This window comes from Urtica dioica, chromosome 8 (genome assembly GCF_054948205.1).
Source record: "Urtica dioica subsp. dioica isolate 48M chromosome 8, U.dioica_male_clone48M_v1_H2, whole genome shotgun sequence".
NCBI classification, from domain to species: domain Eukaryota; kingdom Viridiplantae; phylum Streptophyta; class Magnoliopsida; order Rosales; family Urticaceae; genus Urtica; species Urtica dioica.
In genome coordinates this window covers 8,905,028-8,962,500 of record NC_142763.1, presented here as the reverse complement: position 1 = coordinate 8,962,500, position 57,473 = coordinate 8,905,028, and the positions used below count along the sequence as shown (strand labels likewise).

General features: G+C 37.0%; 4 protein-coding genes and 1 pseudogene across 8 annotated transcripts; 3 read left to right on the top strand and 2 right to left on the bottom strand.

The window, feature by feature from the left end:
- Positions 1-4,750: 4,750 nt before the first annotated feature.
- Positions 4,751-18,254, bottom strand: LOC149387893 (monosaccharide-sensing protein 2-like; annotated as a pseudogene).
- A 7,185-nt stretch (positions 18,255-25,439) lies between these two features.
- Positions 25,440-26,739, top strand: LOC149387892 (uncharacterized). Of its 3 annotated transcripts, none has more exons than XM_089624098.1 (4): positions 25,440-25,866; positions 26,099-26,137; positions 26,242-26,312; positions 26,481-26,739. In XM_089624098.1, the coding sequence occupies exons 1-4, from the start codon at positions 25,751-25,753 to the stop codon at positions 26,624-26,626; spliced, it is 372 nt and encodes a 123-aa protein (XP_089480224.1). In that variant the 5' UTR covers positions 25,440-25,750; the 3' UTR covers positions 26,627-26,739. The 3 variants fall into 3 exon arrangements, with proteins under 3 accessions (XP_089480224.1, XP_089480225.1, XP_089480226.1); XM_089624099.1 differs by having other exon boundaries at positions 25,455-25,866; positions 26,380-26,738; XM_089624100.1 differs by having other exon boundaries at positions 25,458-25,866; positions 26,472-26,739.
- Positions 26,740-31,719: 4,980 nt separating this feature from the next.
- On the bottom strand, positions 31,720-35,032 carry LOC149387891 (uncharacterized). Its single transcript, XM_089622268.1, has 3 exons — positions 34,832-35,032; positions 33,304-34,150; positions 31,720-31,814 (listed from the first exon to the last, which is right to left on the bottom strand). Exons 1-3 carry the CDS (start codon positions 35,030-35,032, stop codon positions 31,720-31,722), a joined length of 1,143 nt encoding a protein of 380 aa, XP_089478394.1.
- Positions 35,033-37,055: 2,023 nt separating this feature from the next.
- On the top strand, positions 37,056-50,662 carry POK2 (phragmoplast orienting kinesin 2). The gene is made up of 35 exons (XM_089624573.1): positions 37,056-37,254; positions 37,390-38,041; positions 38,251-38,406; positions 38,508-38,591; positions 38,817-38,936; positions 39,041-39,154; positions 39,245-39,337; positions 39,428-39,588; positions 39,692-39,766; positions 39,846-39,933; positions 40,011-40,069; positions 40,147-40,210; positions 40,295-40,360; positions 40,450-40,641; positions 40,774-40,878; positions 40,963-41,198; positions 41,308-41,377; positions 41,466-41,531; positions 41,715-41,759; positions 41,863-41,942; positions 42,043-43,684; positions 44,339-46,993; positions 47,300-47,407; positions 47,505-47,626; positions 47,718-47,805; positions 48,204-48,278; positions 48,365-48,610; positions 48,698-48,796; positions 48,941-49,015; positions 49,095-49,153; positions 49,232-49,343; positions 49,435-49,545; positions 49,632-49,868; positions 49,971-50,090; positions 50,171-50,662. The coding sequence occupies exons 2-35, from the start codon at positions 37,391-37,393 to the stop codon at positions 50,306-50,308; spliced, it is 8,412 nt and encodes a 2,803-aa protein (XP_089480699.1). The 5' UTR covers positions 37,056-37,254; position 37,390; the 3' UTR covers positions 50,309-50,662.
- Positions 50,663-51,658: 996 nt separating this feature from the next.
- Positions 51,659-56,400, top strand: LOC149387889 (Putative N-acetyl-gamma-glutamyl-phosphate reductase). 3 transcript variants are annotated; one of them, XM_089624295.1, is made up of 14 exons: positions 51,659-51,954; positions 52,039-52,182; positions 52,695-52,802; positions 52,953-53,039; positions 53,172-53,222; positions 53,339-53,410; positions 53,803-53,922; positions 54,065-54,125; positions 54,208-54,288; positions 54,808-54,887; positions 55,000-55,089; positions 55,527-55,655; positions 55,762-55,884; positions 56,026-56,400. In XM_089624295.1, the coding sequence occupies exons 1-13, from the start codon at positions 51,901-51,903 to the stop codon at positions 55,867-55,869; spliced, it is 1,185 nt and encodes a 394-aa protein (XP_089480421.1). In that variant the 5' UTR covers positions 51,659-51,900; the 3' UTR covers positions 55,870-55,884; positions 56,026-56,400. The 3 variants fall into 3 exon arrangements, with proteins under 3 accessions (XP_089480421.1, XP_089480420.1, XP_089480422.1); XM_089624294.1 differs by having other exon boundaries at positions 51,660-51,954; positions 56,020-56,400; XM_089624296.1 differs by lacking the exon at positions 52,953-53,039 and having other exon boundaries at positions 51,660-51,954; positions 56,020-56,400.
- Positions 56,401-57,473: the final 1,073 nt, after the last annotated feature.

The following is a 57,473-nucleotide window of genomic DNA, read 5'->3' as shown; positions in this document are numbered from 1 at the left end:
TTATACGGCCCGCATTTAAAATTTAGACGCTTTATTTTCCACCCTATTTTTCATGAAAAATAGAATATATTTGTGGAAATTGTTTGTGATAGTGTTTTTTTTAAAACTAATATGGTCCAAATATTTATCACAAAAATAATCTTTTTCAAGTTTTTAATTGTCATTTTTTTTATGTTTATAGATTTTTTTTAATCCAAAAATTGTTACTGTTTTGGGTTATATTTAATTTTATTTACTGTTTACTATTTTATTTAAAGGAAAGATGACATTTACAGTTTGAAAACCTCTAAACTTTGAAAGGATTCAAAACATCAACTATATTTGGAACGTTGCACTTTTAAAATACCATCCATGTAATTTTTCCAATGAAATCCCAATGTTAGTTAAACATTTTCCATCATAATTTCCTTTCTTTTATATATTCTCTCCATTTAAACAACACAAGAAAAATTGGGTATGCGTAAAACATGAAAAATCTAATTAAGAAAAAACGACAACCAATTTAATTTTTATTGAATTATTTAGATTCGAGAAGATTCGATGGAAACCAGAGTAAAGAGAAACATATATTTAAAATTGAGATAATATCGAAATTATGATCATTTTGATAGTATCAAAACCCATTACTTGTGTTTTAATTTGGAACTATTACTGCCTTTTGTACATTCACCTTTTTAACTTTATTATTTTCCTTTTTCATTTCTTTTATAAATTACATCTCTTTTAATGCTTCGCTTTCATATTCTTTGAAGATTTATTGACGTACAAAAATTTATTGACAAAGATATCAATAGATCTTCAAAGAAATAATTTTTTTTTTCCAGATTCCAAAAAACTTTTAAAAAATTATATTAATTTACTTCACATATCACTTCATTTCGCATACATTATATATTAATGAAAAGATCTAAACTCTAAACTAGGAAAAAAAATGTAAAGGAAGAACAAAATCTAACACGAAGAACAAAATAAATATCAAGAACGAAAATGAACCATACGTCGCTATTTTCCTCTGGCTTTTATATACACACACAGTGTGGTTAGATTCCTATATTCAACGCACAACTGTTAAATTAGACCGACCATATGTTAATTAGTTGTTTATTTATGATTTACGTCTTTTTCAAGGGCATATCACATCGTCATCGCAATTAATAGAAGTCACGTGACGAGGAATTAAGTGAGAAGAAGTAGATAGATAGAGTAAAAAGAGCTTTGTTGAACTTTTTGGGAACCACTGTGCTCTCTTCTTCTTCTTTTTCATCGCAAACTATTCTCATGCGCGTGACTTTTTGCTTGTGGTCTTAAAAAACAGCAGAGAAGCCGGTGAACCCAATTTATATATGACGATTGACGAACGACAATCTCATTTATGCAAAAATCAATAATTGCGATAGTTGAAATCAATGAACCATACATATATAAATCCTACGAGAGGCCTATAATACTTGGACCCCCCCTAAGTCTCCAACTCCGGTCAAGAACAAGCTTTAATATATCACACGTTATTACGTATCAAGGTGACGAGGCAGAGGAAGGGAGTGTCAGAGAAGAGAGAGATTAATGTACCACCAGGTTTTGAGGAGAGCAGAGGTGAATGGACGTGTGAGCTTTCACAAATCCTAGCTAGCTTATGTAGCCTATAGGGTTAAAGCATTATAGCTAGCTAAAGCATTATAATAATAAAATAATATTAAAAACCCCCTCATAGAAAAGCTGAAAGCCCATCCAAACGTTAACATATATGAATGCATAATACAAAAAAATTTAAAATTAGAATCAGAAGTGGCTTTTATTCACATCACAAATGCCACACAAGCAAAAAAAAACAAGAGCCACTCGGTCTTTACCCAATGACCCATAAAAGTTCACTTTATTTAAACTATTTTGCTGCTGTTTTCAACGTGCCAATTTGAGGAATTTGTGGTTGTGGTTGTGGTTGATTTGTTGGACTAGAATTAAACGACCATTGGAGACTTGGAGTTTTGAAATCCCAAAGGTCAATACCGGTGGAAAAAACAGACACAAACATGTTTCAGGACTAGGATAGGATCATGGTGTACAAACGGCCACCATTGACTACCATTTAGCCGTTAAGGCTTTACCACCGGCTTAATGGTAGCGGTACTACCGTTAAGCCATTAATTGCTACCGTTAGCTTAACGGTAGCGGTAGCTAACGGAAGTGCTTAACGGCTACCATTAAGCCGTTAAGAAATAAAAAAAAATTAAATTAAATTAAATTTTCAATTAAAATCAAAAGGATAAAAATGTAAGACTTTTGATAAAATGGACCGATATGTAAACATATATAAAAAACGTGGGCGTACCACGGACCTTATTTAAAGGCCTCACTTGTGGCGGAGGAAAACCGTGGTTACATAGCGTATTAATAACTAACAAACTTTAATAAAAAATATTACAAAAAGATTATAAATTTATGATAAACTAATGTTTTGAAAGTTCATGTCAAAATCATCAACAAGCTCAAAGTTCATAAAGCTCTCTTGAGAACGCGATTCATGTTGACACCAATCTTTGTATACGGTTAGTGCCTCAACCATTTCTGGTTTCAAGCTTTGCCTTCGATCGTCAATGATTCGACCCGAGCTACTAAACGCCGATTCGGACGAAACCGTGGAAATCGGAATCGAATGCACATCTCGGGCCATCTTGGCTAGTATAGGAAACATGTTTTCGTGTTGTCTCCACCATTGTAGGATGTTGAGATCCTCTTGGCTCATTGTAGCAAATTGTTGAGCGTTGTATAGCACGATCTCTTCATGGTCACTCGTCTCGGTAGCGGCTTCGGGATGTGGTGATGACCTTGGAGTTGAAGTTCCCCCTTGAGCAAAACGAGCTAGATCTCGAAACATTCCCATACTTCTTGAAGGTCGCGGTGGACTCGGCTCGACAATAGTTGACTATTGTCCTTGATAATACCTGAAAAGTGAGTAAAACTCGTCCACAACTCTCTTGTGGTCGGTTGCTATGTAATCTTTTCCAGTGCAACGTTTTAAATATTGTAAAAATGTAATATACCCAGCTTCCTTCAATCGGGGATCTAATATGCATGCAAACTGCAAAGCCATATAATAAAGGAATTTTTTCAATGCCCCAATATTTTTTAAATTTTTCCTTCATCGATGCAATACAAGGTTGAAAAAATGGAAGGTTGTTGACAAGGTAAAGATGTTCAGCAATTCTTGTAACACTATGAAGTGCTAAGTAAGATGTAGGTGTGTAAACGGCAGACAATGCACATGTTTCATCATAAAAAATATGTAAAAACTTACAAACACACTTACCCACCGCTATGTCTTCATCGGTTATGTTGTGACCTCCCACCTCATTCACGTATTGGACAACGACATTTACGTGACTATCTACCAAGAAGCTAGTCAACATCATCCAAGTTCCATTCCACCTAGTGTTGTTGTCAGTATGAAAGTTTCTCTCGGGGAGGCCGTTCAATAGAAACCTTCTCTTAAGTTCGTCTACTCTCGGGGTTGAGCTGTTTATCCAAGTGATGGCTAATCTAATCTTCGAAATGCATGGTTCAAAATGCTCAAACCCGGCTTTCACTATAAGGTTTATGATATGGGTAGCGCATCTTTGGTGTAAGAGTGAGACTTGGTTGGGTATCCTACGTTGTAAAGCTCTAACCATAGCGTTATTGTTTGTGGCGTTATCTAGGGTGATGGATATGATTCTCTCACGTATGTGCCACTCTTCTATAACGTCTAAAAGTATGGCTAAGATGGCGTTTGCGGTATGACTACCCTCTATTCTCTTAAAGGCTATGATACGCTTGTTTAATTTCCAAGCCTCGTCTATGTTATGAGCTACCACACTCATGTAGTCCATTTTCGCAGGACCAGACCAAATATCAGATGTGAGCGCAACTTTAAACTGAGAAGCCATGAATAGGGCTCTTAGAAATTCTTTGTCTTCTTCAAATAATTTTATAGCATCTCTACGTACAGTAGCTCTAGAAATTTGGATAATATCAGGAGCTAAATAACTTACGAACCTACCAAATTCTTTACTTTCAACATGTGAAAATGCTTGATCGGTAGAAACTATATATTTCACAAGTTCTTTTCTATATTCTTGTTGATCGTGTGTGCGTACCTGAGCCGAAGAAGAGGTGTCGATTAGGTTGCACATCCTATAGTGGTGGTGGAGTGCGGACGTCCCTTGACTCCTATTGTCGGCGTTGAGGATCTTCCCACATTTGTTGCATCGACCCTTTCTTCCTTCTTCGTCGTTGATCTCGGTGAAATATTTCCACATCTCGGAACGCGATCTCCTTCTCCTCCTTTGTCGAGAAGGCTCGGGGTTGTCTTGGGGGTTTTCTTGGGAATTGTCGTCGGGGTTTTCTTCGGGGTTGTCTTCAGGGTTGTCGTCGGGGTTTTCTTCGGGGTTGTCTTCGGGGTTGTCTTCGGGATCGTCTCGTGGAGGTGGTGGATGTGGTGGAGGAGTTTGCTCTCGTTGAAATCTACGAATTCCTTCTTGATATGCCGTGTAAGCATCTTCGTAAACGGGAGATCGAGGTTGTTGTGACATGTGAGGATGTGGTGGTGGTGGTGGTGGTGGTTGCGGTGGAGCAAAAGGGGACACGGGGACAAATAAGTTTAGTTGGGTCATCTCGTCTTCGGTGAAGTTGAAGTGTGGTGGTTGATATGAGTGCGTTGGAGGGGGGACGGGATGACATTCGGTGTTTTCAAAGTTTGGATATTGGGAGAGATTCAACCAATTTTGATGATGGTGAGATGGTTGATCGACTTCGTGGTGTTGAGATTCATCTTCATGGTGTGAGGGTGATGGTGTGATGGTGCGACTTTCGCTTCGACGAGAACCTCGACGAGAACCTCGGTGAGATGACTCGGCAGACATAACTATATAATTTTTTTTAAAATTCAAAACTATGTAATATTTTTTTTCCATATTTTTTGATGTACTATATAATTTTCTTAAATTTTTTATAATATATATTATAGAGAGAATAGAGTATATAATATTTGAGAGAGTGTTTGAGTGAGAATCGGTGAGAATTTGAGAGCAAAATGAGAAGTGTATGTATTTATAGTGAATTTTCAAAATAGGGTCAAAAATGCAAATAACGGTAAATAACGGACAAAAAATTTCGGCCTTTGATTAACCAACGTATACAAAATCAATGGCTGAAATTCATTCTTACAATTTTTTAACGTTACAAATCAATTGAATACTGCATAACGGTACAATTTGGGACCACTGGCAAATGTGAATCGGTACCCTTCCGCTGACATTGGCTGACCATGTCTGCCACTACCGCATTTAATGGCTTAATGGTAGCCATTAAGCCGCTTACACGCGGATGGATGGACGGCTACCATTAAGCCAATACCATTTGTCCTGCATGAGGATAGGATAATTGAAAAAAATGCACCGAAGTTATATATTATTACTTTTTAGCCTTACTTTCTATAGCATAAAGATGCTTGGGCCGGGTAAAAAAAAAAAAAAAGGCCAACGCAACTTGTGACAAATTTCATATAGAGATTACTTATTTATTAAAAATATAGTGGATGTTTTTATCTATATTAGATTGCTATTATGTTAATGGATTGCTTTGTTAACGTTATTTTTGGAATGCTACTAAACTTTTGCCGATATATTTGAAAGAGGAAATGACGGCAAAAGTCCCTTAAGTTTTAGGAAACAGCTAACATAATTTCTATTCTTTATTTTGAACGGTAAAAGTCCATAATCTTGACAATTACACATTTTGTTAATCCCTAATACTATATGACGTTAAATTGTTAACAGAATCAACATTTAAACATTTTTTTTGTAAAATAAATCATTAAAACATTTAAAACAATTCAAACAATAAAAGGAACAGAGAAAGAAAGAATGATTTGAGCAGAGAGGTTATTTTTATTTTACCTGCTGAAGGATTTGAATCCCCACACCGACGACCAAGGCGTGTTTGACTCCGCGGGCTCCAAAAGTTCCCTCCAATTGGGGCTTTGAGGAGCGGCGGCCAGGTAAACCATGGCGGGGCCGACCGGGTTCTGATGCATGAGCTCCTGCGTGTAAAGGGCGGGCTGAGAGACGAGGGCAGCGGCCTGGACGTACTCGCTCTTCGCGGGCACAGGCTCTCCTCCGACGATGGACCCTCTGCGGGACCCGGGGATGCCTTCTTGATGAAGGTAGATTCTCTTGAAACCTTCTTCCTTCTTCCCGTCTTGACCCTCTCTCTCGGTCCACTTCCAGGCCAGCTGCCACCCCCCGCCGATGCCGGTGCTCCCTCCCTCGGCGACATTTCCGATGAGGCTACTCCGCCTTATATTCAAGAGGCTCCCGTGGGCCGGCGGGCCCATGTCCTTGTCCATGCTCGTCGTCTGGCGCGATATCAGCGGGCTCTGCAAATTGTTTTCGTCGGAGTCAGCGCTGGGCCCGTCGGAGGCATAGTCATCGCCTTCCCTCGCGAGGCTCTCCTCGTTCCTCGGGTGGTTCCCTCCGACGTCGATATAGGTTTTGTTTTTATTTTCATTGTTTGAATTGTTTTAAATGTTTTAATGATTTATTTTACAAAAAAATGTTTAAATATTGATTCTGTTAACAATTTAACGTCATATAGTATTAGGGACCAACACAATGTGTAATTGTCAAGATTAGAAACTTTTACCGTTCAAAATAAAGAATAGGGATTATGTTAGCTGTTTCTTAAAACTTAATGGACTTTTGTCGTCATTTCCTCTATTTGAAACTTTATATAATATGTTTAATTAATGATGAAGATCCGACATAGTAACACATATAATCTTCACAGATGAGTCACAATATTAAAGTAAGATTAAAATAACCAAGCAAACATAACTTCAGTGTCCATCACCTAAAAATATATTGGTGGTATTTGAGGAATTTGTGGTTGTGGTTGATTTGTTGTACCTTAAACTTTGACGTTTGAGCAAACAAAGCCCGTCCGATTTGAATTTCTTTCATTTGAGATTTGAATTTTCGTTAATTTAATCAAATTTGCCTCTCGTTATGTCGGTTAAATATATAAACTATATATATATATATATATATATATATATATATATATATATACACTGACACACACGAATGATAGTAGGAGAAAATGGAGACAATAAGTAGAGCTTGAATGTGAGCGTAAATAGAACAATTCGATACATTTTGAGAGTTATGAACGCATGTTTATACTAAAGGAGTCAAATATCCAATGTCCGCGTCTTGTAGAGGACATTTGTTCGAGTACCATTTATCACTCACAATGCCAACCTTGATTATAGATAAGCAAGGCACTGGCCTAAGGCCCCCGATTGAGCCTCAAAATTATCAATATAGTTACAAAAAGGACGGATGCCAAAATTCATAATTTTCAACCGATTTTTTTTTACATTTAAATTTTTAATTATTATCAAAGAGTCCCAAAATATTACTTCGCCTCTCGCTCACAAACACATACCAAGTCCGATCCTACTTTTGTATGGTTATTTGTATAGTGATTGGTGACCAAGTTCAGTCGTCCTCGAAGAGTAACACTTGACCAGCTTCCTCGATTGAAGTCTCTCTTTTCGTCCAAAATGGGAAGCGGCTTCGATGGGTCTAATCCCCGAGCTGACCCAATCGACTTGGGGAGGCCAAATTCCAAAGAAAATGAGTCAAGATTGGGCTTCAAAGCCCTAACACCACGAGTGAATGTTAGAAGATCAAGTCATACACCAACAAAATCTCACTTTAACCAATCATTGTTTTTTTTTTCTTTTCTAAATAGCTTCAATCAGAAATTGGCTCAAGTAGAACTCTTTTGGAGAACATTTACCTATTTCAAATATAAAAGTTACCATACTAGGACTCCCTATTATAAATTGATTTGTGCTATTACTTTTTTGTCCAAATCTTCATATTTCCCTCAAATTTTTTTATTTTTCATTTATTTTTCCCTCCATCGAAAACCGTTCACACCCATTCCCTCTCCCTCTCCACTCAACTGCCACTTCCACTTCTCGACTTCATTTCTTTCTCTTCTCCATTTCTTTATCTCCTTTTCTTCTCAACCTTTCTTTCGCATAACCCAAGCGCCGGCCTTTTACAACCAAAAAACCACTACAAATCCACCACAAAACGCCGGCAAACATAACAGACCTAAAGACATTTCCATTTTTCCTAAACCTTCACGCAAACAACGTCATTTATCTTCTTTTATTCTCATTTTTAACCCATTTTCGAACCCGACCATCACTAAGCCAATCTCAATTTGTGTCTCAATTTCTCAAAAACGACGAATAAGAGCCTTCCCACAAAACATGTAAACCCTCAAACCCAAATAAATCGCCGGATGATGTTTCTTCACCACGCCGGAGTACAGGATATTCGCCAAACATTCCACCCTTACGAAGAAGGTTGTTGTAAATGGTTTAAAATCATCTTGGTTCAAACGCAAATCTCCAGCCTTGAAGCCAACATCTGTAAAATTTCATAAACCCACCAATTTAGACGAATCAAACTCAGGTGGTGATGCTAACGCATATGTGATGGTGCCTCACGAAAAAAAAAACCCCGGCTCGGTAAGGTTTTTAAGACAAATGGTCTACTTTATGAAATGCTTAGGTTTTAGTTGGTGGAAAGTGTGTTGTTGGAGTAATAAATATGTTTGGGAAAAGTAAATGAATTATAATTTAATATTCAACGTGAGATTATAATTGAAAAAAAATTATTCTCTCTCTTCTGACTCAGGTGAGGCTTTCTTTGACTAGTCTTAGTATGTGAAATTTTTCATTTTTATAATAATAGGTAAATGTCCTCCAAATTAGTCTTAGTTACGTCCATCACTCTACTTTTATATTGTGATTAAAAGAAGGGTTTATTAGAAAAATAGCCAACTTAAACGTTTGACATTGCTAAATAACCAACGTTTGGTAAATATTAGGTAAATAACCACTTTTATACGTAAATGTTAAATAAATAGTTGCTTTCATATACTAAACAAGTATTTACCTAAGATTTACGTCTAAAAGTGGTTATTTACCTCAGATTTACCAAATGTTGGTTATTTAGTAATGTCAAATATTTAAATCAGTTATTTTTCTAATTTTCTGTTAAAAGAATAAGTTTGTTGGGAAATATTCCAAACAATATAAATTAAAAGTGCTTATCAAATCCATTATAAAAAAAATTAATAATTATAAATGAATATCATGATTGAAATCACATTTTAACTCTCTCACAAAATTTTAGTCGAGAATTTCAAATCATTTAAACTATAGAATAAGAACTTATAACAAATAAATTTTTTATAACACATAGTGGACAACAGTCGCAACACATACACGATTTTGAGCCATAAAGTTCTAGAGGAAAATTGATCAAATAAAGTCATTTCTTATCTTTAAAGATGCACTGATTATGTGTAATTAATACACAAAAAGACATACACATTGTGTAATTTAAGAGTAGATTTGATGGCCTCATTATAGTCAGTTCTCGATGGGGGTGTCTACATTCAAATTTCAATTATTATCAAGAAAGTGAAACAAATCTCACGATGCATGCAGACCATCCAAGCTCGAGATCAATCTTATAAATTTTAGCACTAACAAATGGTAGCTTTATAGGTAGCACGAAGCCACATGAAAGTGAGGGGGGCTATAGCCCCCCCTCAATTTTTTTTTTCTCTGTATTTTTTGTCCATTTTTATTTTATTTTTACATTTTTTTACCCTCAAAATTTACAAATCAGCCCCCCCTAAATTTTTTCTTGCAAATTAGCCCCCCTAACCTAAATTTCTGGCTTCGTCCTTATATATATATATAATTTATAGACGAATTTTTACAAATATTTTTCAATTTTTATAAATTTTTTGTGTGGGAATTTTCATAGTTGAATGAGTATAATTTATAGTGAAAAATATATAAAGTTTACAATTTCCAAGTTTTTAATAACACAGTCACCGCTGAGTTGATAATATATTAGAAAATATCTAAAGACTTGATAGTGAGTTTATGAGATATATACATACATATATATATATATATATAATTAAACTCCAAGTTTCGATAAAAAAAATTTAAATTCAAAATAATTTTTAATAAATATATTATTTAGATATACATAATTTAAATAGAAATAAAAACACGAAAATTAATTATTCAAAATTATTTGAGATCTCATTTTTGAAAACTATTCTTATAATGCTTCATTTTCGGTTTGCATCTTATATTGTGCTATCACTCCGAGCCTTCTTTTTCGCCTTAAAAACGGATTACTGACTCGGTGGCGAATGTTTTTTTTTTTTTGATCTATACAATATGCAAAACAAATTCAATATATAGATGTCTATCCTCTTTAGATAACTCAAGCTAAAAAAGTTGTTTTTAATTGTTTTTTTCATGTGATAGATATTTGTGTGGTACATACTTTAATAATTCAATATTTATCTTTTTATTTTTCTAAAATCTTTTCTCATACAGAAACAACTAAGCTATGTAATATCTTCTTGGTGTCTATCTCAATGACTATGTCTATCTTATACTACATATATATTTTTATTCTGTAACTTCTTATTCTAACCCACATAAAAATCAAGCGGCATAATTTGTGGAGAACGATAACTCAAGCTAAAAAAGTTTTTTAAATTGTTTTTGTCATGCTATAGATATTTGTGTGGTACAGACTTCAATGATTCAATATTTCTCTTTTTATTTTTCTAAAATCTTTTCTCATTTTAGAAACAGCTAAAGAACATTATTGTCCGAATAAATATTCCAGAAATGAACTCAAATATTAGGTATTTAGGTAAGTATGCATAGTTACATAACTTAGTTGTGAGACGGCCCAAATAGTTTGGCCCAACTCGCAAAAGTGGTGTTTGGTCCATCGTCCCAGGTACGATAATAGGTGGTCTCCAACTTGGAGACCCTTGCTGTAGCCCTAATATTGATAGAAAAAATAAAAATAAAATCGTAGATTTGGGTAGCAATAGCATTATATAATTATACTCTTATATATAAATAAAAAAAACAATCAGACCTTTCACCCAATTTACTCCTTTATAATTTCATATGAAATATTATAATGTATTAATTTATGAAAAAATGATATTTGCATTTGCATTTGAACTTAACATTTGTAAGAAAAAGTTTTTTTTTTTTAAATACGATTATAGCATTTGTCTCATACATATATGTTATTTAAAAAAATAAAAAATATACTTTAAAATGTCTTTTTTAAAATTAAAACAAATCAGACTCCTGTTCCGGCTACAAGGTACTGAATTCTACAAATCCCACTTATTGTCAATGTTTCTAAGAACTCTATTTTCAATAAGTCTAGAATTCTACATAAGTAAATGAGATAACTCATAATAATAATAATAATAATAATAATAATAATAATAAAAACGACAAACATGAAAGAAAAATAGTTTGAAAATAAGTTTCTTCTTAACTTCTTAAACCCAAAACGTAACTACAATTTGAAAACAAATATGTAACAAAAGAAAATGATTTAGTTATAACTTGACAAAAACTACTCTTTGTGATTAAAATTTTAGACACATTATTCCTATGATAAATTTCAAAAATACACTATCACACGCAACTTTCACAACAATCTAGACCACGTACACCCTTAATTTTTCTCTCAATACTTGTTGGTGAAATATTTACAGAGAGTAATTTTGAGTAAAATTGTTGTCGGACTACCTCAAAAGTAAGAGGGATTTCCTTGTGAGGTTTGAAAGGTTTTTCAAATTAGTATAAAGAAAACGAACATGTAAAAAAGGACTTTTGCCACTAATTTTTCCCAAAATGTTATCGAGATGTCAACATTATTGACATCTATATCAACAATGTTGACATCTCATAGTGAAAGGCAAAAATAAATGTCAACATTGTTGACATATATGGTGACATTTTAGAAAAAATTAGTGTTTTGATGAAAAATGAGAAAATATTATGAAATTGGTGACAAATGGGATAATTTCTCTAAATTTTATCCGATCAATTATATCACGGGTATATTTGTGAATATTTTTTTTGTTAGTTGGTTCAATAATTTTGAAGGATGTTAGATGTTTATTTCCCCACTAGTCATTCAATTTGTGGGGTCCGCTAAACTTATAGACGATATAAATATTGCCCCCTCCGAATCTTATCCAGATATGCAAGTTCACTATCGGCCTTTTCCGTTTCAGACTTTTCCTGAAAATGAGTTTTGATGAAAATCCCATAACTAAATATAATAATATATACATATATAATAAAATAATAAACCAAATGTGGGTTTTTCAAAAAAAAAAAAAAAAAAAGACAAAAAAGAGTAACCAAGAATGTTTGGAGAAATTTCATTTTGTAGACCTAAAAGTTATGAAAATATCTCAATTAGACTCATTAGTTCAGAAATATCTAAAATTAGACTTTTGTACAAATTTTGGACAAAAATACCCCCAACCCATTAAAACCTCTCTCTTTCTTATTCTCACTCTAAAAAAAAAAAAACCGCCCCCCCTCTCCTCTCAAAATCCGACGAAACCCAACCACCACATCCACAAACCCGACCGTCTCCAACCATCATCTTCAACCACCATCATCTTCATGAACTCAAGAACTCAACCACCACCATAAATGTGTCAAAAAAGGTTAGTTTTTTTTTTTATGTTTTTTTCAAGGTTTTAGTTGTGTAGGATGATATAATACAAGATAAGTAATTATTTAAGTTGATTTATATGTGATTTAGAGGTAAAACTAAGTTTTAGGGTTGTCAAATTTTCTGAAAATTTTTTGTTGAACATGAATACATTAAATAAAAAAATACCGGATTTTTTCATTTTTCTGGCAACCTGTCGGATCCGGTCGGATCCCGCCAGATCCCGTCAGATCTGGTCGGATCCGGTCGGATCCTGCCAGATCTTGCCAGATCCTGTCGGATTCTGGATCTTGCCAGATCTTGCCAGATCCTGCCAGATCTTGCCAGATCCGGTCGGATCCTGTCGGAATTTCAGCTTGAATTTCATCGGAAATAGTACTTAAATTTCATCCTAGACTATCGGATTTCATCGGAAATAACGTTAAATTCCGGGTTCTTTGACCTAAATCAACCAACTTTTTTTTTCCTACACAAACTATATCAACATAACTACAAAAGATGAATGAATGAGCATACTAACCCATTTCGACGGGATTGAATGAATTGGTTACTCGAAAAAGATGAAAACAAGAGGAAATGAGAGAGAACGAGAGGAAATGAGAGAGAATGAGAGATGAAAAATGGTTATACTACCTTGAAAGGGTAATTTTGTCCGAAATTGGTACAAAAGTCTAATTTTAGATATTTCTGAACTAGTGAGTCTAATTGAGATATTTTCATAACTTTTGAGTCTACAAAATGAAATTTCTCAATGTTTGTTCACTTGGACACGCTAACCAGAAAAGTAGTACAGCCCAAATAAAGGAAATATCATATGCTATTTTTTTTAATAAAAATTTCGCAAAGAGATATATTGATAAAAGTCAATGACTTAAATTATAATACAGCGCAAATGAAATGTAAAAACTTATATTGAAAAAAAATTAAAATTAGACCACAAATAACCATAAATACAACAAAATAACTTGTGGGTTAATAATCTTTGCTCATTGCTTACAAACAATCATTATCTGATTATTACGAATCACGAGCATAAACGCGGATCTTCGCTTTTTCTGGATTGAGATTTTAGGGGTCTTGTCCGAATGAGATCCATGTAAAAAAAAAACTTATGTTAAATATGAGATTCAGATATGAAGAAATATTCAAAATCAAAAGAAAATGTAAAACATGAAGAAAAAATGTAAAACATGAAGAAAAAATAAAAATAAAAACTATATTTTCATAGGTCGAGAATTCTTCATTGATCGAGACCACCAGAGTTTTCATATCTTGGAAAAAGTGCCGACACCGCAGATTAAAAATAAAAATCTTAGAAAAAAGACCCCGGCGGTAAAAGTTTGGGAGATATTAGAGCATCTCCAATGCAAACACATAAAGTTGTTTTATTGCTTATTCGGCAATATCATACCATTTTCATTTTTGCATATTAATATTATGAGTTGTAATGATTATGGCAAAGTAGCCAATTCTGTCAATTATTTTTTAATAAAAAAATAATAAAATACTAAACACACCAATATCTTGAATAGAGTGAGACCCACTTTTAACAACTTTTAGTGTTACCATCATTGGAGTATTTTTATGTAAAATACTACAAATATTGACGTGGATAAAAAAAAAAAAAATAATATTATTTGTTATAATGTGTAAATAAGATGCCATGACTTTTTCTTAGTAAAACTTAATGCTTCAAGTTATCTCATTTGATCTTATTTTATATAAAATATTAAATTGAACAAAAAATAAAAGGAAGACAATAGTTATCGATTTGGTCACATCAAACCATGGCTAATGGAGGTCACATAAATTCTACTTCCATTAAGTCACATCTTAACAAAAAAAAGAAACATTAAAGAATGAATTACAACTTAATAAAAGTGAAACCTACCTTCATGTACGTTTTGAGTTTTTTTACTCTATTCACGTAATAAAAAAAATATTTATAAAAAATAAACATAAAACATATCTTATAATTCAAAAAATAAAATTAAAAAATTGATGAACAGTTTCGTAAAGGTGCTGAAACTTCCACGTTATTTAAACAGTTGGAACGAAATTTCTGTTTCCGTGAATAGTACCGAAACGGAAATAACTTCCATTTGTTCCATTCTAATAGCCTAGATCTATGTTAACTTACATCTCTTTCTTACCAATACAACTCTCAGAGTAGAACAATAATACTCAAAACTAAACTTCCATTACACAAGAACTTGCAATATTGAGAACTACTGAGACAAAACTAGTCACAGTATTTATCACCTTATATTCAAAGTAGCCATTGTGATAGAGAGAACGAGAGCCCTAACAATGATGGAAGCTAAAAAAAAAATTCAAATGCCACAATCAATTTGCTGTTAAATTATTACAAGAAAAAAAGATGTTCAGAACAACCACCAAAGAATGAAAAACGACTTAATATTGATTAAAAGTATGTTGTTCAAATGATTTATTGTTTTAACGAATATTGGTTAAAGCCCAACCAATTTGCTGTTAAAATCTCGCGCGAGATCTCATGTTCCACAGAGGCGCGGTAGCGAGTTGTGAACAACTCGCAAAATAAGTTAAATATCGTGATTTCTCGTGTTATTTCTCGCAACTTGCGTGGACTAATTCCTCGTCCGATACAAGTTTGAAACTGAACAAAAATCATCCAAAACCGTAACTTATCTCACGTTTGGGAAAAAAAGCTCTAAAAATCTCGCCCATGTTGCGATATTTTCGTATGCAAATGCGTGTCATCGCTCAAATAATATATTTCGTAAGTACGAGTCGATCTCACGAGAACTTTACTTAACTGATGATTTTACACAAACTAGTAACGAATTGAACTCAAGGATTGGAAGAGAATGATTACACAAACAAAATAAATTAAACAAATAACTGTGGATTTTACGGTAATGAGAAGTCAATGACAATGGCTTCACAAGTCTCTACTATTATTTGGATTCACGGAATTCACACTCGATTTACACTCTGCTTTGCTAATCACGCTCAGGTTAATAATATTGTTAAATCTCTCTCAAGCATATCTAACAACCTAAGCATATGCTGGAATATCATATCTCGATCTCAACTCCTAAAAGTACGGCTAGCATTAAACACAAGAACGTACACACGACTCCGCAACAACCTAGTTATCTCTAGCCTAGGGATGTATATATGCTGGTAATTTAATTCAAGAGCGCAATCAACCTAATATTTCTCGAGCATCAAGTCAATTATAATATCATGAGCGAGGTACCTACTCACATTCAACCATTAAAGCAAGATAGAGTTAAAATAAATACTTCAATTAACTAAAAGAATGCATAATCATAATCAAGACTTACTACACCATCACCCTCAAGGAGTTCAGTTTATGGCGTTGACAAGAACAGAAACACAAAGTAAATAAAAATAAACCATAAAAATCATAACAAAATAAATAAACATTAACGATAGTTCCGAGAAATAGAGATATAAAGAAAAACGTTGAATTCGCGATTGTCAATCGCGACGAATAGTGGTCTTCCTTTACGGTTGTCTCTTCTCTCCCAACTAGCCAAACACTCTAAGAAAACCTAAAATAAAACCTAACTAATGTTTATGAGAGATATAATACACATAAAGCTGTTTCTCTTATTTTCGGAACCTTAGAGGCCATTAAATATGATCCAACGGCTGAAAATGAACAAAAAACAGGAATTAAAACGCTGTAATAAGGGTCTGGACAGTAGACGCGGCACACTATAACCCGCGCGGAAAGCCCAAACTGCTACGGAGGTGAAAAAGTCAAGGCAATGAACGCCTCTTTTAGAGCGTGGCGCATTTATTGTTCTGCAGCGTGCATCGTTCTTGAAATGCTTATAACTTCTTGCTCCGATGTCAAATTTTCGTAAAATAATATGCGCTAGAAAGCTAAGATAAAGATCTATTTAATTATGAAAAGAATTAATCCAAAATAACTCATCGAGACTCTAAAACTTGTGCAGAAAGTGACGTTGTGTTTCTTGTTTCGCTTTAAGTTGCCCAAAATTATTTGAATCGTCTTGAATTACTCTGTTAACCTCCTCAACACCCAATTGACCTCTCAAACTTGTAAATCACTAAAAAAACATATCAAATAAAGTAAAAGTCACTCGAGAACACATGACATTCAAGCTGAGAAATAGTAGTTTAACGGGTATGAAACGCACCTATCAGCCCTATCCGTCCCAAAATCTGCTCAAATCTCAAATCTTTTCGAGCTAGACTTTCGTTTTTTGTCGCGCAGCTGTTCAACCTTGCCCGAATCTCACATAATTTTGTCGATTCCGTGTGGAATAAGTTTATTTGGAATTAAAATTTTCATTCACGGACCAAAGAACTAAAAAGGGGAGTTTCACTTTGTTGTTGCCGATTGCCTTCCAATATTCGAACTATCGCATATGAGAGAAAGTTGAAGTAGATTTTTTTATCGGGCATTCAATGTTTATTTTTATATCTTGTACATCTGTCAATGTATTATAGATTTTCATAAATATCACGCGGTACGAAATACTTCAAATGTTTATCAAATAACGCGTAATACATTGATACAAGATGAGATAATCTTAAAATTAGAGGTGCGATATGACCACGAGATGTGAGATTTCAGTCCCTACTAAAATCGTCGCTCCAAGAGGATCAACAACTAAAAGGCAATTGAAGTAATTCAAGCTTGGGCCGACGAGACAATGTTGGGTTCACAAATTCAAACCTTACGTATCTTAATTGTCGCGAAATAAAGTAATTTATACTAAGTTAACCAACACTTGCTAATACTTGAGGGAAAATATCAGTAGCAATAATTTTTTTAGTAACAGTTATAAAATAGTGATTGTCAAAAATTATTTCAAATATGGTATTTTTTTAAATTATAAATATTTTTTTTGTTTATAAATAAAACTATAAACAGTAACCAAAGTTAAATAAATACCAAAATGATAAATATATTGGGATTAGTTTCAAAAGCACTATCAAATGAAATTTTCAGTATTTTTGCTAATATTATAAAATTATTGTAATTATGGTATAAAGTAGAAATATCTAGATAATTAGCGCCAGCCAACCAAACCATACAGAAAAAAAGCCCATTAATATATACCTAGTTTTCCTAGAAAAAAAAAAAAAAAAAATCTACCTCTGAAATCTGAACCCAAATGCCGAATCATATATATGGCTAAATGGTTTACATACATATATTTACGGAACAACAATTTTTCCATAAAGCACAATTTGGAAGAACAACTGTACATAAAAAAATAATAAAAACAAAGCACCGTTGTTCAATCCGAACTCGGTCCACCATGAGAAATAAAAATCCTAGCTAGTGAATTATAAACAATACCACCGCAAGGATCGAATATATATATATATACACGTACACGTAAATTATTATGCCAAATATCCACTGAAAGGAAGAATAGCTCCGTGACCGGCCCCGAACGGCAGTGGTGACGTGGCAAACCGAGGCGTTTCCGTCTGATCGACCGCCACTCCGATGGCCTCCGCCACCGTCACCACAAAGTCCACCACGAACTCCATCGCCACTCTCACCACAAATACGCAAAACTCCACTCTTTGCACCATATTTACCCTTTTACCCTCTCTGATATGTTCTCTCTGAAATGTGTTTATGTCTATATCTGCTTTCAGTTATGTATTGTCGTTTATTTATACTGTATGCACACATTGCACAAGGTCTCTATTTTTTTTTTTTTTTTTTTGTTATTTATGTCAACGATGACTATAACTCTCTCATTGAATGGCTTTGCTTTTTTATTTAATATACGTGAGACTAGTCGGTGCTTGATTATTTAATATACTATGTAGTATGTACACAAACAACCAGCATTAAATTTCTTTTGAATTATTTATAATATTATTAGGTACTACTAAATAGTTGGTGGTAATACAAATTTCTTTTAAAAACAATAATGTCTCTTGAAATATATTTTAGTCGGTGGTAAACCCCTACGGTTCAATAATTGGATATGCAACAAAAATTGTTATTTTTTTTATTTCTTAATACTAAATTAATTTCACAAAACCAAAAAGAATAAATGAAAATTAGGATAAGCGTTACTCTTTTTTTTTTCCTCTGTAAAAGTTAAATTGTGATCTTGAAGCTTCACTATAGGATAAGTGTACTGTATACTTATTATATTACCGTTAAACCTTCTCTGTTTAATTTAAGTCTAAAATGTTATTAAAAAAAATTATGTCTTAAAATGATTTTTGGTTTTTCATAATAAGTCGAGATACTTTTTATGTGCAAGTAACGTTACTGGGGAAAAAATATAACATATCAAATTTACTGTACGAAAACAGTACCAGCCATTAGAGACGTCCAAAAGGCAATTTTTTTTTTTGTTATCTTCCGTGGTCTCTCTATAATGGTCTCTCTATAATGTCTCTCTATGATATATATATATTTAGTTTCATTTATTTAAATTTTTCTCTCTACAAAGCTTAAAGCAATAAAATTAAAATCACCATGTTTTCCTTTTTTTTTTTTTTTGAAAGCCAACATGTTTCCTTTCCTCAAAACAAAAGAAGTCACCAACATGTCCGATCTATGCCGGTCTGGTAATAGAAAAAAATTAATTTGATTGTTTAACTTAAACTGATTATGATTAATTATATATAGTTTAGCAACGGTACACTCAAGATCTAAAGTCTAAACGAACCAAGACGTTACTAGCTGTATATTATATTTAACATAGTTTGTTAATAAAGAAAAGTCAAATAACTTAAATGTATAGATAAAAATAAAAATAAAAGTCAAAGAATGGAAGAATATTTGGGAACTATATTCAATTCTTGACGTGATTAACAAAGTATCTTAACAAAATGTGAAGTCCTAAAACTAAACAAAATAAACTAAACTGCTTAATATCTCAGCTCGACAGGTGTGCTAAAGAAGTCCAAAACAAAATTACTTTTGTCAAACATTGCTTATGCACGTCTTTCTTTTTCATCTAAACTAACCGGGTGGGGCGGTGGGATATATATATATATATATATATATATATATATATATATATATATATTATATATTCTTTCAAGGGTATAGATTCCGCAATATTATAGAGGAGTGAAATTTAAATAGTTGTGTATTATTTGTACAAATTTGTAAATGAACAGTGTAGGAAAGTAGTAATTTTTTTTAGTTATTCGAAAATTCCGCTTAAATATAGTGTAAGCCAAACGCCTATTAAATTTTTCTAAACATTAACTATTTTATAATTGTAATATTTCAAATGGTCTAATTCAATATCACAAAGAAAAATTATAGAATAAATATGATTATAAAATATAAAAATTTATTGTAATTAGTCATTTTTCTAATTCTTTTAAAGATTTTAATAAAAGTTTCATTTTATTAAAAAAACAGCTCATTAGACTCACACTAAATTAATTAACCAAATAGTGAATTTAATTTAATTTTCGATTAAATAATTTACTGCGGATCCAGTGGACTATTTTTTTTAATAAAATAGAACTTCAACTATTTTTTTGAAAGAAAGTGAGCTATGGAACTACTGACTTAATTGCTTCTAAAAAAAATATGAATATCATAGACCTAATATTTATGTTTACGTTGGAGGTAACATGTATATTGTCTTTAAAGAGTTTTCAATATTGGAAAAATATACCAAAAAGTGAAATAGAAAGTTTCCCACAACAATAAGTTGTTTTTCTTTTCTTTCTCCTTTAATGTATTCTTTGTAAATTTATAGATTAATAGGGAAATAAAATAATCTTCGTTAAGTAGTAAAAAATGCGAAATACTCTATTTAAATTAAGCTTTTGACAGTCGTTGATAACAAAATTTATTGAACTGCATGTGTTGCACCCACTATGCAAATGTACATATTATTTAAACTATTAAAGATTTGTAAGTAGCCATGTCAAACTTATGATGATTAAAATTAAATAAATTACTATAGAAAGATGTAACACATATTGGGCCTACGACCCATGAACTTGTGCTTATTTTACACGGGTTCGTTATCAAGGTTGCTTCATAGATCACGAATATCCCTATAAACTAACACGAGTCTTTTCGGAGTGCATTTTCTCACTCACATGCTTCATTGAAATTTGTTATGGGAGGTCAACCGCCTTGAGACCCTCAAGCCAAGCAAGCTAAATTTTGGAGTTCTCATGGACCTTCCGAAAAGAAGATACATCTTATTTATATATGTGGTAAACATCAATATATTTATACTCTTCTTAACTTTGTAGGCTCGTACCTATACAACTTAAAAAAACATTACACTAACCTTCTCTTAAACAACGTGAAATTGCGAAGCGTATCCATCTTTCTTTTTTTGGATCACGAGATTGGTCCCGCAAAAAAAAAAATGACAATGTGATTTTCACGAGAATAAAGAAACAACAAATTGTTATAACCATAGTAAAAAAATTAAATGGATTGAATATTAATGAATAAAAGTTAAGGCCACAATTTCACGGAGATTGACCTTGTTGGAGTTTTTTTTTTTTTTTTGAATAGTACGGATTTTCCATTAAAATAGGGTAACAAACCCATCAATACAGGAGAATAACACCTTAGTACATGGATTACCAAGACCTAAGTCGAGGTGAATCTAACACTAAATTCCGGTAAAAGTACGATATGTGCAAACTTCCGACAACGGGAAGAATTACAGCACCAATAGAGCACACAAGAGGCTCGTTAAAAAACTCAAAGAATGGCGATGGAAAAATCCAACCAAACTTGGTCCGATAACCACGAATAGGGTGGCTCTTCAACCTGCATAGATAAAAACCTAACAGGAAATCCACTACGGGATATGCGACTACGGCTAATCCGAGTCCAAAACAAACCAAAACAAAACAAGCATAATGAAAATGAAAAGGATCCATACTCCAACCCAGAACCCTGTAGCTAAACTGAAAACAAAAAACCCGCCACCAAAACAGTAAACCAACCACAAAAACCGATCCAAACCACTCAGATCTGCGAACCTTCGTCACTCCTCGAAGCTCCCCGCGAAACCCCCCTGGACCCCGCCGCAGAAGTCGGCTTCCTCTTCGACCACCGTCACGATCTCGGGGTTGAGCGTGCGCAGCGCCGCCACGAGGGTGCGGGGCCAGCGCCCTCCTCAGCGCCCCCGCACAGCTCACTGCCAGGGCCTCCCCTTGTCGGAGCCCCCGGGCTCGGGGGGGAGGTCGGAGGCCACGGCGAACTTTTCCCTGCGGCGGCCTACCTCGTTGGTCATGGCGGCGCCACCTTCGGTGGGATCTAGCACGGTGAGCCTCGTGGCGGGAGCGTCCTCGTCGGAGGAACGCGTGGCGAGGGCCTCGAGGAGGGTGGGCCACTGGGTGCAGAGGCTGGCGCCCAGGTCGAGCACGTGGAGGGCGGGGTAGTGGTGGAGGGCCTCCAGGAGGGCGGCGTTGGAGGCCACGTGGCCGAAGGTGGTCCACTGAGACGTGGTGGCGAGCGGGCTCGGCGGATCTGAACCGGCGGTGGCGAGCGGGCTCGGCGGCGAAGAAGCAGAGGAACGGCATCCACTGAGACGTGGTCACGTGGAGAATCGCCCTCCCCTCCGGACCGGAGCCGCGACAGCGACGGCGTCCGAACCCAGAGGGGCGGCGGCGGAGATTCAAAATTAGGGTTTTTTTCCTTTACCCTGTTCTGTCCCAGGTTCAAAATTGACCTTGTTGGAGTTTACAAATGCAATTTAGACGTATGCAATTTCCATGATGCTATTAGCCTTTATTCACACAACTACACGGAGTGCGGAAAATGATGAATACATTGATTCCTGAATCCCCGATCCAATATTTGTATCGATCTCCATTGTCAAACTGTGACCCGACAATCAAAAGTGCTATGCTACGCAAATCTTACATCGTCGATGTTAGCGTGGTGCACTACAAGAGAGTGCAATAATATACTGTGCAAAAAAAAAGAAAAAAAAAAAAGAAGCTATGGCACGCTATTAATATGCATTTTTTTTTATAACTTTAGTGCGGTGTGCAGTGATTTTAATGATTCCAACATATGTCATAAAATGCCCTATGAAATGTCCAAACTTCTTCTAAATGGCTTAAAATATGGGTTCTCAATATACATAGCCATATTAAAACTCAAATTTTACTATATAACCAATTTTTGATAAATTTTAAGTAAATAATCATAAAATTTTATTAACAAAGCTAAAAAACACGTTAATAATTATAAATAATCTTTAATAATTATAAATAAATCATCAGACTCCAAAAATATAAATAAAATGCTAAAAATCCAAACAATATCTCATTATCATAAACACTATTTACTTAAAATTTATAAAATATTGACTATTTAGCAAATGTATAAATTTTAATGACTTAATTACTTACAAATTTGTTAAAATATCTATAAACACTAGGAACTCTGGTGAACCAAAAAACTAAAATAAACACTATGAAAATAACATAAAAAAACACTCGAATCCGAGTTCAAAAGCACACAAGAATGTATAAAATAAAACACATTTATTCGCCTCACGATTGCAATATTAGTTGTTGACCTGTAAAATTAGTACAACAATATCTCACGAAAATACACAGACTCCGAGTACAGAGATGATTTAGGCAAGACTTTCTCTTTATACAGACGAATCTAATACAAGAGAGCAGTGTTTTCTAGAGGTTTTATGTGAAAGAAAGTGCGTGAAAAAGTTCCTGCTTAGTTCTGTGCCGCAGCCTCTATTTATACTCATCTGGTGTGGCCTCGTGGTCGTGTCTCTGGCGGTTATTCTGGGGAACGTGGGGTGATCAATCCCACGTTCTGGACGGTTTTGGGTAACCGCCTCTTATCTCTCGCTGAGGTGGACGGTTAATACTCTTCGTATGGTTCCTGAACCGTCAGGGTGTGCGTTTTAGAGTTTGAAACATGTTTTCTTTTGGTTTTGATTAGTCTTTGACCCACGTTCTTCTCTTCTCTCCGAAGTTCTGATCGGTGGGTTTCGTTCTTAACTTATGAACGGTTCGTTCCTTTTCAATGGACGGCCCTTGGGTTTACTTAACCTGAGCTCGGTGCTGGATTCATCTTGCTGCTCGGGAGTCCGACTATTCTACTCGGTGTCCGACTAATTTACCCCGTAACAGCTGCCCTCCAGTTTCTTAGTATTATTAGCAAAAATGGTAAGGAACTATTTCGGTTTTACTCATGACCGTGTTCATCTTTGCTTATTTGTCTCGGGACGATCCGAGTAGAATTCTACATTCTTTTCTTTTTTGCAGGACATCGTACGACGTCGTTTTTCTTTTGGCATTGCTGAACCGTGGCGTCTTTTGCTTCGACGGTCAGATGTGTTTGGCTTCTTGGACAAGCTTAATCCTCGCCGTTCGTGTGGTCTTTATATAAGGCCTTTTCTCAACTTTTGGCTTCATTTTGCTTTTTCTTCTAAATTTTAGTCTCGGAGCGTTCTCGGCTTGATCTGCTTATTCAGACTGTGCTCTTAGCTCTCTCGCTTTTTGCTCGGATCTTCCGATCTTCAATTTCGCGGGTACGACTTTTTTATCATTGATCTGATACATTTTTTTGAGATCGTTATTTGGTGATCTGTATTTTCCCTTATTTCTCGTATTTGGACCCTTCAGACTTTAGGGATCTTAGTTTCTCACCTTCCTTAGGGCTATGGGAGGACTTGCTCGTCCTGATCTGAGTTTTGACTCCCGCGTCGTTCGACGGTCGGAGCCTGATCCCGATAGCGTTATCTTGTCGGATGGGTCCACGTTTCCTTTCCTCAGGAGTCGCGTTTGGTACCATGTTCCAGAGATAGGATGGGACCGCCCTGTAATGGCTTTTGATGAATCATGCGTGTATCTCAGTCCTGAGTCCGAGGGGGTTGATAACGAGAAAAAGGTTTTTGACTCGTCTTCCCTGTCGTGTAGGGATACTATGGTTTTGGAGATATCGTCTTCGTCCGCTTCTTCGAGGGAGAATGGGTCGGAATCTCGTGATTCGACGAGCCTTTCTCTTTCGCGAGATCGAGGAGAGGGCTCTTCTCAAGGCATTCCGGGTCCGAGTGGGAGGACATTTGGGGTCGATCTTCCAGAGGAAGAGGACGAGGCCTTGGTTTTTGAACGGAAAGAGGGCCAGTTTTCGGCCAAGGTTTGGACTTCTCGGGTTACCGAGAAATATATACAAGAGCTGAGGGAGGAATTTGAGATAGCTGAGGGAATTATTATCTCGGCACCTTTGGAACATGAGAGGGCCGATCAGACTCCTGCCGGGAAGATAGCGTTTAATAAGGCTATTTTGAACGTGATCGGAGGGTTGCCAATGCATCCTCTCATTTCCCAGTTCGTTTCTGACCTGGGTTGTTCTCCTACCCAGCTCGTCCCCAACGTGTATAAGATTTTTGTTGGGATGGCCGTGCTATGGGCGAAAGTCTATGATCGCCATGTTACTTTGCAAGACTTTTCGCAGTATTACTCGTTTAAGTCGGCTCCAGGGCAACATGGTTACTATTATGCTCGGGTCAATGATGATCAGTCTAAGGTGGTTACTCGCCTTCCGACCAGCCAGAAAAATTGGAAAGACTATTTCTTTTGGGTTGAAGGGAACGCTTCTTATGAAAGGTGCCCCATAAGGGCTTCGTTCTCGGAACTGGGTGTCACTACTACAAATACAATTTTTCGGTGCGGATGACTTTTGGGTGCGACTTTTCGCACCTAAAAGTCGTACCAAAAATTACTTTCGGGTGCGACTTTTCGCACCCAAATGTCACTGAAGTAACCAAAAAATTTCGCTGATTTTTTTTAAATTTGGGTGCGAAAAGTCGCACCCAAAAGCTTATCATACCTTTGGGTGCGACAAAGTCGCACCCAAAAGTCCAAAACATTTGGAAAATTTAGCGGGATTTTGTTCCCTCTTATTTCACTTCTAAAATTTCGTTCCCTGTTTTTACTTACTCTGCCAAATTCTATCTCATTAGAAGAAGAAGAGAAAGGAAAGAGAAGAAGAGAAAAGAAAAGAAGAAGAAGAGGCTGAGCGGCCGAGAGAGAGAAAGAGAGATTGAGGGGGAGCGAGAAGGAGAGCCCTGGCGGAGGGTCTGGACATGAGCTTCGCCGGAGAATCGGATTCTCAGTCGCGCTGGGAAGCCTCGCTGTTCTACGGCGTCAAATGCAACGCCCTCTTTTGCCGCTCCTGGGTCCCGGTCTCCGGTCAACTAAAGTAAGACTATTAAAATTAGTATTACGTGTTGCTTTCTGGTTGGTTGGTGAATATAGAGGGTTTTGTGGGTTTAATTCCATTTATGAAGGTTGGTTTGGGTAACGCGTCTGTGGGTTTGTTTGTTTATTTATTTGGCTGTACTCTGTTTCGCAACTGCGTAAAAGAGGTTTGTTTGCTGGTGGTTGTGTTAAATTGATCATCATTATTCATTTATTTGTTTTTGTGATTTCAGGGGCATTCTGATAGTCATTCACGGGCTCAACGAGCATAGGTGAGTGACATTAGAATTTTGTGATTTATTGAACTTCGTAGTAAACAGAGAATTTTAATTTAATATGGTGTAATCAAATTGTGAAATGGAATTTTCATTTGCAGTGGAAGATATGTTCAGTTTGCAAGACAGCTTAGCTCCTCCAACTTTGGGGTCTATGCAATGGATTGGATAGGTATATCCTCAATTTTTTTTAATTTTATTTTTTGTACTCCTGGAAATTATTGTGATTAATTAGGTAGTGTTGAGTTATGTCTTGTGGTTCTTGTACGGTGGTATCGATGAGTGATCATCTTGAGAGGTATATAAGAAATGAGCAAATTAATTTCGCGAGACTGAGAAGGAGAGCCACCGAGGGAGAGGACGCGCGGTCGACAGCAGCCACCGAGACCGAGCATCACCTCGCGCGCGCGGCCGAGAAGGAGCGAGCGCCGCCGCGAGCACGCCGAGGACGCCGGGAAAAGAGGGAGACGGCGCCGAGGAGACTAGATTTCGGGAAGCAAGGTAAAGAAAATCTTCTTCCCCACTTCTTAATTCGGATTCTAGGGTTCGTTTTAGGAATTTGGGGGTTTTTTTTTATTTTAATTGAGTTTGATGGTTTGGTTATGTTTTGGAATGGATTTCGGTGATGATTCTTGTGGTTATGGATTTATTCTTGGTTTTGGACGAGTTTGGTTGTGGTTTTGGTTCCGGCCGTGTGATTGAGATTGGTGGTTTTGGGTTTCTTTGGACGAGTTATTGTTATTGTTAATTCATGTGTGTTTGATGTATTGAAATATTGGCCGTGTGTTTGGTTGTGGTTTTGGTTCTTGGCCGTGTGCTTGGTTGTGGTTTTGGTTCTTAATTGGCCGTGTGTTTGGTTGTGGTATTGAAATATTGAATCGTTGATGATTTGAGACTGATTTGTTGTGGATTACATTTTATGATACCAAAGAGGATTCGTCCGAGGAAGCGAAGCGGAGATTATTCACCACCGAGTTCTTCCAGTAATGCAAAATTAGTGGTGTCTCAACAATTACAGGTGATCACTAGCTGTGATTAATATCATCATGCTTTGATTCTTTTTGTTTATAGTAGTTCATTGGTTGTAAACTTGTTTTTCTTTTAGTGTTGGTCAATTCTTTAGGTGTTTTTTTCAAACTTGGTCAGACATAAAAATAAGCTTAAGGGTGCTACTATTAATGACTATGGTTTAAGTTTTTTAAAAAATAAAATAAGAGATAGGATATTGTATCGCTTCTTATTTATTTAGATGGATGAGTTATTGGATAGTGACCAAAAAATTGGACCCTCTATCTAGTTAGAGTGGTCACACCTCTATTTTACAAAAAAAAAAAAAAAAAAAAAAGGGATCATGATATATCTTAATTTTCTTGTAAAAAAAAAGGATTCTTTTTGTCGCGAGTTTTTGTCGAGTTCTTAGTCTCGGTTTAGGTGGGCGTCATGAGTGGTTTGCGCGCTATTGTTTTCTCGTGCTTTAGCCGATTTAGGGATTTAATTGTGGGTGTTCAACTTATTTGGTGTTCAACTCAAAAGTACATATGTTTTATATTGCAGACTGATACAACCACTTCGAGCACGCCGAGGTTGAGTGAGCGCCGCCGCGAGCATGCCAAGGTTGTTTACTTTTCATTGAATCTGGGTTTTGAATATTGAGCTTGTCCGTGTGAATTCTTGGCCGTGTGAATTGTTTGGCTGTGAATATAAAACCAATAATCTGAGAATTGTTAGTTTTGAACAGCCTCTGTAAATTGATGTGGACAGTTCGATACCTATTTAATTTGGATTTGTTGATATTTTTCCTGGAAAGTAGACGTTATGGGTTTTCTAAAATGACCAAGAACGTGTAAATCCGTTGAGATTTGAGTGAGTTATGAATTTTTGAAAACAGGGTTTTAAAGCTGGGAATTTTAAGCGTGTGTTTGAATTTTTGGCCGAAAATTGGAAAAAAAATTAGGGTTGAGGAATTATGATTTGGGGCTTTTAATTTTTGAGATTAGTTTGATGTTTCTGGAGTGTTTTGTGGCTCGGTTGGTGTTTGTGTGCATGTATTTAATTTCTTTTTATTTTTATAAATAAATTAAGAATCGAAGTCACTTTTAAATCAGGTGACAACTAAAGCATTGATAATAATTACGTTTTTCAAAGATTTAAAGTCACTTTATAATAGAGTGACGTCTAAAGCATCATTTCTTGGTGACTTTTGGGTGCGACTTTAGGTGCGGAAAGTCGCACCCGAAAGTCATGACTTTTGGGTGCGACTTTTCCGCACCCAAAGACCTTTAGGTGCGGACTTTTGGGTGCGGAAAAGTCGCACCTAAAGTCGCACCTAAAGGTGTCATTGGGTGCGACTTTTGACTTTTAGGTGCGAAAAAAATCGCACCCAATGCTATTTTTTGTACTAGTGTGTGACTCTGGTTCAGAATTCTTATTTGATAAACTGGGCCAGGTGTTTGTTCTGGTTTCCTCATATGTTTTTTGTTTGGTTCGAGGTTCCCTTCCACAATATCCCGAGGACGAGCGACCACTCCACTCAGAGATCTTTGATATTTCAGAGGCTGATCGGTCGACATTTGTGTTGTCGGACCCAGATCTGCTCGACCAATATTATTATTACCCGTATTCGAGTGAGTATTCTATTTGTCCCTTATCAACTTGCATATGTTCCAGTCTTTTCTCGTTTTCATTTTTTGTTTCTTAACAGAGATTGCCCAGATGGCGAAAAAGAAAACCGCTCCCGAGCTGATCCCCCCAATCCGAAACGTGTTAAGGCTTCCAAGGCTTCGGCTGCCAGCAAGCGGGTGGCCTTGTCTGCTTCGAAGGTTTCGGAGCCTCCGAGCTCTTCTCCGGTGAAAAGCCTGGCCGAACCTTCTTCTGCCTCCGACCCTCTGGCTCCGGTTGTTACCTTCCTTCATGAGCGTTTTCCTGCCGAGAAGGTCCAGGAGGTTCTCGGGTCTGAGCCTTTAGAGAGGCTTAACCAGGCTACCGACTCGGTGGTTTCGGTACGTTTTTACTCATCTAGTCGGCATCTTTTCCCTTTCTTGACAACTTGTTGTGGCTGACCTTTTGATCATCACAGAGCTTCGTCAGCATGACCGGTCTTATCGGGCTGCTAGGCTCCGAGCTCACCTCTTTGAGACAACGAAATGATCGATTTCTCAAGGAAAGAGATGCGGCCAGGGACGAGACAGCCAAGGTTCGGTCAGAGCTTGCTCGGAAGTTCCGAGCAGATCTTGAGGCTGCTCGCTTAGCGGCGGTGGAAGAGTACAAAGTTTTCGAGGACTATCGCGACATGCGTGATGATCTCTATACCGCTGGAATGACCGAGGCCGTTCGGCTCCTTGGTCCGAAGAATCCTACTCTGGATGCGACGAACCTCGATCTCGATTCGGAGTCAAGAGCTAGCGATGACTTGGGTGGAGGAGGCGACCAGGAGTAGAACTTATATTTTATTTTTTGCTTTTTAATTTTTGTTAACCCGCTCGGGTTTTGAACAATTGATCCGTGGTCGGATCTTTTATTATGTAATTTTTGTTAACCCGTTCGGGTTTTGAATAGTTGATCTGTGGTCGGATTTATAATCCGTGTGTTGATTTATCTAAGTTTCTGACTTTGGCGAAAAAAGTAAAAAGTATTTCTGAATTTTGGCAAAATAAAGTATAACTAAGTAGATTTTCTCTAAGTTTTTAAAGCAACTGAAACAAGTGATTATCATGCCGCCTAGTTTATTTTGCCAAAAATAATAAGAATTATGCGATTAAACACCGAGTATTGGAGCAAAAGATAATTAACTTATGTAATTTGAGAGTACGTGCGACCAAGCCGCTTTTTGAAATGTAAAAACAACACTTGCGACCAAGCCGCTTTTTGAATGTTTAAAAGATAAAAAATTTAAACGTAAAATCAACGTAGGTGCTCAGCATTCCAGGGGTTTTTCTCCATATCGCCGCTCAACTGTTGTAGTCGGTAGGCCCCGTTTCCGAAGTCTTCTCGGATGAAGTAGGGTCCTTCCCAGTTTGCGTTGAAGGCTCCTTCCTGGTGGATTTTGGTGTGGAGAAAAACTCTTCTGAGGACTTTGTCGCCGACTTTGAATGATCTTGGTCGGACTTTCCTGTTGAAATACCGAGTAACCTTTTGCTGGTTAGCTAGATTTCTTAATCTGGCTTTTTCTCTTTTTTCTTCTAACAGGTCTAGGTTAATTTTTAGAATGTCGTTGTTTACCTCTGTTGAGTAATTTTCTCTCCTTACTGTTGGTATCAAGACGTCGGTCGGTATGGCCGCGTCGGAACCGTATGCGAGGGAGAAAGGCGTTTCGCCAGTTGAGGAGTGCTCGGTGGTTCTGTACGACCAGAGAACTTCTTGGAGCATATCTACCCACTCTGACTTTTGTTCGCCTAACTTTGTTTTTAAGCCGTTTTTTATTGTCTTTTTGACTGCTTCCACCAAGCCGTTGGACTGTAGTCTGACTGGAGTAGAAAAAACCTTGTTAATGTCATATTTTTCGCAAAAACTTTTGAAAGAATCGCAGTCGAACTGAGTTCCGTGGTCGGATACTATTTTGACTGGTATTCCAAACCGAGTAATAATATTCTTCCATACAAATTTTTCAATTGCATGGGCTGTTATTTTATTTAAGGGCTCAGCTTCAACCCATTTTGAAAAGTAGTCGATGGCTACAATCGCGAACCTGCATCCGCCTCGGCCTGTTGGCAAAGCTCCGATTAGGTCTATTCCCCATTCTGCGAATGGGATCGGGCATGAGAGGGAGATGAGTGGATTAGGTGGAAGCCTCGGGATATTTGAAAACTTTTGACACTTGACGCATTTTTGTGTCATGCGCCGAGCATCGGCTTTTAATGTTGGCCAGTAGAGTCCTTGCCGGATGATCTTTTGTGCCAATGCTTCGCATCCGATGTGACTTCCGCATATCCCTTCATGGATCTCTTTGAGAGTGTACTCGGCTTCGTCTTCATCTAAACATTTGAGTAGAGCCTGAGAAAATCCTCTTTTGTAGAGATTCTGACCTTCGAGGAAATATCGAGCAGCTCTGAATTTCAAGCTTCTAGCCTCATTTTTCTCTTTGGGCAGAGTTCCGTGCTGCAAGTATTCCCTGATCGGAGTTTGCCATGATTTTTGTTGATCGACCTGAAGCACATGGGGAGCTTTCTCAATGCTAGGTTGCCCAATTTTGATCACTGGGATTGATTCCGAGCCGGATCCTTGAGTAGCATGCTTCGCTAATGCATCGGCCTCTTCGTTCATGGCTCTGGGGACTTGGGTGATTTCGCAAAGTTCGAATTTGGTTGCTAGGTTTCTAGCTTTCTCGGCATATAGCGACATCTTTTCGCCTTTTGCCTGAAATTCACATTTCATTTGATTAACAATTAACTGAGAATCCGAATATACTTTGAGCTTTTTGATTTCTAAATCTTTTGCTATTTGTAGCCCATGTATCATGGCTTCGTACTCAGCTTCATTGTTTGAAACATTAAAATCGAATTTTAAAGCGAATTTTACCTTGTCTCCTTCTGGACTGGATAGCGCAATTCCGACCCCGGACCCCTTTTCGTTGACTGCTCCGTCTACATACATGTCCCAAATTGGGAATTCAACTGGTCTGTATGTGAATTCTGCAATGAAGTCAGCAACTGTCTGCCCTTTGATTGCTGGTCGGGGGCTGAAGCGTATATCATACTATGTCAGCTCAATCGACCATTTCATAAGCCTTCCGGACACGTCAGGTTTTTGCAGCACCTGGCGCAGTGGGAAATTGGTGAGGACTGTAATCGGATGCGCGAGGAAGTAGTGTTTTAGCTTCCGAGAAGCAGTGATTAGGGCGAAAGCTAGCTTTTCGAGTTCCGGGTATCTTCCTTCCGTCTCGTTAAGGCGCCGCGAAGTATAATAAACCGGGACCTGGTGTTTTCCCTCATTTTTTATCAGCGCTGAACTTACTGCATGCTCCGATACGGCTAGGTAAATTTCCAGGGGCTCTCCTTCCTGTACTTTTCTTAAAGTCGGAGGCCATGCCAAGTGCTCTTTTAGGGACTCGAAACTCTCATCCCATTGCTTGGTCCATTCAAATTCCTTGGAGCCTCTGAGTACATTGAAGAAGTTAATGCTTCGATCGGTAGACCTTGAGATAAAACGACTCAATGCAGCTATGCATCCTGTCAATTTTTGCACTTCTTTGATGTTTCGTGGTGGTCTCATGTTCCATAGGGCTGTGATCTTCTCTGGATTCACTTCGATGCCTCGTTCATGAACGATGAAACCTAAGAATTTATCTGCAGAGACACCAAACGTACATTTTAGAGGGTTTAGTTTCATGCGATATTGCCTTAGAAGTTCGAATGATCTTCTAAGATCATTCGTATGTTCGTCTATTTTTCGGCTTTTAACTAGCAAATCATCGATGCATGCTTCCATCGTAATCCCGAGTAATTCAGCGAACATTCGATTTACTAATCTTTGATACGTCGCTCCAGCATTTTTTAACCCAAAGGGCATTACTGTGTAGCAGTATAGCCCTCGATCAGTTATGAATGCCGTGTGATCCTGGTCGGGACCATACATAGGGATTTGATTGTAGCCAAAGTAGGCATCCATAAAGCTTAGAATTTCATGGCCTACTGTGGCGTCTACTAACTGATCTATTCTCGGCATAGGGAAACTATCTTTAGGACAAGCCTTGTTCAGATCTGTAAAATCCACACAAGTTCTTCATTTCCCGTTAGGTTTCTTGACCAGGACAGGGTTGGCTACCCATTTAGGATATTTAGTTTCTTTTATTGATCCGTTAGAAATCAGTTTGTCTACTTCTTCTTTTAGGGCTGTATACCTTTCGGAGTTTAAAGCTCTTCTCTTTTGTCTGATAGGTTTTTCTTTAGGATCTATATTTAACCTATGACATGCTATTTGAGGATCTATCCCCGTCATGTCGGACTGTGACCAGGCAAATATATCTAAGCTATTAGATAGGAGAGTAATTAAGTTACTTTTGGTACCTGATTCAAGATATTTTCCAATCTTGAGCTTCTTCTCAGGTTGTTTTGGATCTGGAGCGACATCATCGACTTCGTCTCCTGGGCCAATTTCTTCTCGGCTCGGAAGGCGTGGGTCGAAGTCCGAGTCGATCATCATAACTTTGTGGACATCTTTGTCCTGACTCTCTTTGAGATAATTCGCATAGCAGCTCCTTGCGATAGCCTGAGTTCCGACTACTTCGCCTACCCCGTGTTCGGTAGGAAACTTCATCTTCAAATATTCTATGAAGGCGATAGCCCCGAGAGACTGCAAGGTTGGCCTGCCAATGATTGCGTTGAATGAAGATTTTCCGGGGACCACCACCCACGTCGTGTTAGTGGTTTTGCTCCTTGGGCTTTCTCCCACAGTTATTGGGAGTGGTACTACTCCCTTAGGCTGGATTGAGTCTCCTGTGAATCCATAAAGATTTTCGGGAGAAGGAGCTAATGCATCTTGCTTAAGACCCATCTTGTTGAACGTGTCTTCATAGAGCACGTCGACAGCACTCCCAGTGTCCACCAATATTCGGTGTACATTCCTGTTACCGATAAGAGCAGATATGACCAATGGATCGTTGTGAGGAAACATCACCCACCGAGCATCTTCTGCCGAAAATGTGATAGGCTCCAAGCTTGGTTTAGCTATCTTGTTAGGCATTTTCTCGGATGTAAACAAGATTTGTCGGGGTCCCGCATAGGCTTCTCTCACATAGCTCTTTTGAGCGCTCCTTAAGGTTCCTTCCACATGTGGTCCTCCGACTATGAGTGAAATTTCAGCATACGCCTCACCTTTCTGTTCCTCTTGGTCCCCTTGCTCGGCCTTAAATTTCTTCAGCGCTCCTCTTCGGATTACAACTTCTATAGCTTCTTTGAGGTTGAAACAGTCGGCAGTGCGGTGACCGATGTATGCATGGAAAGCACAATATTTTGTTTTATCTTTTCTTGAGATATCTTTCTTGATCGGTCTTGGCTTGGGGAAATCCTCTTTGTCCTGTGTAAGACTAAATATCTCCTCTATCGGGGCATTGAGCATATGATATTTATCGAACTTACTGGAAAAAGGTTTCAGAGGTCCTGCTCCCGACCGGCTCTTCTTCGGTGGGCGGTTGTCCTCGGAATGTCGTTCCCTATGCTCTTCTCGGTAGCTCTTTGGCGGTTTTGCTTTTCTTGCCGCCAGCCTTGCTTCCTCTGCGTTGATATACTTCTGGGCTCTCTTCAGAAAATCGTTGTAATCCCTTGGACTAGTCTTCTGAAGCGACCACCAGAATTCTGATTCTGTTCGGACGCTGGAGGAGATCCCGAAGAGCTTAAAGTCTTCGTTCAGGTCGTCAACTTGAAGAGCTTGTTCCGAGTAGCGATTAATAAAGTCTTTTAGAGATTTGTCATAGGCTTGTCTCACCGCTAGCAGCCTTTCTTTGGGAGTTTTCCCTGAGCTGGAGCCGACAAATTGTTCCATGAATTTTCTAGATAGCTGTTTCCAGGATCCTACAGAATTTGGCTTTAGTTTTCTGTACCACCTTTTGGTTGAGCCAGTTAAAGTGATAGAGAAAGCTCTGCACATAACTTCTAGTCCGGCTCCTTGCAACAGCATCCAAGAAGAAAAGGTGTCTATATGGTCTCCCGAGTCGGTCTTTCCATCGTATACTGGGATGCTTGGCATCCTGAAACGAACAGGCAACGGGTGTTCTAACACGCGTGCTGTGAAAGGGGAGACAACTTCTCCAACTTTCGGAATAGACTCCTTCTGACCTAGGGCTACCTCTTCGATTCGACGTTCCAATCTTCTAAAATTTGTTTTGTTGGTGCTTGCACTGTCTTCGGTCTCCGAGCTTTCTAAGCTATGCCTGAAAGTGCTCGAATGACCTTTGTCCATGGTGGGCTGGTACCGATCAGGAATCTTTTCCTGACTGTACTGCTCCTTCTCGGACTCAGAATCATCTTCCATCCTCTCATACGAATCTCTAGCATGTCTCCGAGGTTTCTTAATCTGCGGATCCTTCCCGAAGGGTTCTTTCCCTGATCGGTGTGAGGGCTCTAAATCTGGGATCACTATTGCGCTTCGCAGTGTGACCTTTTTCGCCTGCAGTCTTCTCTTCAATTCCCTATTATTTGCCTCTAAGACCGAGAGACGCTCTTGCATCTGTCTGAACTGTTCTTCGAGGCTGGGTTCCGGGAGAAGTTCAACTATTTCTTCCGAGGTGAAAGGCAGGGTGCGGTTATGGTGTTCTATCTCCGTTTACTGGTTAGAGACAGCGTTCACGGGTGCGGACGAACTAGCCATATTCTTCAGCTGGTCCCCCTCCTTCTAGCGCCAACTGTTGACCTGTAAAATTAGTACAACAATATCTCACGAAAATACACAGACTCCGAATACAAGGGCTCCGAGTACATAGATGATTTAGGCAAGACTTTCTCTTTATACAGACGAATCTAATACAAGAGAGCAGTGTTTTCTAGAGGTTTTATGTGAAAGAAAGTGCGTGAAAAAGTTCCTGCTTAGTTCTGTGCCGCAGCCTCTATTTATACTCGTCTGGTGTGGCCTCGTGGTCGTGTCTCTGGCGGTTATTCTGGGGAACGTGGGGTGATCAATCCCACGTTCTGGACGGTTTTGGGTAACTGCCTCTTATCTCTCGCTGAGGTGGACGGTTAATACTCTTCGTATGGTTCCTGAACCGTCAGGGTGTGCGTTTTAGAGTTTGAAACATGTTTTCTTTTGGTTTTGACTAGTCTTTGACCCACGTTCTTCTCTTCTCTCCGAAGTTCTGATCGGTGGTTTTCGTTCTTAACTTATGAACGGTTCGTTCCTTTTCAATGGACAGCCCTTGGGTTTACTTAACCTGAGCTCGGTGCTGGATTCCTCTTGCTGCTCGGGAGTCCGACTATTCTACTTGGTGTCCGACTAATTTACCCCGTAACATTAGTAATTTAACTTTTATTAAGAATTAATATAATTATATGTTTGCGATCCTCACTAATGTATTTTCGAACACCTTATTTTCCAATGATGCTAAAATAATGCGTCTAATTTTGCAAATAATTAATAATTTTTTTTTTGATGTTTACAGTTTATTTTTGAAAAAAATTGTTTACCGTTTTAGATTTTATTTAATTTCATTTTACTGTTTAAAATTTCACTTATAAACAAAATAATCTCAAATAATATTTTACAGCTTAAGATATTATTTCTGAAAGAATTTATGTTAAAAATATTTTTTTTTACACTATTTTGTAATAAAAAAATGTTGACATGTCCGTGTAAGAAAAAATAATGCAAACTTATAGTGGCGTTTATATATATATATATATATATATATATATATATATATATATATTAACTAAAGTAAACTATAATTGGTCCGTTGAGTGTTTTTATATCTACCATCATTTTACACGTGTTTGTATGTATTTTTGTTTCTTCAATTTCTATATGCTTTATTTTATTTTTGCTGCAGGTATTAGATATTACCCGTTTAATCCGTAGTAGTTTATTTATACCGATAAATAATAGCTAACTACCAAAAAAAAGACAACTGTAATAAGTAGAGCTGAATTCTCCCATTTTAAAATTTCTTTGCTACCAGCCTACCACCATTTTTTTCCTTCCATATATATTGATTTGAGCAAGCAAAAAAATAAGGTATTAAATAGACATAGCCGTTGAAATTTTGAAACGACAATAATTGTCTTTTTCTTTATCAACGAAACTAAATATATTCATCTTTCCTTCTTTGACCATAAAGCCCCTCCAAATTCAAATATCAAAACCGCGGTAATATTAGATACACACGTTGAGCCTTAGATTTCAAATCCCAAAAGAAATCTACACCGTCCGTTTGATCTCGAGTTCTCGAAGCTCACACTTAGTTCAAAGTCCATAGCTCAAACCTCGTTATAACAAATTCTTTCTCCTCCTTCTTCTTCTTCTTATTGAGAGCGACAAAAAGGGAAACTGTGTTGATGGTTAACTTAGCCTAGAACAAGTGATGTTCAAACATAGAGCCGAGATTATCGTCAATTGATTTTGCATTTTTGTTTTCTTACGAATATTTCAGGAATTCCTTTGCTACGGAGCTTCTTGTTTGATTCATCTATCAGGTAAATATATATATATATATATATATATACATATATATATGACAGATCCACAATGTGTCTTCGACAAAACCTAGTTTTTTTTTTGTGTTTTTTTCATTTCGTTTTCATTTTCGAGGCTTTCCTGTGTTGATTCAGAATGTTGAGGGATTTCAAGTTCTTACGGAGGAACTCCGGGAGGAACGAGGAACCAGAGAATATTCCGGTGAATCAGAAGGATTTCTCGGTGGTTCAACTCCCATCGGATCCGTCGAGACCTCCACTGAACTCGATTCAAGAGCGAGTTCACAATCCGAAGCCAGAACAAGACATTCCGAACCGGAGCAAGGTCGAAAGAACTCCGAGCAAGGCCAAGGGAAAAGCTTCAGAATCCCCAGCATTGCCTCTTCGGACTCCGGACAAGCATGGCGGGGCGTTCTCGGCCAAGAATCGGTTCGGGTGGGCCGGTCAGAAGAACGATTTCGGGGACGATTTGGGGAATTCCTCGGCAGCACAAGTGGGCGGAAGAGGAGTCGGGGTCGGGAATATGACGCCGAGGGGGTCGAGGACGGTGGCGAGACCGCCGGTCCCGAGCTTCTCAGAATGCACTTCGACGCAGAGCACGCCGACGAAGAGCGTTTCAAAGCCTCCGAGTTCGGTTGCCCGGAGCAAGGTGGACGGAGCTGTTGGCTTCCGGGGAGCAAATTTAGGGTCGTTGTACAAAGGTTCGACCACGGTGGTGAATTCGGTTGAAGTCCCTCACTTCGATCTTAAGGAAGATCCTTCCTTTTGGATGGAGCATAATGTACAGGTATTTATCTCTCTATTTTCTCGAGCTCTTGCGAGGCACATACGGATTTTAATCAATCATAACGATTAACAAGTTTATTTAATTCAAAGCGGTCTCGGGTTGGATTGCAATAATTAGGATTTATCACAGAGTCCAATGTTAAGTTGTATTCCGATGCGTATGGGAAATATGTACAGGTTCTTATAAGGGTACGTGGGAAATATGTACAGGTTCTTATAAGGGTACGCCCTCTTAACTCTATGGAGCGAAGCAACAACGGTTACAGTAGATGCTTAAAGCAAGAAAGTGCGCAGGCCATAGGTTGGATTGGCCATCCAGAAACTCGATTCAGATTTGATCATGTAGCTTGCGAAACGGTTGATCAGGTTCGGTTCAAGACGACAAAATGATAGTCCATGAAATGTCTTCTTCTTGGGTCGACTTCTTTAGCTAGCTTAATTCGGTGTTTGGTCGCTTGATTTTGCAGGAAATGCTATTTAGGATGGCTTGTCTGCCTATGGTGGAAAATTGTCTATCGGGTTATAATAGTTGTATGTTTGCCTATGGTCAGGTATGTTACTAGAAGTAGCTCTTACAAAGCTGTGGAAACATTATCAAGCAAGTTGAATTTGCATCAGATTTGTAGTTTATTGATCAGCTCAACACATGATTTTTGCTTGATAAAGAACTAATTGCATGATTTCAGACGCTTTTGTAAATTTATCTTTGTGAATGATTAAACTGCTTTCTTGTTTTTCTTTCCTCCATTGAACCCAGTGAGATTTTGATTATGCAGACAGGAAGTGGAAAGACGTACACTATGCTCGGCGAGATCGGAAACCTGGAAATCAAGCCTAGTCCACATCGTGGAATGACGCCACGAATTTTTGAATTTTTATTTGCGAGGATCCAAGCTGTAATTTTGTAAAACCTTGGCCATATTTTCTTTGAGCATGTGTATAGTAGTGTACACAGTTCAATATTTTTTCTTTCTCCCCTCATTTATATTTCTATTTTCAGGAAGAGGAAAGCAGGAGGGACGAGAAGTTGAAATACAGTTGCAAATGTTCTTTTCTAGAGATTTACAATGAACAGATAACGGATCTCCTCGATCCATCCTCCACCAACTTACTTGTAAGCATAGTCATTCTTTAGTCTGGGGCATTTTGAAGGAAAGTTTACACAATATCCGCTACTTATTCTATATTTCATTGTTTACTTCAGCTGCGAGAAGACAATAAGAACGGCGTTTACGTGGAAAATCTAACAGAGTTTGAAGTTCATACTGTTAGCGACATTCTTAGCCTTTTGACTCAGGTTTAAAATTCAGACAATTATATTACTTTCATTTCACCTCCTGGAATTATGTGTGTGTACTCGGGCACTAACAATGATCATTTCTTATAGGGCTCTTCAAATAGAAAAGTGGCAGCTACGAATATGAACAGAGAAAGTAGTCGTTCACACAGTGTTTTTATGTGTGTGATTGAAAGTAGATGGGAAAAGGACTCCACAACTAACCTGCGGTTTGCTAGACTGAACTTGGTCGATTTGGCAGGTTCTGAGAGGTAACTAAAGCTTCATAAAACCTCAAGCTCATCAAGTCAAGTGTGTACATCTTCAAGTTTGCCTTATATCATCCTCACTTATGCAAATGTTTATAAATTGCAGGCAGAAAACATCCGGTGCTGAGGGTGAGCGTTTAAAGGAAGCTGCGAATATAAACAAATCTTTGTCTACACTTGGGTACTTACTGTCCTATTGTTTCTTATATCCATCGAGACAAAAAAAAGCATATTGGTATTGAATCCTGTCTTTTTAATAGGCATGTAATCATGGTTCTGGTGGATGTGGCTCAAGGGAAGCCAAGACATATTCCATATAGAGACTCAAAGCTTACCTTTCTTCTACAGGTTGGTAGCTTATATATCTTCCTCTTTTTTAGTTCCACGTTTATTATAACGGCTTTTGACTTTCAAATGTGATGTAGGACTCACTTGGTGGGAACTCAAAAACAATGATCATAGCAAATGTCAGCCCTTCTATATGGTCAGTATACTTTCTGTCAATACACTAGGATTGATATCAGATGGGTTAATCTTGTCTTTGTAAATTTTACCATCCAGCTCCGCAGCTGAAACATTGAACACTCTTAAGTTTGCCCAGCGAGCGAAAATGATTCAAAATAATGTAAGCCTCTTTCTTTAATTTTTTTTTTTTTTTTTTTCTATTTGAAAGTACTCTTCGTAATTTTTTTTTCATTGCGTCGTATAGGCTGTGGTGAATGAGGATTCCACAGGTGATGTCACTGCCTTGCAGCATCAAATACGGCTTCTGAAGGTAGGTTTTTTTGGACTATTGTCTCATGAGTTTTGCGCTGAATTCTGGATCATAATCTAAATTTAATATCCTTTGTACAATTGGAGCAGGAAGAACTCTACATTCTAAAACGTCAGAACGTTTCTCGGTCGTTAAGCTTTGGACTGGTAACGGCTGAAGATACAAGACTTACACCTGAAAGTAGTTTTTCGGGACATGTTTGTGACATGGACGTCGAAGACGATGATGACTTTCTGGACAATGAATCCAAAGGAGGCTCTATGAGAATGTCAAGTAAACAGGTACATTGCTTGGCTTGGTAAAGAATGATCCCACATTTTTTAATAGAGTAAAATGTTTCTCTTCGTAACAGTTTCATTTAGCATATTACTTATGTCTTATGGTATATCATAACTGCTCTATTGTTAAACTAGTTGAAGTGCCTGGAAACAACACTTGCCGGCGCATTAAGGAGGGAAAAAATGGCAGATGCTTCGATAAAGCAACTTGAAGCTGAGATAGAGCAACTGAATCGCTTGGTAGTTCTGTTTTCCACTTTCTTTACATTTTTAAAGAAATTTGTAAAAAAAAACTTACATAATTCAACATTTGTCGTTTGTTAGGTACGTCAAAGAGAAGAGGATAGCAGGAGCAGCAAAATGATGCTCCGGTTTCGTGAAGACAAAATTCAAAGAATGGAATCCATTGTTAACGGTTCCATTTCTGCCGAGAATTATTTACTGGAAGAGAGCAGAGCTCTTTCTGAAGAGATTCAGTTACTTCAGGCAAAACTAGATAGAAATCCAGAAGTGACTCGCTTTGCACATGAGAATATAAGGTTGTTGGAGCAGCTTCGCAGGTAACTTTATCTATTTATTTGATTTTTTTTGTGTGTCTCGTGTGAAAATTGACTAGTTATTACTATTTATTCTGTTTTCATATTAGTTTCTCCGTTTTTGTATTTTTAGATTTCAAGAATTCTATGAAGAAGGTGAAAAAGAGATATTGTTGACTGAAGTATCTAACTTGCGAGATCAGGTGTGCCAAATGTTATTTATTTCATTCTTACCAATTAAGTGGTGGTTAGATATATTTCTGAAACTAAAAGCCAAGCATTTGCTTATAGTTGCTTCAATCTCTCGATGGAAACTCCAAACAGCTGGATAATCAAAATTTTACTTCAGATATCCAGGTTGGTTCCTTCTCCTTATTCTCCTTGAGTTATATCACAAATTTTCTCCTTTGAACTTGTTTTTAAATATTCTCATTGTATTCCAAGCTTCTGTAACACAATGAAAATGTTGGTTCTAAGATAGTCTAAGCTTACATTTCTTTTCTTCTACTCCATATAATTTCATTACCTTCTTTGTTTCAGGAATCTGATCGCTTCAACCAGAAAAATGTTTCTCTTCAACAAGAGGTTGTTGCACTGATATACCTGTTGTCTTCCTAAACAGTGTAACAATGTGTTTTTCTTTTTCCCACTATTTACCTTAATCTTATTTTCTTTTCATCGATTGCAGTTGGACAATACCCATACGGAGTTAGCTGAATGTAGGCGTCACTTGAACTCTTGTTTAAGTGAAAATGAGAATCTCAGTAGGTAAGATTATCAAAGTCCTCTTGCCGATATACGTGCTGTTTTCAGGTTTCTCCGAACTCTTTAGATCCCGATCTCTTACTTGTATGGTTATTTTCTTTAGGGAGTTGGAAAGCTTGCGTTCCATGTGTATTGATCTTAAATCTTCTCCCCATGGTCAAGAAGACCGTAGTGAGGAAGTGGAATCAAAGCATGCACCTATGGTGGCTGAGTATGCAGAACAAATTTTGAACTTGCAATTGGAACTGGACATACTGAAGATCATTCTTAAAGAAGAAAAGTCATGTAGTGGAGAAATGGAGGAGAGACTAACGGGCTTAAGCAGAGAACTTGAGATAGCTATAGAAGAAGCTTCTTTGACAAGAAAACATTACGGCGACATGAAAAGAGAGCTTGAAGAGGCGAGGTCTGTTATCGAAGCTCTTGAGTCGCAACAGATTCTGACAATCAACGAGGCGGAGGAGCTTCGCAGCAGTAACAACCGTCAAATGCAGATTCTTAGCAAACAAGAAATTACAATCAAGTCCCTCAAGGAGCAACTTTCTTTAAGAGAGCTAAAGAAAGTCTCGCCTTTGAACAATTCAGAGAACGGTGGCTCTCTGTACTTGAAGGAGAAGGTCAAGAAGATACAATGCTCTCTCGAAAATGCAAAGAAACTCAACACGTGGTATCGGACCGACCGCGAATTTCAAGTCTCAAACGATGAAGATATGGACGAGGTTCGCAAACAGGTTGAAGAGGAAACTGCCGAGGTGATTGTCTGCTTGGAAGAAGAGCTCTCTGTACTTCAGCAGGAAGTTCAAGAGAGACACCAAAAGGAAGAAGAGCTGAATAAAAGCATAATGTTTTTGGAAAATGAGTTGAAAGAGGCTCATGAAAAAGTACGAACTTTATCTGAAGAATGGTCATTGCTGAGCAGCGAGATCGAGGAGGTTCTATCGGACGGTTGGGAATCACTTACGGACGTGTCCAATCAGCTCGAAACGTCCGGTTCCGTACCACATAATCGGATTTGGATATCCGAACATGTTGGTAGGATGGCCAGAGCGTTATCCGAGAAGGAATTGTTGATCGAAGAATTGAGACGATGCTTAGAAGATGCAAACAACACAAGAAGCGATGTTGAGAGTATGTTGAAGTCGTTGAGAGGAGCGACACTGGCTATCACCGAAGCTCATCAACGAGAATCTGCTGAAAGGGAGAAGAGTATCGTTCTTCTGAAATCACAGTTGAGCGCAGAAAAAGCTTCTTCCGAGAAGCTCCAAAAAGATAACTGCCTGCTGTTAGGGTCGGAGCAAAATTCTAGGGAAAGCCTGACATCTCTCACTGCTCAGTTGCTTGGCCTGCAAGCAATGATGGACAACTTTGAATGTCAATCCCAAGTCAAGATGGAAGCTGCTGAACAGAGGCTCGAGGCGTTCGAGCATTTTGTGCTGGGTACCAGCGAAGCTCGTCTGCGAGAATCCGCTGAAAAGGAGAAGAGTATCGTGCTTCTGAGATCACAGTTGAGCGTGGAGAAAGCTGCTTCGGAGAAGCTCCAAAAAGATAACAACCTGTTGTTGGAGTCGGAGCAAAAATCTAAAGAAAGCATGACATGTCTCACAGCTCAGTTGCTTAGCCTGCAAGCCATGATGGGTAACTTTGAATGCCAAACCCAACTCAAGATGGAGGCTTCTAAACAGAGGCTTGAGGCGTTCGAGCGTGTTGTGCTGGAAGCTCGCTCTCACTCGCATGAACTGAAATCGGTGCGTTTTTTCATTTTTTCATAAAAACTTGTATTATTCTTCCATGAAACATACAGCACTACTTTTCCTGTCATTAAAGGGGGCACATTTTGTGTGATTTTGATCTCTTTGTAGAGTCATCCTTTTTTTTCATCTGTTATTACTCATACAAAACAGGATGTAGATAGCAAAACAAATTCTTATTGTAGATTTACCTACTAGCCTAATCTTAAAAAGTATAAAAATGTATAAAATTCCCCTGCAAAATTGAAAATAAAAACATTCTAATTCTTTTTGCTAGATGTACATGTTGGAAGTGCGAATATTTTAGTTCAGATAATTCAAGTTGTAGGAGTCTGGGTATGAGAACTCTCGTTTAGCTATGAGAAACATTTTTTTTAAAACAAATTACCTTAAACAACTTCAAACTAAACACTTTGTCGGACAAATTTTGCTAGATGTACACGTTAGTAGTTTGAATATTTTAGTTCAGATTATTCGAGCGTTAGTTTTCAAGATGCAGCTATTTGAATTGTTTCTGTCTTAATATTAATAGATTTGGATCATGCTGCTTATTTTGAATAGTTTCTTAGAACAGACTCTATTGGTTCTACGAGTATAAAAAATAAGTTTCTGATTCATCTTCTATTATTAATAGTATGTTTTTCTTAATAGGTACTTGAATTAGAAGCTGATGATGCGAAATTAGCTGCTGTCCAACATGCCGCAGAAGCTGCGTGCGTGCTTTCCAAATTTGAAGAAGCTCAGGATACCATAAAAGAAGCTGACATCATAATCAATGGACTAGTAATAGAAAATGAGAGAATGAAACTCGAATTGAAACTATTGAAAAAAGCCTACAGATCATTGGGAAGCGAGAAGAGGATACTAGCTGGAGAATTTCAGAACTTGCAGTCTGTGAACGATCTGAAATCCCAGCAATGTGATCAGCTCCTATCTGATTTGGAGGAAACACAAGCTTCAGTGTTAGAACTCGAAGGTATAGTTGCAGAGCTCCAGATCGCTTCAGAGGAAAACTTTACACTCCTAGCCTCGGACTTCCAAGCAATCAAGGCTCAGCTTTTCGACTCTTCAAAGTTAATCCGGACATGGCTTGAGAATATCTGGTCTGAGATTATTCTTAAGGATTGTGCTGTCTCAGTTCTTCATCTATGTCACATGGGTGTTCTGTTGGAAACTGCCACGGGACTAAACGCGGAAAATGGGCTCCTTCAACACGGCTTGTGCGAATCGAATGCAATTATAAGTGATCTGAGAGAACACAATAACAGATCAATCAAAGAGCTCGGTATGTGCAGAGCTGTCAAGGGGAAATTACTGGCCGACATCAAGAGCGCTTTTGATCGCATTTCAAGGAAGGAGGACGAATGTCAAGAAGTTAGTATCAAGATGACCACTTTTGACAAAAAGATAATGGATTTGCAGAGTCAAGAGGATTTGATGTTGCAGAGGTCTAATTATATAGGATCTCAGCTTGCCTTGCTGATGAGTGATTTGGATTCGAGTAACAAGAATCTGGCGGCAACTCTTCTGGATCAGGAGAAAGCATTGGAATCCCGAGCTGATTTTTTCACGAGCAACTGGTGTGTGAAAGAGTTTGAGTCTGTTATTTTGGTATCAGAACTAGAAGAGATGGCTCTACGACGAGCTGATGCAGAACGAGCGCTTGCTCATTGTGATGTGATAATTGAGAATCTCAAGAAAGAGTTGGTTGTGTTGAAGATAGACTCTGAGCTAAAGAATCAGATTTTAAAGGACAAGGAAGTGAATGCTTCAAGTCAGCTGTACCTCCTTGATCAGAAAAATCAAGATTTACACAACGATGTCACTATTCTAGAAACTCGGTCGAATGAGCTTAAGAACGAGCTCGAGAGGAAAGAGACTGTGCTAAACAGAATGCTTATTGTTGAGAAAGAAAACAATTTGCTCAGAGTCGAGATTGATCAACTAAAGGAGGAGAACAACTTGGTTTCACACAGTCTGAAGGCTAAGAATGTTGATTTGGACTCGTCTTTGAGCCTTATGACTAGTTGTGATGTGATTTTTGAGAATCTCAAGAAAGAGTTGGTTTTTTTAAAGATAGACACTGAACTTTTAGATCAGATTCTGACAGACAAGGAAACAAGATCGCATGAGCTCAAGAACAAGTTGGAGAGGAAAGAGACTGAGGTAACCAGAATGCTTAGCTTTGAGAAAGAGAACGAGAAGCTAAGAGCTGAGATTGATCATTTAAAGGAGGAAAACAGCTCGGTTCTCCAGAATCTGCAGGCAAAGAATTCCGAAGTTGAATTATCTTCGAGCCTTGTGACTCTCTTCGAAAAAGAAAATCAATCACTGCAGGTTGAAGTTTTGGCTATGGAAACTCACATTGCCAGTCTACAGACTGTTTTGGAGGCCAAATCTTCTGAACTTCGGGGAATTGGACAATCTCAACATGCTATTACTGAAGAACTGTGCTTGAAGAACCAGGAACTAGAGACCTACGCTACTGGAATCTCTGCATTGAAGGAGGAGAATCTACTCTTGCGAGATGAGCTCGATTGCCTAAAGAGAAGCATTGAGAAGTGTTTTGATTCAGTGGATGGAAAATTGGTTTATGCTTTGAAGAAAGAAGAAGGCTTTAAGAACGTCGACAAGACGCTTCAAGAGATATCCGAATCCGTGGCTAAGAAGACACAAGAGTTCGTCGAACAGCTTGAGCAATTAAAGTGTCGAGCCAAAGATCTCGAAGCCGAAAAAACTTCTCTCCAAACAGAGCTTTTGAGGAAAGACGAGATCCTTGAAGGCCTGCAATTTGACCTGAGTTTGTTGCAGGAATCTGCTTCAAAGACAAAAGACCAAACTGACGAAATCAAGGAGATGATAAATTCTCTTGATGCCTTGGAAGATGAGCTATCTGCGAAGACTGACGAGCTCGAGGAAGCCATAGCCGTGAAGGAAAATCTCAGAGCTGAAATACTCGAACAGAGTGAACGAATCTCAGGTCTCGAGTCAGAGCTCTCAAAAGAAAGCCGAGACAATGCAAGCCTAAGAGACGAGCTCGAAGGAACTTTGGTCTGTAAAAGAGGCGTCGAAGAAGAATTGGCGGAGGCAAATAAGGTGAAGGAGAGTTTGGAGACGGAGATTTTGGAAATGGGGAACGCCATTGATAGGCGGAACAGTTTGATTGAGACACTAAGATGTGATGTTATCGAGCTTGAGAGGGAGAGAGACGAGCTTCTTCAGGAGATGGCCGGTTTGAAGGACAGGCTTGAAGCAGAGCAGGCTCGGGCTGATGAGAGTGATGCTATTGCTAAAGAGGCTCAGGAGGTATTAGAGACAAATGAGATTTAAGCTTGAGTTTTTGTTTTTAGTTTCTACTACCATCAGTTTTAAAGTTTTTTTTTTTTTGTTATTTTTGTGTCTGTGTGTGTGAATCGGTCTACGTATACATATTGCATGGAATTCTAGTGTCATGGCTATATGCATCTTCTTAGCTCTATTAAAACTTTCAGTGTGATTTAGTTTGCAAGTAATTAACACTCTTTATAAGTTACATTCATTGTTTTTGTCATAACATAAAACTCAAGATATGTATTTCTCCGCCATGATTCGATTTGATATATTACTTGTCAGTGGGCTGAATCAAGGAACGTATATGCTGAAGAAAAGGAGGCTATATCGAAGCTATTAGAGAGGTCTGTTCAAGAGCTAGAAGACACAATTAATGTGCTTCAAGAAGAGGTAAGCATTTATTATTTGTCTGGTTTCAAATCACAATGCAACACTCTATTAAATACTCGACTTTGGACGATTCTCATTTTCGGAAAATCGGTTTCAGTCTGATATTACTCGAGGAGAAGCTGATAGACAACGTTTGCTGAGAGAAGAGATGGAGATGGAACTTCTGGCAGTAAAACAGCAACTGCACAATGTTCAAAATGTCGATGCTGAATTCAAAAGGTTTAGACTTAAAAAACATAGAATTTATCATTTTTTTTTCTTCTTTTTTGGATCACTCGTGAAATAATTCTTCTCGTCAAACTGCCTGTAGTTACTTGGAGGAGAAAGAGAAGAATCTTCAAGAAGTTCATAGTAGAGTACAAGTTCTAGAGAGAGACATAATGGAGAAAGATTTAGAGGTGAAGATTTTACTTTTGTTTTGTGAGATAGTTCTGATTTTTGAAAAAAGCCTTGGAGATATGATACCAACTGGTATATCTGTATTAATTGAAATATAAACGAAAGGAAATACAAAGGTAGCTATCAGACAGATAAATACATTAAGAGAAATACAATGGTAGATATCAACTGGTATATCTGTATTAATCGAGAGATATGATACCGACTGAAATATTTGTATTGACAGATACATACATTAAAAGAAATACAATGGTAGATATCTACTACTCGCTTTTATTTATTGGCTAATTTAACTTCTAAGCCTTCTCCATTGACCCCTACTTTTCTACTTATTGCCATAATATTCTTATATCTAACTTCTTAACAAGATATTGGTACGTGATTTATGTTTCAACAGATTTCCCACCTCAAAAAACACATCGCTGAGCTCAACTTGCACGCAGAAGCTCAGGCTAGCGAGTACAAGCAGAAGGTAGCAAAAAACACTTGCATAGATTTGAATACTTGTACTCTCTCTTCCTATTTGTACAATAAGATAACTCTGGAACATGGAAACAGTTCAAGGCATTGGAAGCCATGGTTGAGAATGTCAAATCCGACAGCCATTTCATCCACACCTTGAATTCTTCTTCACCAAAGAAGTCTGAAAAGTTTTCCGCTAGGCCACGGGGCTCTGGTTCCCCTTTTAAGTGCATCGGTTTGGGGATATCGCAGCAAATAAGATCGGAGAGAGATGAAGAGCTCTCAGTTGCGAGGCAGCGTATTGAAGAGCTCGAATCCTTGGTAGCTACCCAACAGAAAGAGGTCCGGCTTCATGAACACACCCGAGTTTAATTTCTTTAGTACCATTAGTATTGAAAGCATTGACGTATTTTCTTTTTTCCAATGCAGATCTTTTCACTGAATGCCACATTAGCTAAAACTGATAGCATGACACATGATTTGATGAGGGACTTATTGGGAGTCAAGTTGAATATGACTGCTTGCTCGGTAACCCATCTTCCCTTGCTATTACTATTGAAACTCACTCCATTTTTCAGGAAGAAAAACTCATAGTACTTGATATCCTCTTCATTACAAATTCATTTATATTACAAACTGTATCTCACTTCTTTATTATTTTTGTAATGCTAGTCACTGGCGAACGACCAACAAATTCGAGAAATCACGGATAAGGTTCGACTACATAATCTAGAATCTGACGTGATGGTAAGGAAGCTCGGTTTATGGCATTTCGTTAGATCAATTGTGACCTTGTCTGATTTGCATTTCTTTTTCCCGCATTCAGGATCAAGAGGTTGCTAAGCTGAGAAAACAATTGAAAGAATTCATCAAGGAGAGACAAGGGTAAGAATCTATTAGACTTACCCTTTAATTCTTTTATTTTTTTAATGTCTTTTAAGTCCTTTCAACCTTTTATTACAGATGGCTAGAGGAAATCGATAGAAAACAGGCTGAAGTATTAGCTGCACGAATGACTTTAGAGGAGCTTCACCAGCACAATCAAGCACTTAAAGCTGATAACGATATTTTGAAGGTGCAGGCAATTTTTCATGATTTCAATGCGTTGAGAGAGTGGCAATTCCAGTTTCTCTCTCCTCAATCTCCCCAATCTTTGTTTGTTGTAGATTGAGAGTGTAAACCATCAGCAAAGAGTGGAGGAACTTGAAGGAGAAATCAAAAAGCTTTCAGGGCACCAAAACCTCCATCAACGCATTCATCACCATGCCAAAATCAAGGCAAGATTCAGACTTTTTTTTAGTTCAGATTATATCTTCCATTTCTGTTCGAATCCGAAATTCTGACGGTACTTGAGCATCTTCAGGAAGAAAATAACCTGCTCAAAGCTCAGAATGAAGAGCTCAGCACGAAAGTGCGGCGAGCAGAAGCTATTATAGCTCGTGTAAAGGAAGAGATTGATTTCCATCGGGCTTCGGTGAGGAAGAATTCCACTCTGGATTTCGATGAAGTGAAACGGTTGAGAACAAAATTAAAGGAAACAGATGAGGAAAAGGTGCAATTAGCACAGAAGTTATTAGGCCTGTGTACAAGTGTTTTGAAGGTATGTGAAATGTGAAAATATGTTCAAACAAACTATATGTTCTTCACTGGTCCGGGTTTTCGAAGATCAGAATCTGATACACGGACAAATTGACTTTTTCAGGCAGCTGGAATTACAAAGCCTGTAACCGAAATCAGTCCCTTGGTTGCTGAAGAAGCACTAGAGCAGCTAAAACAGACACTCGCGACCATGGATAGAGAATTGGAAGACTTGAAGTACAAGGTATCTAATTTTTTTTAATATAAACCCTAATATGTTTGTCAAATTTCCTGGTTTTTAATTATTTTTATTTGAATGTATAGTATAAGATTACCAAGGAAAGAATGAGATTATCGGAGCTTATGCCGCAAGTTTCAACGATGAATTCGAGGGAAGACGAAAATCGCAGAACTCCTAGAAGGGAGACCCAATCTCCATACTTTTCACCTCTTGATCGTTGAGGAGTTTCATGGGTAAAAAAAGTTGATATTTACTTGGGCTTTTGCTAACAAAAACCTTTTTATTTTTTTAAACCTTACAAATTAAGTGTTGTATGTATGTATCTCTTTCGGCTGTATAAATAGTGCAATCACGAGGTGGTGTATATCTGTATAGAAAAATTTATATTCATGTATTGGCATCTCGCCGTTTTCATATTTTCCTTCGAGTTTGTGAATTCTTGTTATACTTTTTATTTTTCTCCATATTTCAGAAAGGTACTAACCTAAAGCCGAACTAAATTTTTACTTACCGCCACGCTAGTGTTGAATATTATACATTGTTAATTTCCTCGCATTGCTTTTGGGAATATAATGTCCTCTTCAATTCGTTCAATTCAATATATAATGAGCGATTTTTTTTATTATTATTTTATATTATGTTAGTAAGAGTATAATAATTTATGGGAGTAATGATGGATGAGTTTTCCAATGGTTGAATACTCTTATGTTTTCTCAAACTATTTGAAGCTTCTTTTATGATGAATGTTCTCAATTCAGAAACTGTTTAATAGAAATTAAGATTAGCATTACTTCAAAAATCACCTCAAAATTAACAGTTTTTATAAGGTTTTTAGAAAATAGTTCAAATTTATCTAAAATAATTAAAATGGCATAACAATACACAAATGCAAAGTGTTAATAAAATTTTGACACTCTTAATAAATTGATACACATAGGTAGATACCTTGTGTCGAAAAATTTATAAGTGTTAAACTTTAACTATTTAAAAATTTATTTGTGTTAAACTTTAGCTATTTTTTTTATAAAAAATTAAAAGTCGTGACTATATTTTTTCTTCTAAAAACTTAAAAAAAATGATGTCTTTAGAGCATCTTTAATGGTTTAGCTAAATGTATTAGCTCCATTTACCACATAGAGCTAAATAGTTAAAAGCTAATTTGCTTAGCTAAATCAATAGCCAATATGTAAATCAATGGTTAAACAACTAGCTAAACATTTTAATATTTACTAGCAAATCCCTTAAGTCATAAACCATTAAAGATGCTCTTACTAATTAGTCAATTGCAAATAACTACCTCTTATAATTATTTTTTTCTAATATATATTTTATTGATGTGATCATGAAATTACTAGATTTTATATCAATTCAACAAAAATAAAAAGAAGAAATGCGACTAGAAAATCATATATCATTTCCAAATTCATATTTTAAGTCTGAAATTTTTTAAGTTTTTAGTTAATATGTAAAGGTATTTTTGAAATATTTTGTTTTTGATGGATAGACCATTTTTTTTTAATAAAATAAAATTGGGCTAAACTTAAAAAAAAAAAAAAAAAGAAAAAAAAAGGGCGGATTGAGAGTTGAGACTAGGGCTGGTAGCCTAACTCTCCACAATTTTGTCACACTCCACACCAGTGTGGGGAGAGAAGAAACACAGCAAAAGTCCAAATTGAAGCAGCTCTTTCTCTCTCTCTCTCTCTATCTCTCTCTCTCTCTCTAGACAGACGAAACAAAGGTGTAAGGGTTTTCGTAAAAAGCTCCTCTTTGCCTGTTTTATTTGGTGCTCTTTAGAGAACGTGTTTGATCGATAATGAGTTCAGCGACATTCACTTCGTTTGGGTTTGACAGTGCATGCCAATGGAAGGTCCGTTTCAAAGTCCAAAAAAAAAACGGGGTGAATTATCATGCATAGTTTCGTGTTAATTATGTATTGATTATTGGGTTTCAGGAAGAAGCTAAGTTTGTTAAGACAAAGAATCGAAGTGCACGGAAGGTGTTTGTTAAATGCTCTGCTGCGAATACCAAAACCCAGAAGGCAGAGAAGCCTGTTCGCATTGGTGTTCTCGGAGCTAGTGGGTACACTGGCTCGGAGGTAGGCAAACACTAATTATTATTATGAATTTAAATAGATAAATTTCTTTCTCTGCTCAGCTAAAGTTGTAGAACACTTTTGACTAGGTAGGCAAAAAAAGAAAAGAAAAAGAGAGAGAGAGAGAGAGAGAGAGAAATTTTTGGGTTTTATTATAAGCATTATACTCGAAGAGATTTATGTTGCTCAGGGTACAGCTTATGTTTCATTGCAATTTATTTTGCTTTGAAAAAAAAAAAAAAAAAAAAAAAAAAACCACTGTTTGAGAAACATGAAAATTGAAGATTTCTGTTGTGTTTTCCGAAATGTCAAATCCTTAGAAGCGTTTGCTGAGCAAAATAACTTTCAATTCATTTAATTTCAAAGCAATATAATTTGGAATGATATGGATTGGATTGAATTGTTGAGATGGGGAAACAAGTGGTTCAACTTCAAAAGTTTGAATTGAAAATGTAAAATTTGAGATGGAAAATTATATAAGTGGTAACTATATAATCATATTCAATTTCTGGCAGATCGTTCGTCTTTTGGCAAACCATCCACACTTTGGCATAACGTTAATGACTGCCGATAGAAAAGCTGGGCAATCGTTTGGATCAGTGTTTCCTCATCTAATCGCAAAAGTAAGAGGTGTTTATTATATCGATTTTAGGTTTGGGATGGAAATTCAAGTTGATAAGAGTCAAGACCTTAATCGACCCTGTGCACTCGACTTATTGAAATAATTCCGGTTTGTTTAACGTCTTATTAAATTATATCTTATTAATTCATAGGATCTACCAAATCTGGTTGCAGTCAAGGAAGCTGATTTTTCAGGCGTCGATGCTGTTTTTTGTTGTCTGCCACATGGAACTACACAAGTTAGTTAATATTTCCTTCTATTTTTGAACTTTATTTCATTCCTCAGATTTTATGCCCTGGAAAAATGGCTTCGGATTAAAAAAATAAAAATTTATCGGGGCAATCTGATATGTGCGATTTTATACTTGCAGGATATAATTAAAGGTCTGCCAAATAGCTTAAAGATTGTTGATCTCTCTGCTGTAAGATTTTTTTGTTTTTTTTTATTATCTTTGGGCTTTTCTATCTCGTCGTTCTCATGGAGAAACTCTAGAAGTTTTTAAAAACGCAGACCCAACAAATGATATGTATGATATAGGACTTTCGGCTACGAAATACATCCGAGTATGAAGAATGGTATTGTCAGGAACACAAAGCTATAGACTTGCAGGTGAGGTAATTTTATTTTATACCTCAAAATATTGCCTCGTATATGATGCTCAAAAAATAAGTCAAAGCTAACAATGCTTGTATCCGAATGTCAACTATATATTTATTTGCACATAATCATTTCAACACTAGTCTGTCCTTTGAACATTGTTTTTCAAGTATAAAGGAGAGATATAGTCATGCACCAGGGTCTTATCTCCAAAAATATTTAACAATTTTTTTTGCTGCTTCTATAAAATAGTGTACTTTCTTGAGCGCTAATAACTAGCGTTGTTCCTGACCATTTTGTGGCTTCATTGTATTTTCTGTATGACAGCATGATAATTAAAAAAAAAAAAGAAAAAAAAAGGATCTTACAATTCTTATAAATTACATCTTGCTAAAAAAAAACAGAAAGAAGCTGTATATGGTTTAACGGAGATTTCGCGAGAGGAAATAAAGAAAGCACGGCTTGTTGCCAATCCCGGATGCTATCCAACGTCAATTCAGCTTCCTCTTGTTCCATTGATAAAGGTACTTCTAACTTCTAAGACATTTGTTCCGAAATTCCGTATCTGACTTAAGCTTCTTTTTTTATATATAAAACCTAATGATGTAACTCTACAAGATGTATAGTATGCATCTAAAAGTTGATGTCTCTTTTCTTTACGTGCAGGCGAATCTCGTAGAACATAAAAACATCATTATCGACGCGAAATCCGGAGTCAGTGGAGCGGGTTAGTCTTATAATCACGGTTGACTGGTCCGATACAGCTCTTTTGGATGCTTTATTTATACTAACGATGTTCATTCCAACAGGGCGCGGTGCAAAGGAGGCAAACTTGTACAGCGAAATAGCAGAAGGCATATCTTCCTATGGTGTTACCCGTCATCGTCATGGTGAGTTCATTTACGCACCAAGTAGAGGTTATTCGATATAATGGGACGGTTTTACGAATATAACACTGAGTAGAGTGGTGGGTTGTCTCGATACGGCCATTGGATTGCTCCGGATCCAATTTTCTAATATTTTTTTATGAACTCGGTTAGGTTCACAGTTCATGTGGTGAATCAATCTCTCTGATTACACAATTGAACTACAAAGATAAATGAAATAATAAACTTGATAAATCTTCTCATCACCCTTATTGACCCACCCTAGAGGATTGAATAAGTATATTACCAATTCACCCTTCAGGGTCTAACAGTTATCTTCTTATTTCCTTTTCTGTAATGGTCCGAGATTGGCCAGTTGTAATCTTCTCCATACATTTTTGTCATGAACAAATCAGTGTTTGCCTCCTGGGAAAAAAAAAAAGAAAAAAAAGGAACCCAGGATTAATCTTGTAGGGATTTACGATCTGACAGCAAAGTTGACCAAATTCACGAGGTAACCCCGGTTGTTATTCTGAATTTCAGTTCCGGAAATCGAACAGGGACTTTCTGAAGCAGCGGGTTCCAAGACGACTGTCAGTTTCACCCCCCATCTAATGCCCATGGTAAATATCTTGCAGGGGTTTATTTATTTATATTATTTTAAAACCTGTTGTACATTCTCCGAGTCGCCGTGTTACCGTCTTTGACCTTCGTGTAATTGTTATTGACTTTCAGATCCGCGGTATGCAATCAACTATATATGTGCAAATGGCTTCGGGGGTGACTGTGGAGGATTTGCACCAACAGTTGAAGAGAACCTATGAGGTACCCAAATTTCATTCTCACGATCAATGTAATTTAATTTCGAAGTTATGCTCAGTATTCTTATTATGCGCATGCTGAATGTAAATTATCTTACAATGATTACTATTTTAAAATCCTAAACAACTCATAAAAAATTAGCCGACGACATTTCAAAAACTTGGCTATGATATCGCCCGGATCCCTAAGTGATACGATATTGATATCCATGTAATTTTTTTTTATTGATTTTAAGAACGACTAAGCTGATACAATGTAGAACTTATGACCATTTAAGATGAATTTTGTTTAACCAGAGTCCAAGTGATGCAACTTCCCTGTATTGGAGGAGAGGAAAATGACTTTGCCCATCGGCTTATATATACTATTTTTTTGCTTTTCTCTTTTCTTGTTCGTTTTACTTTTAAGACAACCAACCGTGTTCTGATTCTGTATCACAGGATGAAGAATTTGTGATTGTATTGGAAAAAGGAGTGGTTCCTCGAACTCACAACGTTCGCGGCTCTAATTACTGCCACGTGAACGTCTTTCCCGACAGAATCCCCGGCCGAGCAATAATCATTTCCGTCGTATGTTTTATCCAACCCTTAAATATTCTCTTCACCTCTCAAATGTATATGTATAAATATATATGTACACGCATCACCGTGATGGGGCTCTGAAATGCGATTGCAGATCGATAATCTTGTAAAGGGAGCTTCGGGTCAAGCTCTTCAAAATCTCAACATTATGTTGGGATTTCCCGAGACCACTGGCCTTCTTTATCAGCCATTGTTTCCTTAAGCCTCGTTGATTCGGGTAAGCAAATAAAATAAAACTTAATTAAAAAAATAAAAACTTGGGTTTTGAATCTTGATTTATTTTTTTTGGTATTAATAAAAAAAAAAAAATTGTTACTGCTAGAGAATGTGATGCTTCAACTTGGTGTTACAGTTTCAGGTATAATAATAAGGCGTGGAAATTTTGCTAGAGCATAGAGCTAATGTACGAGGAGAAATAAGCTCTCTTTTCAACGGGTCTTTGCAGTAGATTTTATGTGTGTGTGTGTGTGTGTGTGTTTTTTTTTTTTTTTTTTTTTTTTTTAATCTCAGTTAAATTATTATGCAGTTTCATCAAATGGTAATTCTTATCATGAATGGCCTTGAATTATACATACTTTTTTATTCTTTATGTTTTTAGTTTCTTCTTATCATTGTCATTGCATTATACTTTTAGTATATTTCGCGGTAGGTCATTGGTTACTATAACTTCTTTTAATCGGCTTGTTAAATTGATATGATGATAATGCTATATAAACTGTCATTTATAAGATTATTCATACATTGTCATTTAAGATTATTATCATCACATTGATTCTCAAACGAATTCAACATGCCTATAAATTCCTGGTAGTTAGGTCCATATTATTTTGAATGCCCGATATTTTCAGATCTTGTTTTTTATATCCCAAAGTCCATTCAGATTTATTTGGGAGCCTCGAAAATAATGAAAAGCATAATAGTCTATTTTATTTTCTTTCCTTGAAGCAACAATTTTTTTAAAAGAAAACATAGCGCATATATTCATTAGAAATCAGGCTATGAGATGGAATATATGTTTAATATTAGAAAATTTAGACTAATATTATTTATAACATCAAATTTGCGTGCTAGTATGTAAATTATAGACATTTTTTTTATTATTATTTATATCTTTGACTACATGTTAAAGTTGTTATGTAACATGCCATCATGTTTTGAATTATTATTTCTTTTTGTTGCAATTTTTTCTTCGCAGTATATCTTGTCTTAAAAAGTTTCCCTTTTTTTTTTCCTATTTTTTCAATTTTGAGGATCTTCCACTTATAACCTCAATTAAATTCTATATCACATTTTTTTAATAAAATTTCTTAATAGCAAATAAGTTTTCAAAATGTTAAACTATTATAATCATAAGAAATGTGATCAATAGAAATATATAAAGAGATTTTTAACTAATTAGGCCACTTTAAACATGTGATTTTGTATCTAGCCTATGTTTGACAATTTTTAGGGATATAGCCAAATGGCTTATGTGGCAATAATTAAGGTCTTATTTGCCCTTATTTTTTAAATTCGTCACTTTCTCTCTCCTATTTTTTTTAAATAATTTTTTTTGCATCAAAACTTCAAAAATTTGTATCTTTCTTATACGAACTCGAAATTGAGTGATTTCAAATCCTACAAATTCGTGGCGTCGAGATCTTCAAAATAGACCCATTGTGTTTGATAAAAAAATTATTTTTAATGCAACATATTTATATTTCCATTTATTTTTTTATAATTTCAAAAAATTTCAGTTATTTCCATATTTAAGGTAGATTTTTCTACATCTATCGTATTAAATATTATTTTTCATCAAACACAATG

Coding starts and splice junctions, on each gene's coding strand:
- LOC149387889 (XM_089624295.1), top strand. CDS start 51,901: ATGAGTTCAGCGACATTCACTTCGTTTGGGTTTGACAGTGCATGCCAA. Junction 54,126..54,207: donor ATCCGGAGTCAGTGGAGCGG/GTTAGTCTTATA, acceptor TCATTCCAACAG/GGCGCGGTGCAAAGGAGGCA. Junction 55,656..55,761: donor GAGCAATAATCATTTCCGTC/GTATGTTTTATC, acceptor ATGCGATTGCAG/ATCGATAATCTTGTAAAGGG.
- POK2 (XM_089624573.1), top strand. CDS start 37,391: ATGTTGAGGGATTTCAAGTTCTTACGGAGGAACTCCGGGAGGAACGAG. Junction 38,407..38,507: donor CTTGCGAAACGGTTGATCAG/GTTCGGTTCAAG, acceptor TTGATTTTGCAG/GAAATGCTATTTAGGATGGC. Junction 38,937..39,040: donor TATTTGCGAGGATCCAAGCT/GTAATTTTGTAA, acceptor TTCTATTTTCAG/GAAGAGGAAAGCAGGAGGGA.
- LOC149387892 (XM_089624098.1), top strand. CDS start 25,751: ATGAGCTTCGCCGGAGAATCGGATTCTCAGTCGCGCTGGGAAGCCTCG. Junction 25,867..26,098: donor CCGGTCTCCGGTCAACTAAA/GTAAGACTATTA, acceptor TTGTGATTTCAG/GGGCATTCTGATAGTCATTC. Junction 26,313..26,480: donor CTATGCAATGGATTGGATAG/GTATATCCTCAA, acceptor GAGACTGAGAAG/GAGAGCCACCGAGGGAGAGG.
- LOC149387891 (XM_089622268.1), bottom strand. CDS start 35,032: ATGGACAAAGGTCATTCGAGCACTTTCAGGCATAGCTTAGAAAGCTCG. Junction 34,151..34,831: donor TGTTAGAACACCCGTTGCCT/GTTCGTTTCAGG, acceptor AGTCTTACACAG/GACAAAGAGGATTTCCCCAA. Junction 31,815..33,303: donor TGCGAATTATCTCAAAGAGA/GTCAGGACAAAG, acceptor TATACGCTTCAG/CCCCCGACCAGCAATCAAAG.